General features: G+C 41.1%; 1 protein-coding gene across 1 annotated transcript; it reads right to left on the bottom strand.

Annotated features, from left to right (window-relative positions):
- Positions 1 to 12,220: 12,220 nt before the first annotated feature.
- Positions 12,221 to 65,520, bottom strand: RAMP3 (receptor activity modifying protein 3). The gene is made up of 5 exons (XM_086468544.1): positions 65,460 to 65,520; positions 62,656 to 62,718; positions 46,770 to 46,799; positions 44,087 to 44,219; positions 12,221 to 12,476 (listed from the first exon to the last, which is right to left on the bottom strand). Exons 1-5 carry the CDS (start codon positions 65,518 to 65,520, stop codon positions 12,221 to 12,223), a joined length of 543 nt encoding a protein of 180 aa, XP_086324670.1.
- Between the last annotated feature and the right edge of the window lie 6,569 nt (positions 65,521 to 72,089).

Below are 72,089 nucleotides of genomic sequence, written 5' to 3'. Positions count from 1 at the left end.
TGAGATGCCCAAGTTAAAGGTAATTTGATTCTCAAGTACAGAGCAACTGCAGTTCTTAACGAACCTCTGTTTCAACTCTCTGCTTTTAAAGAGTACTATGCAGATGATGTTGTATTTCAACCACAAAAATGCATCATCTCTCAATAATACTACTCAAGACTTCACAGAAAGAACAAACTAGATTCAGATAAATTGTTCTGACTATTGTGAGAATTTTTAAGAAGATAAATTAACAGTTTAAAAAAAATAAACCAACCAAAACTGATCCTCACTTTATTGCATTACTGCAATGTCTTACTAGGTAGAATTCTGGAGAATTTTCAGAAGGATGGACCAGAGCCAACTATAGAAAGATGGATGCAGAAAACACCTACGGAAGCATTACACTTTATTGATTTTATATGTCAAACTTCTTATACCCTGAAAGATTTGGGACGTTTATTATAGCCCCTCATGACACATTCCCAATACTATATATTGTTTTGGAGCGATGGTCTTCACTAATATGAAAGACACTTATTCACTGCACAGAAATTCATATATTGGCTATATATATCACTACTTGAGGAGGGATTTATGGACAGATCTCAGGATGCCTATTGTACATGACTAATTTATATGCCACATGCTGTGAGCACATTTATTGTCTCCTGTTAGCAATTTTTTTTTTTAATGTATCAATCTGAGAGAAGCAGGTCTCAATATATTCTTTCTTTACCATAACTTTCCAACTTCAGTTATATTACATACACATTGCAGTAGATTTTATTAAATCTTTCCATTCTACCTGTGAAACATTACACAGTGTACTGCCTAAGCAAGATCCAAATTTTTGTTTGCAAGTTTTTCATGCTGTTTGGAGAAGTATGAGACATTTTTAGATTTTTAAAAGATTATTGGTACATGTTTACCATGTAGGATTCAAGTGTTTCCAGTAAGACATAGATAATTTCTTTCAACAATCATCTTTTCACGCTGAGTTAACAGCAATAAGATTCTGTCTAAGTCCTCAGTGTCTACAACTTTGAATTCAGCTGGATACTTTTTACACACTTTCTTTCTTTTCTTTCAGCTAACCAATCACATAGATTTTTTAAAAATAGAATTACTGTGAGTAGAAAATTATAAGGACTGATTTACATTTTGGTCTAATTGCACAAGTTCATTATTATTGTTGTTGTTATTGTTAATAATAATAATAATTTATTGTTTTTATTTACTATTTGTAATGCAGTAGAGCCTAATGGCTAAGTACTGATAAAAGAGATATTGTAATTCCTCCATGTACTTTCCACAGTTGCTGATATATTTAGATAATTTGATTTGAAAGGCCAGATGAATGTTGATATTTGTGGGTGAAAAAAGAAAAAAAAAAACCAACACAAGATGAGCAATGTGGGTTTTTTAACACAGAATTCACTGTGTTATGGTCTCTGGAATCTATGTTACTTAAACTGTGCTCTGTTTTATAAATTTTACTTGGTTGGCTGTGTTTGCTGTCTTGAATTTAAATCCTCTGGAAACCAGGACTACGAATTGTAGTAATCCACAGCATGGCAAAAATATTTGACAGACTCAAATCAAACATTGTTTATATTCAGGAAAATTCAGAAGCTGATGCAGATCTAGTCTTTGCTCTTTCAAGCATTCATCGAACTGTATTCTTGCTCTTTGCCAGAGTTTGAGTTTTGTTTATTTTTAATAAAAGCATCAACTGGCAGAAACTATCATACTGGATCCTTGATGTATCTAAGCAAATATTGTAACATTGTTTTTTCCCTCAGGAAAACCCTCCAGTTTCTTTAGTATACTTCAGGAATATTTGTGGCCTATTACTGTCCTTTGTTTCTATTTCTATTTCTAAGCTGTCACCCTACAGCATAAATTGTATGTTACACAAAACACTGTAACTTTCAGTCTTATAATCTGCCAAATTCACTGTATTTAGCCAGAGCCATTTTCCTTCACTTTATGCAGTTAAATCAAAATTATTCAACCTATTTCATAACTATTGCAGATGGAGAGGATCCAGTGATCAATCACCACAGCTGAAGTACTAAAGAAGTACTAAAATTATGCTTATTGGTTTGACTTTCTTATACTAACTTCAGGAAAAGAAAGTTTATGCAGTAGATTTATCACAGTATTTTGCATTAAGTATTATAGGTTCAGTTATTAGAGAGATGGTTTTAAATTTGGACTGACAGGTCTGCTACTCTGCTAAAGAAAGTACTCCTAAAATATAATATTTTTGTCAGCAAAATCAAATTTTTGAAAGACAGAAAAAAATGGAAAGTCTGCAAGTATTGTCAAATACTGGTGTTTCTCTAAAGGTCTTAAAAAGTAGTTCTAATGCCCAGATTAATTCTTAAAAAAAGGGTAACATTTGCTTGCAGAGCTTTTCACTTTAAAATAATCTGGGAAAAATTGGCAGTCCGAAAGAGCTAGGATTCACTCACTGCTGACAGGAAAATTCACTGCAACCACTTCATAAATATTATACTCCAAGTAAATATCTCTCCTTAGAGACTCAAAGTCATGGGAACCCACTTATTCAAAATCCCAGCAAAGATACATAGGTGTCTAAGATGCTGATCCTCTAAAAATGCTATAAACTGTGACCTCAATTATTAATAGTTATCCTCCAAAATTGTTTTCTTTGTCAAAACTCATTAAACTTGAGTCTTCCCAAGAGAGGCTTTTAAGTCTGCAGACTAACTCCAGATAGCCCCAAGCTGAACCAAGCACTCCTATTACAGTGCCCCGTTAAGAATAATATTTCCTTTAAAATTTGACCCGGCTGTTCCTTCAGCTCAGAGACTGTGACCCTGCCACAACTGCCTCCAACATCTTCATCTAGAGATGTTCTGAAAGACTAACAGCAGACAACAGTGATACCTCACGATTTACTAAACAGAAAACAGGGCACCTACATTTCCAAAGTTGGTTGGGTCTATATCTTCATGCCTTTGAAAAAGTACATGTGCTTGACCTTAAAGAAGGTAATGTACTTTTATACAAAGTCTACATTGTGGAGTAAACCAAAGCAATAATAAGCAAATAAAGTGTTTAAATAAATAAACACAATTCTTGATACTTCATAGAATATTTTGGCATTTTTGTCTTTCTTTACCCTTCTCTCTTCATTCAGGTTAAAATTCATGCACGTGGTGAAGACCCTCTTAAAAACCAATGTATAACTTTGCATGCATTGTTTTACTTAGAAACGACTATTTAGTTTAATAAATACAGCTCTCCCAAATCCAAGCCTCTTTCCAGTCATTGGAATGATTTGATGTGACATGGCCTTCAGAATTGTTTCCTGTTCAAGTTCCTAACAAAACCATTTGCTTGTTCAATTCTGATTAAGTATATATCTTTGCTTTTACAGCAGTTGACCAAATATAAAAATCCTGACAGCCCTCTCCAGCTCTATCTCTAGAAGATCTGTAGGTAACGGTGTCATAGGAGTCTGCTCGGACACAGGCATGCTTCAAGACTTGCATCAGTTGGCCTCCCCTGAGTATTTTTGTTCTAACGATGCTTGGCTCTGTGTTCTTGCTAGTGGCTGAAACACACTGAAACGGCATGCGTGCCTCCCATGGCTTGTCACGCAGATAACCTGGCAGGATATCCTCTTTGCAGGGACAAGCACACACATAACCCTGACTGTTTTGTCCAGTGTGTTTGTGCATCAAATATTGAGCAGATAAACCATTCACACACAGTCATAGTGAGGAGGAGTCTCTCTCCATAAGGTAAACACAAACTATTAGCCCAGCTGGAAAAGAGCAGCACATCCCCTTGAAGCTACGTTATGGTCCTATTAAAGGCAAGGGAGAAATAAGGTAGGCTCTTACATACATGATGAAGATAGTTAGGTTTTCTTCAGTTGTTTTTGAATGACTACGCGGAGGTGTTTGTATGAGATGAGCAATTAAATGTATTATAACTTCCTAGGATTTAAAACAAAGTTGTGCCAGTGGAATCATCTGTGTGTTCCGACTCACTGTCTGTGTATACACAGATGCAGTCCCCTGGTGTGCTCTCCAAGAATAGTTCAATTGTTTTCCAAGCCAGTTAACGTGTTTCAGGTTTAAGCAGCTATGTGCTAAAAAGCTCCCGCTGTTGTCATTCTGTATCTTTAATGCTACTGAAACTGTCCGACAAAAACTGCATGCTCCTGAGCAGTAGGGGAATGAAAGTGACAAAAGACCCATGCTAAAATTAATCATAGTGGGGAAATAAAATGTCATTTTTCAAATATATAGTATTGTGCTTTACAAGGCTTAGGCTCTTTATTTCTCCCTTCTAGTCCATTTATTTAAAAAGAATAACTGCAAAGCAAAGAAAAATAACAAGAAACTAAAACAACTAGCCAAATGGACTGAATCCTGAAAATTCTCCCTGCGTATATTTCCCATTTATTTTTTGCTTGCTGTTGGTTTGAATTGTTAGATTGTTGTAAATACGTTCTACGTCCTCACTAGTCTTTAACTTATGATTGTTCTTATCCTCACAACACCCCTCTGAGATTATTCCCTTTTCAGACAGGGCACTGAAGAATAGAGGAACTAAGGTGAGCATGATCAATGCTAAGGGATAAATGACTAAGGGAGCATGATCAATGTCCTCTATAATTCAGATGTCTACTTTGTAGGTGAGGCTACAGTGAAGCTGTCACTAGGATCCATTTGATGGTTCCTAAAGAGCATTTCTGACCATTATTCTGACCAAAACCAGGTGTTCTCCTTAGAATGTGACAAAAATGAGATTAGAAAGCCTGCTCTCATGTAGATACCTACACTCCAGATATAAAACCTTACAAAGGAAAAAATATCCCACCCTGAAGGATTCAGACAGAATTCAGATATCTCTGAATGCCAAATCTTAAGGAGTAATTCCAGCTACACTGTTGCCAGCCCTGCAGGTTCCCAAAAAAAGCCAGTAGCATGCCTGATAGTCCTGTCTGTACACACATACTCTCAGGAAAACCTACAAAGGCACATCTTCTGCAGCCCCATGTTTCAAGCTGACTCCAGCCCAGCAGTCAGGTCATTGCATTATTAAGGCTCTGTGCATAAGGCAATCCAACGAGGCACATCTCTCAAAGCTAAGTACAGTATCACATTCATGTGGCACCAGACACTCTAGAGCAGTTAGCTTTCACAGCGAGCTCTTAGCAGACTGGTGCCTATATGCTGCCTGTGACCACCCGGCATCCAGAATACAGCATTTTCCGCCTCCATTCCCCAAGTGTCTTGGCCCAGTTGGTGCTGACAGAATATGCCCATTATGTACCATTACTATTTGTCTCCCTTTCCAAATGTTCTGCTGAGAGTTTAACTAAAGGCAAGGTAGTAGCCTCGCTGCTAGAGAGCCTCTAGTAATGTCTAGCTCTCAGTACCTCAGGTTTCCTATTATGCAGAAAATCTCCTTTTTTATCAAATTCACAGAGCTATTTTGGGGTGTCAGCTCATTCTTGCAAAGCTCTGTTTTAGCCACAAAAACACAGATTAATTAAATATCTTGTGCTATGTCCTGAAGTACTTCTCAGTATTAAGGTAACACTACATGCTCTTAAGTATTTCTGTCTACAGAGCTTCATTATTGTATTCAGAAGCAATGTCAGTCATTAATTGCCCTTATCCTCCCAAAACACCCATGAGGTAAAAAAACACAACCTTTTGTTTTCCCATGGAACTCTGACACTGCAAATTTCATTCTCTGTGAATGAAGTGCCCTCATGCCTTTGACAATTAAGGCTTAAGCAAAACAATGTCCAGCTCTGCAGCATTGCCTACACGTTGTCTTGCTGCCTCACAAAATTCATACTTTGCATCAGGTTCCAAAAGATCCAAACAATGTATTGGAGCAGACAGACACCTGCTTCCAGGATCCACAGATGACATTTAGACAGGCAGAGACAACACCTCCACCAAAGAAGGCCATGCTCCTAAATCTCATTCCCTGAGGTAGCAAATGATGATCTGACAGGCAGAGGGGTTCTTGGCCACAACTGACTTGCAGGAGTTACTAAGCCAGGCCAGCCCGAAACACAGAGACACTTCCCAATTCAAAAAGCTTTGTAAAGGCTAAGTAAGGCCTATTTTCAAGTCTCCACTCAGCCTTATCAGGATTGCAGATTCAAATCAGGGTTCAATCAAGTGTTGCTGGATTCTGCCCCTGGGATGGGGTAATGCCAGGCACAAGTCTAAAATGGAAGAGGAGTGGCTGGAGAGCAGCCCTGCAGAAAGGGGCCTGGGGGTGCTGGTTAGCAGGAGGCTCAACAGGAGCCAGCAGCGTGTGCCCTGGCAGCCCAGAGGGCAAACCCCGTCCTGGGGTGCATCAAACACAGCACAGACAGCCAGTCCAAAGAGGTGATTAACCTGCTGATTATCCCAGTGATTATTCTGCCCTCTGCTTTCCTCTTTGCAAAGGCCCTCCACAAGGCAAGCGCATGCTGAATTAACATATCCTGAAATAACTCACTGTAATGTGGGAGATCACAGTACAGGAATGCAATCTGAATACTGGTGCTCACAATAAAAAAGGATGTGAAGGTACCTGAAAGCATCCAGAGGAGGATGTGCAGCTTCCATTTAGCTTGAAAAAGCATGCCTTGCAGCCTGGCAAAGGAAAGCCACAGAGCCACGGCCAAGCAGTCCCTGTTGCCTGAAGAGTGAGAGAACTTGAAGAATAAGCATCGGTACCAAAACACACACAAGAAGAAGAAGAGGTGTATGGTACCATGGGGTATTTTCCAAAGTATGACACGTGTTGATGACATGCATTTGCCTTCCAAAACTTGCTCCTTGGCCAGTGACACATGAAAAGCGCTCTTGTGCCTGGCCAGCCCTGGTATTGCACACAGGGAGAGCTGGAAAGTGGCAGCTGCAGCTGGGGCAGCAAGCCTGGAGCCCTTCCAAGCACAGGCTGTTGTGCACAAGCCAGAACCCCTGGGGAAGTGGAGCCAAGGGAAGAGCAGGGCTCGCTCCTGCTACCAGCTTGCACAGGGCAAGAGAGCCCAAGAGAGCCAGGGCACGAGTGGTGCCTGGGAGGGGCAAGAGCAGTGGGCAAGAACTGAGCCGAAAGGGCCCAGAGAAGCCCTGACAAGGGGCTGTGCTCAATGCTACAGAGGAAAAGCAGCAGCTCCCAGGGACCACCACAAAGGCTTGCCTTGGTGTCCAAAAAGCTTCCTCTCCCGGGATGCGGGGCCCGCGGGCCACCTTTGTGGAGCACGAGCAGCAGGCACCTGGCCAAAATGGGCCAGAGGAGCCCTGGCAAGGGGCCGTGCTTGGTGCTGCAGAGGAAGGCAAAAAAACCCCGGGGCCCAGTGCCAATCTGCCCGGGGGAAAATTCCTTCCTGACCCCAGCGCTGGCTGGCGATCGGCTACTCCCTGAGCACCTGAGCAAGACCTGCCCCCTCATCCCACAGGCTGGTCGTGCCTCCCCAGAGATGCCCAAGCCCTGTTCTCCCTCAGCCTGGAGCCACCTCGGGGGCTTCCCAGAGTGGCCAAATGCCCCCGGCCTGATCGACCTTGGGGGCAAGAATCCTCCCTGCACCTGGCAGGGGCACCAGTGGGTGCTACAAAGCCCAGGGACCCCTGACAACATCTCTGCATCCCTTTTCTTATGGCTGCTGCCCTTGGCTCTGCAGGGGATGAGGATGGCGAGCTCTGCAGGGCTCCTCAAGAAGGCATTCCCTTGGTCTGGCCATGGCTGTGCAGCTGAAAAGGATTTCCGACCCTCAGATGAGCTTTGAAGGTGGCCGCACCAGGAGCCATCCTTGCAGCAGAGAACCTCCACCAGCCTCGTGCTGCCTCCACTCTTCCTCCCTCAACCCCTCCCAGTAATCTCACCAGCCCCTCAAGGTCTCCCTTGGGGATGTCTTCAGGCTGCCCGCAGGCCAGCTCTGGCAGGGGACACAGCCGGGTGCTTCCTTTTATCCTGCCCCGGGGCATTGTGACTACCGCGGTGACGGCACTGTGACCTGGGGGTGACTGACAGGCCCCCCTCCATTCGCAGCCCCGCCCGCTGCCCCTCCGCCCAGCACCCTTGGGAGGAAGGCCTTTGGGGTGCTGGCCCCGAGGCAGGCCCTGTGCCCAGGAGGCCCAGGGGCTGTCCCTGCCCTTGGTGGCCATGCACTGGGCACAGCTGCTGGGCGTCCCTGTAGATTCACCTGCACGTCCAGGCTATGTGAAGAAGGGCCTTTACACCACAGACATGCATTGGGATGTGGGGATGCCAGAGGTGAAAAGGAGGCTTTTGGTTCCCTCTGCATGAACTTTGCGGAGACGTAGAGAGCCCCACCCTTCCTTACCAATGCACCAAGGGACATTTGATACTACCCTGCTTATGCTGAGGTCGTCTTCTTGGCAAGAAGTCCTGAATGGTTTTGTGTTCTTGACCATCTTTTCCCCTCTGTTTCTGTAGCTCTTTTCCTCCTTTGGCCTTTATCCTTGATATTTCCTGAAGGAGACGGCACCCCTCTCAGTCTTTGTCTCGGTCCTGCTAATCATCATCTTCTTCTGTCAATTCTTTGCTTGAGCTCTTTTACTTCATGGAAATACACACATTTCCAGTTGTTCCTGAATGCAAAAATTCCCACACCCACAGCAAATCTGCCTGTGAACTTCATGAAGTTCAACAAGGCCAAGTGCAAGGTCCTGAACCTGGGTTGCGGCAATCCCAAAACAAATACAGGCTGGGGGATGAGTGGATTGAAAGTAGCTGTGCGGAGGACTTGGGGATGCTGGTGGATGAAAAACTAAATGTGAGCCAGCAATGTGTGCTCACAGCCCAGAAAGCAAATCACGTCCTGGGCTGCGTCAAGAGCAGCGTGGCCAGGAGGTTGAGGGAGGTGGTTCTCCCCCTCCGCTTTGCTCTGGTGAGACCCTATCTGCAGTGCTGCATCCAGCTCTGAGGCCCCCAACATAAGAAGGACATGGATCTGTTACAGCAGGTCGAGAGAAGGCCACGAAGATGCTTAGGGGGCTGGAGCACCTCCCCTGTAAGGACAAGCTGAGAGACTTGGGCTTGTTCAGCCTGGAGAAAAGAAGGCTCCAGGGAGACCTTAGAGTGCCCTTCCAGTACTTCAAGGGGGCTACAGGAAAGGTGGGGAGGGACTCTTTGATTAGGGGATATAGCAATAAGATGAGGGGTAATGGTTTCAAACTGAGAGAGGTAGATTTAGATTAGATATAAGAAGAAATTCTTCACTGTGAGGGTGGTGAGACACTGGACCAGGTTGCCCAGAGAAGCTGTGGCTGCCCCCTCCCTGGTAGTGTTCAAGGCCAGGCTGGACAGGGCTTTGAGCAACCTGATCTAGTGGAAGGTGTCCCTGCCCATGGCAGGGGGTTGGAACTAGGTGGTCTTTAAGGTCCCTTCCAACCCAAACCGTTCTGTGATTCCATGCTTCTATGAATCAAGCCATGTTAGCTAGCTGATTAGCAAGCCTCTCACTTCTCTTCTGTCCCAAGCATTGCTTGGGATCAACCACCTTCCAGTTCTAGGAAGGATTTTGAACCAGCTAATTTTTTTTTTGAATCTCTGCCTATTTTCCTCTGAGACTCTGTTGTAACATAGAACTAATTTGCAATTACAGAACGAGTCAGATTCTTGGTCCCAGATGTGATTTTCTTGGCAATGGAAAGAGGCTTTGGGGGAAAGGTAGCAAGCTCCATGCAGTAGCAAGTAACCACTAACTCTCAGTAACATATAGTCCAAGTAATGTCGAAAGATCCAACAGTTACCATTCTGGTTCCCTATTAATATACACAGCTGTTAAGAACTGGACTCCGCAGTTCCTTTTTTCCTTAAAATACTACAAATGTTTCTCCAGATTTAACCACTGAGGCTGCATTAAATTAGCAGTGCTGTTTCCCACGCAGTGTTTCAACTTCTCTGCCCTTCTATCAAGCACATAAAAAAATGTATAGTGGAAGATCACACTTTGGATGGAGAAGACACATAAAAAAGATTAAATTTTCACATCAAAAGCACACAGCAGTGACAGAACCCTTCCCTCCACCACCACACACAAAGGAAAATCCACTATCTTTCATTTCTTAGACTCTCTGAGAAGTTCACACTAGTTTTTATCTTCAAATTAAACAGAATCCATTTAAACATGGCATTTGTTTAAAGACCACAGCACACATTAAGTAGTATGATGTCATGAAGGTGACAGTTTTCTTCTCCATTTAGTACCCAGGCCAATCTGTTTTCCATTGAATTAAGCTGGTTGATACCTCTCAGCTGACCTGTTGATGAGGTGAACACAATTTCAAATGAGCCAGAATTGGCCAAGAATTTGCAGCAAATACAGCAATTGGATTGAAAGAAACATGTTTTTGAAAAAGTCAAAATGTTTGCTAGGTGGCTTCCAAACTAAAGTTTTGAAACTTTCTTTGAAGCTTGCTAAAATTTAAAGTAAAATGAGGTTTAAAATGAAACTCCATGCAGAAAATAAATTATTTGGTTTTGGTCACACAAGATGCTTAATCAAACAATCTTTTGGATCAAATGAATGGGTTGGTCTTTTTAATCCACCACTAGTTTTAGTGGACTAAAACATTTTAATGCAGAAAATAATAGTTAAGTAGAAAACTAAACCAAAACCCTTAGTAAATATGTCATTATTCTTTTACATAAAGCAATTTTCTGGTAGCATCTAGAGAATGAAAAAGGAAACACCTTAAAAAGTGAATCATTGTAACATTAGGGTAATGAAAACCAAGCTGGTGCCTTCAACCCTTGTGAAATGATACGAAAACAAACCAGTACAGCTACAGGTGTTATTCATCCATCTACATGTAAACAATTCTAGTAAGGGGGCACTTCCGATTCAATTCAAGCCTGGAAAGGCTTCTCATATACACAGACCTAAGTCTCAAACACTGGGCCAGAATCTTAAAGGAGAAAATCTAACAGAGAAATGAAACACCATTACTTGGCCATTCAACCTGTATTTTATTTGTGTGCATAAGGTATTGAAAAATGAAGAGTTACTTGTAACAGATACTGCTCACTTACAATAGACGAGCATTTAACAGAAAAGGAGTTTGTGAAATGACACAAAGGAAAGATTTACAACACAAAAATAGAAGTTGGTTTTTTTGGGCATATGATCTTTATTTAAACTGTTACACAGGAATAGCTTTATAGAATAAGATTTCCAAGTAGAATTTTTTCTCTTTCCTCCTGTGTCTATTCCAAGCTTTGATGTCCATACTTCCCACACTCTTCACAGGACGAAGAATTATTTATGTACAAAATTATATTCTGAAAGGCACCTCGATCAACGCAACACCTTTATTTGTAGGGCATCACTTGCACAAATTGAAGTGAGAGCAGGGAGTATACAGTGAACACAAGTCATCAAGAATAATAATTATAAAAGAGGAAAAATAAGGAGTCTGGCATATGTAAGTTTCTTCATTACTCCTTAGTATATTTATAATCAACCAATTTTCCCTCACATTCTCCAGCTCTGTAAAATAATACCTGTATATCTTCCCAGAGTTTGTTTGTAAGTCATACAATTCCAAGTAGCCATGCTTAAAGGCATTTAATAAACTATTTTATAATGTGGTATGATAATTTCCCTGTGGGACTATTCACTGGACACAAATTGTTCCTTTGCCAGGACAATACTTCCAGTTCTTGAAAATGATATTTTTTACTAGCTTCCAGGAAAAGCTGCCATTTGGTTATATCCATGTTCAGCTCCTTTGCCAGGAAGTCACAGGGTTCACAGATGAAAACCTCAAGTGTCCTGCACAAAATCTCCAGAGGCACCATCTCCCCAGCAGTCCATGTTACACCACGCGTACATACACTTACATACCGTTTTGCAAAACTTCACTTACCAACCAGCTTTACCCACAGGAAATTAACTTGACCCCTTTTGCAGCTAAGGGGTCTGCTTGCCTGGGGATTCTCCTGTTTCAGGGAGTTGCCTGTGAATTCCATGATGATGAGGCCCCATGGAAGTAGAGAGCTTTGCACCAGCAACACCGATGGTCAAACTCAGCAGCAGTGACTTGCAGCAGCAGTAGGCAGTTCTTTGTTCACAGGAGCACTGTCTCTGTCTCAGTATCTCACAGGTTTCGTTTCACCAGATCTGAAGTCTTTATGTCAAGCTTCTCTCTTTGACCTCCTTTCTTAGTGTTTTTGGAAGAAGGAAATGAAGAAAAAGAAAACCCAGAGGAACAACTTAGACCAGGATATCGCTTCTCTTGCTGCACCATACTACCAGTGTTATCATGGCACACGTCAACGTGACTGGGATCAAGATTAGAGTTATGAGAATTTCGTCTGGTGGATCTTCCCAGTGAACCTTTTCTGAAGTACAGTTAGAAAAGAATTGTTTATGAATTCCAGTGATAAAGCCCTCTGCGAGTGGGTTTGGCCAAAAGCAACTTGCGTTGTTGGCTTCACGTTCTGTGCACTGGGTAAAGTTGTCGTAATACCTAGGAGAAGCAGAAAACAAAGAGAAGTTTAAATAGAACACCTATGCATATTACACTTAGAGAAAGCCACACAGGGCACCATATAGAGTCTATAAGAGTGGGTCTGTCATGTATATACTCTGCTGAAGGAAGCTGTGGGTACCAAATACTACACAGTGAGTCAGAAGGAGAACTGACTCGTACAAACATCTAACAGACATTTCATGTGAAATTCCGAGATCCCAGATGGACAGTGGTCAAAACCCTGCCTTTTGGGTGCTTTTACTACAGCCAGGACCTCGTAATGCCACTGAAGTAGAACTAGAACTCCCTCACTAGAGAGATCTACAGTATCTTTAAAAAACATTCACACAAATGTGCCAAGAACAAGACACTTTGAGCAAAATATGGATCATTTATGCCTCATCTGTCATTGGACATAATGTTGTGACAAAAATTATGATGTGACACCAGGACTGAGCCACAACATGCATTGCTGTGTAACAATTTCAGTTCTGTTGTACCCTCAGGCAGTAAAAAGATAACGGAAAAATAAACACACAGAAAGTTAGCTTCTGACAAACTTTATCTTTTTCCCCAACTCCAGCAAATGCCCAGCAGGGGAAAAAAAAAAAAAAAAAAAAAAAAAAAAAAAAAAAAAATATCATTCCTAATTACACATTTGCAAAGCTCATGAAAGACTGGGACCCCCCCTTATAATGCCTAACCCTTGATTTCAATACAGTATGTGCTGAAATTTACCTGTCCAGGGATAACTTATGAGAACTGGCTACCCCTCAGGAAAGCAAAGGAAACAACAAGCCTAAATGAGTAATTGGATGGTTTTTGTGGTGTTATTATAAGCCAAAGAAATACAGGAAGCAAATGGAGTATGGTGGAGGAGACTGGAAATTAAGAAGACAAAGGGTGTCTGGTCAGTACATGAATAGGGCAAGAAAGAAGGAAGCTGAGTTATTGTCTGTTGCATTTAGAAATATTTCTTTCAGTCCTGCATGCCTCAATAAACTTGCTTCAAAGGGAAATTAAAAATAGAAAGGAGAGAGCAAGAAATCACATGACACCTCAAGGGACAGCATCCTGCACTATTATCTGAAGGCCCTGCCCTCCCTTTCAGTACATATAAAGACAGTAACTCCTGACAAATGACTCGTTCAGACATTAAATACCACAGGGGACAAATGCTGGCTCAATCTTTTGCTGTGAAGTAGTGGACAAGAGACATTTAGCGTTTGGGTCAAGACTGAAGTCCACTGTCTATTGCCTGCCTGTCAAGGAAAATGTCTGCCTGCCCATGCTGCAGGCACATGGGTCAAGAATACAGGCTGCAGAGCACTGACATTCTCAGGGCTGTGTTCACAGAAGAAGAAAAAGCCTCACAGAAAAGTCTTTCTGCAACCTTCTCACAGTTCTTGGTCTCAGGGCGTTTGAGCTGATGCTGCTTTATTCATAAGCAAATACGACAAGTCCACACCCAGATGCTCTGGCATGCAGATGCACAATGTATGTATACTTTAAGCGAAGCAACTAGAAAGGAAGCTGTGATAACGTCAGCAGCTGCAGGGAAACAGCAGGAAATAAGTCAAAAATAAAATACAAATATTAGCTGATCGTTATTTTCATGGTGTCATTCTTCCATGCGACCCGGTAGCATCCATTCTTTATGTCCTTGGACTAAATTAGAAGCTGAAGATGTCTAGCTGAACATGGGAGAGTGAGTCCCAGACGATCTGAAGAATAGCACATCTAAAGGCATGCCTATAAAGGTCAACAGACTACAACGCGGGGATGGAGGAGCTAGCATCCAGCTGCCCAGCCAGGTCAGTGCTCTGCCTAGCACAGACACCAGGTAGGGCAACAGAGAGCATCGGGCTCTACTCCAGCCCTGCTCTGGGCCATGCTCTGGTGAGCCAAGTTTGTCCCATCAATGGCTACTTCAGCTCTTTGCTGCCACAGCCACCTCAATTTGCCCATCTGTTCATGCAGAATAACAAAATCAACAATAAATCCTGGTGACCTGAGCCAACTTCATATAAAAGTATCCTAAACCAAAAGCTTTAATGATATAAAAACTTTCCTTTTCCTTTTGTTTTTTCCTGGGTGTAAAATACTATAGAAAGTTCACTGTTCTTCCAAGAATGCTGTAATTTTTTTTCCATAAATATTAGACAGTGCAAACAAAAACATTTCCCACTGATTTTAAGTACAACATAGCTAGAAAAATCTGGTTAAATGTTGCCAAAAGGCCAGATAAAAATAATCAGGGACTTGTATTGTATTTGAAAGACTGAATTCCTAAAAGCCAAAATGGAATAAAAATGTTACCTTAATAGTTTGAATTCCTTACAATTTTCCCTTAATACTCCCTCTTTCAAAAAAGAAAAGAGCTACCTGCACTATAACTGTTTTTTCACACAATTGTATGAATGTAGATAAGAAAAAATCTCAACAATTCAACAATTACATGTCTGCCAGTAAAGCTCAATTCACTTAAATATTTACATAATTTAGTCACTTAAGAGTTTACTGCAACAGAAAGTTCACATTAAAAAAAAAATTCCTCTGCCTGGTACTGTGTAACAGCTGCCTCAGAAGGGAGCAACTGAATCCTTATCGCTATGGCATCCGCATTTTGTAGCTGATCAGTTGGTTTGCAAGTTGTTGGGCTTTTTTCGAGAGGGAGGTGGGGGTTAATAGATACTTAATTCAAATTTGATTCTCCTATGCTTAGTTCTCTTATGCCTTATGTAATTCTCTTTATTCAGATAGTAAAGGCTAGAGTAGAAAACCTTTTCATTCTGCATAATAAAATGACTATCACATACACCCTGGCCTCTTACTGGAGGTACTTCAACACAAATGCATAAAAATTACACATTTTGTGAAAGGAAAGACCGAGAAATTATATTCTCTGCTTATTCCCAGAGCAAGTCATTGGAGAACAGTACAGCAGCACAAGCTCCTTCAACTCTTGGATTATAAGGAGGTGCGGGAAGGTTGTTGTTCTCTGTGCTGAGTCATTTTCATCTCTTGCAGGCTAGCTACAAGGACCCTACTAGTTAATACTCAGAAAAGATACATTCACTGGGAGCCAGGTCACAAGCTTTGTAATCAGCGGGCTGAAAAATTAATGTATCTGTGACTTTCAACTCAGTTCAGCAGGCCAGGACCAAAACCTAGGCACAGTCTGAGCACCAAAATTCACATAAAGATATGCTTTCCCCTGATAGGCTCAAGAGAATCATTGTAAGTTTTACTGAGGAACCAACTACTTGGTCATACTGCATATTATTAAAAATAGTCACTTTCAGAGACCATGAAAAATACTTCAGTTCCTCTTTGGAGCAATCTCTCAGCTGTAACACATTTGTCATGAAAGACAACTTTTAATATTCTAGAACAATGCTCCATTTTCAGAGCATAAACACCTTCTCCTGCACTTTATGTTTCCACTAAAACAGATAATAACAATTGTTTTTATTTATAAAAACTGTGGAAAATTTTATTCTGTGAGTTATTAAACATGTTAATATATAATATGTTAAGAAAACATTAATATATATTTACCTGTAACCAAGAACCTGGACAATAGGCAGTTACTAGAAATGCTAGTGCACACATTTGCCTTAATGGGACAGTGCTTCATGGAGTGCCCACTCAAACTATTCAAACAGCTGGATGTGTTACTTTTCACGTATCTCAGGGTACCCAGTTGCCTACCACTCAGGTTAGGCAACCCAGTTGCCTACCGCTCAGTCTAAGTGGGGGCTTGAACCTCATCTAGAGTTTCCCACATCCCCAGGGAGGAACGCGATAAATTCTTGCCCTTTCTTCCTCAAAATCCCTGCATAGAAATACTGCAGAGATGATTGCTTTATAAACACGCAAAAAATACAACTCCCTCCTCCAAATTTTCATGAGACCAAGAAAACAAATAGACTGTTGCATTTAGAGTTTCAACAAATGAGCACTTCCCAAAGAACCATTGTTCTTTCAAAAAATCCCAAACAATTCTCAAAAAGCAGAGTACCATATATCACGTTACTGAAGACAAACTCAAAGGCATTTGCCTGCTGCAGCCAGTAGACCCACTGGCAGTTCCCATAACAGAATTTTGCCACCTCTCCAGTACTCACGGATAGACCACCCCAGAGACACTCCGCACACAACTGGTCAGGGACGTGTTGCCATCACTTAATGAAATGGGTCAGGAATTAAAAACAATCACCACACTTTCACTATCGCTTTTTACATAAATCAGCTTTGTGATTAGTGATATAACGATGGAAGGGTACAGCAGGGTATGTACATTATGAGTTAATTTTTGTTATTTTGAGTCCACTAAGTATTCAGAAAATACAGGAGAAATTCTCTCTAGCATAAATGAGCTTTGATGTAAAACAGGTAATAAATACTCCAGGGACACTCACTCCTTTTGCTACTCTGCAATCCTGGACAGGAACCTAGAGACACTGTTCCAGGATACTATAAGTTGTGGTATATTTTAATAAAGATGTTTTAAAATTATTTTCCTTTTTTTTCTGCCCCAGATGGTTCAACCAAGAAATTTCTTTATACATAGTCATATATTAAATTAAGAGTTCAAAGTAAATGATCATTCTTGTAACCTCCACCCAGTCTGGAATGAGAAATGCTGAAATAATAATAATTATAAATATCATATGATGAGAAAGGCTCTTCTTACAGCATTTCCAGATGAAGCAGAGGCAGGAAGTACCAAACAACCTCACAAAAAAAAAGTCTGTTCTTGTGTGATATGCAGCCAGATTTTATAAAATTTAAGGGTGTAACAGTCTGGATGAACTTCAAATAGGGATCCAAACCTTGAGATTATTATCTCCTGAGGTTTCACCACCACATTAAATGAAAAGCTTTCGTTTTATAATTGACTATGAGCTTACAAATATGGTGGAATATTTCTGAGCTTTTTTCATTCAACATCTCTCCAAATAGATTTGTGGCTGCATCTTACCATTCCTTTGATCACGTATCTTCTGCCAACAGCACTATTCTCACACACTTCTACCTCCCTAATCAGATCAGATCTGCTGTTGTGCATCTCCAATACAGAATTCTGCCAAAAGAAAATAATGCACTACAAAACATAAGGAAGGAAGGAAATTAATGGGGGGGGCAGGAGAAAGGCAAAAAAAAACCCTTGCTGGTTTAATGACAACATTATAAAGTGTAGTTTACTCTTATGCCACTAAATAATGGGCATTGTGACAGATTTACTCACTTGGGTTGAAAATAATAAATACATTCTGATGTCCTTTGAAATAACTATAGATCTCCACCCTTGGCTTCACATCCACAGCTGTCTGGAAAAGGTACAATGGCTGAATAAACCAAACTGAAAACCCTAAAATGCACAACTCTTACTTAATTGCTATTAATTTCCTAAAGATACAGCAAGAAAAATGTAAATATAAAGAGCAACTGTAGATGTAAGCAGTAGTTTATATATCCAATATCCACCTCCAATGAGCAACAGAAATTACTACATTAAGCAAATGTAGAACACAGAAGGAAACGTAGCCTGACACCAGGTACAATGTTATAAAGATCAAAAATTTAGTAGCACTGGACTTTTACCAAGCCAGAAGCTTCTACTACCAAGTGGGCTTTGCCTTCCACCACTCCTGAGCTGTATTTTAATGATTACTTAGTTGTAAACTCAGCCTATTTTGGGGGAACACCAGTTCAGAAGGGAAGTATTCTTTGAAGCCATCACTATGCCGTGTCTATAGGAGCCAGTCCCATAACTCCCTTGAATTAGACAAAAATCAAGAGTAAGCAAAGGCAAATCCTAATCCCACAAAAAACTCAAGCATGTGCATCCAATTTATCTGCACCACACATCCTAAGTAGCCATCGCCATCAGTGATGATGCGTGGAAAAAAAAAAAAAAAAAAAAAAAAAAAAAAAAAAAAAAAAAGAGTACTTAATATACTGAAGAGTCTGCACTGGGTCTCAGATGTTGTCGGCCACCTCATGAATTCCCACCTCTCCAGTCAAGAGAGATACAAGGAATGCAGTGCAGAGGGCCCAGGAAAATGCAAGATGCAAGAGCAGCACACAGAACTGGCATCCTGCCATCCGAACACTGAAACGCTCCACAAATGTCTGGCTCGCAAAGGTTCATTCAGGTACTGTATCTTCCAGATAAAAGTTTGGTTTGCTCCTTAGAGATAATTACAACATTGCAGTGTCATGCTGCTCCATGCAGTGATCTGGCTCAAAACCTGTGGCTTTAATATAGTTTGTCTAAAGCATTATTTACTGCACTATTACATGAACAATGAATTATATCAGAACACATTACTTAATCATGAACTCATCAGGGATAAAGACTAAAATGAAGAATGCTGAACTCTCCAAAGAAATCCTTCTTGAGCTAGAGTAGCAATGAAGAAATACGTGCCATTTTAGTGAACATGAATTGTCCTGGAAGTTGCCAAGTTGAGGCTTCACCAGTTTGACACTACAGATACTAAGCTGCTACGTTAATTAACACACACATTGGAGACTTTGCATTTCTAGCTTAAAATTGTAGATTTCTTTATTGTAAGAATAGGGTCATCTGTGACTCACTATTTTTAAATCATCACTGCTCAGTTTCTAAAGTTAACCTGAATTACAACTTTGATGGCAGAGCAGTTGATAGGACCACAGATACACGAGAGCAGCTCATTTCTACGTGAGCTCCTGAGACATAGCAAAGTTGCTTGTTAACAGTTCTTTGGTAAACAGATGTCCCCAGGCTTGCAGCACCAACCCTGCTATCTCAATTTGAAATGAGCTTAAGATGTCACAGCGCAAACAGGACCGAGGACTCGGCACTATTTTAGGAAATCTGATTCCTGCCCTCTGCCCTGGTCTGACACCAGCAGGTATTATAGTAACACTGACATTTGATGGAAAACAGAGAGAATGGCAAGGGGTAAAGAAGGGCCATTTATTAGTCAGTGAAAACTGAAACAAAGCAGAGTAATTTTTAAAACAGACTTTACCGTTGTGAGCTAAAAAAGACACCACCAATTCCCAAACCTTGAGGAGAAATCTTAACCGCAAAGTGGTATTTGGAAAAAGAATGAGGCTGTAAGTGGAGGAGAAAGAGGATTAATTAAAAATACACCTTTTTACTTTTTTGTACCTTTCATTTTAGAAAACTATAATATAATGAAGATAACAGTAATTCTGATGTATCTCACTTCTTTCTTCTGTCTTGTGTGAAGGGTTGTTTGGGACATATTTTTTGGTTTAATATTTTGTGCTTGATTTTATTTTATGAGCAGAGCTTAAGTGTGTAGTGTGGGTCTGGAGAGACATGAGACCTTACCAGATCTACAGCAATTGTTTATAGAGACAGATTTTTAAAACTAGTGAAATCCCTAAAGACAGCCACTAAAAGCCCTTGCAGTCATGTGTGTTATTTGTAATTTCAGCTACAATCATTCCAAAAGTATTTGGGAATTCAGGTTATATAACCAAAAAGCAAGGGTGGTGTAACTCTGCACAGATGACAATGTTTCTACGCTCAGTCCATGGCAGGCAGGCTAGAACTACATGCTCTTTAAGGCCCTTTCCAACCCGAACCATTCTGTGATTCTGTGCTGTATTCCTCCTCCTCCAGTACCACAACACGGCTTTCTGAACCATCATGCTGTACAGCACAACACTGGAATACCATAAGGAACTGCAGCAATTTGTCATACAGATGCTCATAAAGAAGAAGTGCTGCCAACCCAATCCACATACGCTCATCAGTTAGACATCTCTGTTCCTTATTTGTTCCTCTGTAAAATGAGGCTAAAGTAGCATTGTCCAACCTCACAAAAATACTATGTAATAAAAGACAATATAGTCTCTGATGACTACCTTAATAGGGACTGTGTGTGCCATATACAAACAGTTGGCACCCAGTTTAGATGTCCAAAAACTTCGAGTATATAACAACAATCCCTGTATTATTTGTTTGATTGCCTCATATGTGTTAAAAGGAAGCCCACAGTAGCTATAGCTGGTTTTCATTCTCAGTGAAAACTGTAGGTAGCAGGTTAAACAAAGCAAAGAAAGCCTTCCTTTTACAGTTTCCGCTGTAAAAGAGCCAGACAAACGTGGTATATTTTCCGTATCACTTAACAACATCTTTACTCAAAAACTCACACATGTAAGTATCCCTGCAGTGACACTGAGAGACCAGATACCACTGAAAAAATGAATAAACAAATAAAACCAGCATGGATAACTACAGTTTATGGTTTCAAAGTATGAAAGCAGTTACAAAATGCTAGCTAAAATAAAACAATTAATTTCTAAATAAGAGATGGCAACTCACACAAAAAAAAAAGTGTGCAAGAGTTCTATTTCAGACCCTGACTTCTATTCGCAAACATTTTAGTGGTTTGTTACTTTTTACTAATGGATACAGGTAAAAACCAATATTGCTAATAATTCCTATGTGTCATCTAATACATTTCATTCCTTAATTTGCAAAGGAAGCAAACACCCTCATTGTTTTCTAGACAAGAAAACTCAACCATAACACAGAATCACAATTTGCCCGCAGCAGAGTAGTTCATGGCAGAACCATGAACAGAGCATGGGTCTCCTGGGCTCAGGACCAGGCTCTAGATACACCTCTTCTCATCACAGGTCAGATGAGACCCCCAACATGCTTCAACAGATCCCTAATAACAGGCTATCAGAAGAGAAAGCTTCTGGAGCATTGCACAGCAAGTGAATCATACCAGAAATCAGACACAAAATGGAGGTGGGACTCATTGCACGTTGCTTTCATCTTGCTTCATGCCCTTGCAAATGTATCAAGTTCGTATTTTTCACCCCAAGATCAAACCCCTGTCTATATTCAACAAGTGGCTTGCCAATTTTAAGTTCTGCACAAACCCTGCAAAACTCACTAAAAGAAATTTATATTGCATAGACTTGCATATCCTGACAATTTGAAATCACACTTTTGGAGACACGCAGCAGGTAAGTCTATAAAGGTGAGGAGGTAACACAGCTTTAAAAATTCACAGTCCTTTTGTGACTACTTCAAACTTGATTTTCACACCTACTGTTTCTCCCTTCCACAGTTTCTCATTAAAATGATGACTTCGTCAAAGGTCTTTAATGTCTGGGGAAATGCACACTTCATAGCAGAAAAGAGTAAGTCAGGAAATAAATACTTCCATTTTAACAATAGACCAGACATTTCAGTTCAGCTCAGCCACACAAAAAGAAACCTCAGTGCTCCTTATATACATGGAACTGGGAATGTTCTTAAGGGACCAATAGCATTTGTGCCCTAAAGAACCTGGTCTTTCAGACTAAACTTAGGGCACTGATTCCAGTCTTAAATAGAGAAAAATTCATGGACACCTGATAACAGTTTATTCCTTAGTGAAAGGCAAATTTTTGCTTCTGGCAATACTTGTGCACCAAGCTTGTCTCCTATGGAATCACCATCAACTCATCTGTGATCACTCATCACCTATCCCTCCAGGTATTGCAAAAAGGGAACATGGTCCTCGACAGCTATAAAGCAGGTTTTATACTTGCTTATGGGTAGCTAGGTTCTTTCAAAACATGTCAGACTTCTCACAAGATCTGTAAGTCCCAAGATTGTATGAAGTATTGTTTTGGTGGGTGTTAGCAACTGATACTGTCTTCTACTCTCTCCAAGTGCTACTGGCTTGCTTCCCCCCCCCCCCCCCCCAGTGAAGAAGCAAGCTTTGCTTTTGGAAAGACATACTGTGCTGCTAGTTTTAAAGTAAGCAAAACAATGCATAGGAGCATCTTAAGACAGAAATCTGCATGAGGAACAGCAGCAGTGTTTGCAGTTTGTCTAGAGCCCGGGTAAGAGTCAGCTCTCTTGAATAATTAAGTCTCAACAGCAAAACAAACACATACAAAACCACAAAGACACCTTCCCTAACATTGCAGTCCCCAGCACAACTCCTGCCAATTTGCATAAAAAATATGTGCTCCTCTGCAGCAATGAACTAGCCCCTAATTCTTTAAGAATTAATTAAACCAAACACATTAATCCTACTATTATTAATCTGTTTCAAAATGTAGATGAAAATCTAGATGAGCATGGACATTAACTGCTTTCCTGGCAAACCAATGTGGGAACGGTCACTGCTAAGCTGCAGCAATGTTCTGCTAAACTTAGGTCTAATGAAACGTAGCGTTCCCGTAGGAACAGAGTTCCTCCTCCAGCCAAATCACCGAACACACTGAAGAATCCTAACCCTCAAATTCAGCAACAGGAAAAACAAAATTACAGCTAAACCACAGACCCAGAATGGAATTCCTCAACAGTGATGTTTTATTGCTATATTTAAATCATCACTTCCAGACCCAGATAAAGGAGGTGGTGTTCTAGTGGGAATGGCAGTAAAAAGCCTCCCTGTAAACAGCCTACATAACGTTGTCAAAAACCTCCTACCTTCAATACTATGAAGTGGCAAGGGACTGAACTGTATTAATCTGGCCAAGCAGCAAGATAATTGTTTCTCACTAATCATTCCTTGGAAAGAACTTAGGCAACTCTAACACAGCAACTTTCCCTGTAATTATAATTATACAACATTAGTCCAACATAATGTTTATTCCTATGGTAAATGAATCACAAATGAAAAGATGCTTTTTCAATCTGTAAATCACTAAGCCACTAAACCAACACAGTGCAATGCAATTATACCACGGTAACTTTCAATTAGCCAGCCTGAATATTAGAAACAGTTTAGGTTTACATACATGTGCCTCAGAACAAGCTCGTGTATCTCATTTTTGCACACAGCTTTGCTCAGCTCCCTTCTCCTGTGGAGTAGGCTGTATCGTTCCAAATTTACCTGGCAGGTAGTTGAGCTGACATTACACTGCAGCTGGTGCTGGAGCTTTTGTGTGGACACATCTACCATAAGACTCCTTTTCTTCTGAAACTCAAAGCACAGGTCTCTACTCAACTCCAAAAGCAGTAATTCACGTGAATGAGAAGAAAACTTGTTTGCTCTCACTTGGAGACTGTGGATCTCATTTGCAGAACTGTAGCCAGCACTGAACATCACAACTTATTAGTAAACTTATTTTATGCTTCTGCAAAGTGAGTCGTGTTTTCAGCACTACTTGGAAATGAAAACCAGCAAGACCCACATTATCTAAACAAATGGTAAGTGCCCTTGTTGATCAGTTCTATCCCATCTATATTCAAAGCAATATCACTGGAAGTCTAAGGAATGCCATAGCAACATTTGTACAAGAGTACTGAGCTTTGTTGTTCTAAGATTTCTATAGCCTGTCCAGCTCCTTTCAAGAAAAACAAAGCTCCATGTAAATGAATCTAACAACTGAGAGAAAGAGGGCCTGACATATTCCTTGACATCTTCAAGTAAGCAGAGTCAGAGATCACAAAATTAAAGGACCCTGATCAATATCCATGAAGGCTAAATTTTGAGTTCTTCTTCTTACAAAATAGTTGTTTTCCTTCCTGGAGTATTCTGACTGCACAAAGCACTATCTGCAGGTAGAAAACCTCAGCTGTGTCAAGTTTACAAACTGTCTGGCGACACTGCACCCGCAGATAACACTTCCCAATCACAAACGAACTCTTACATTTGTCACTTCTTTCCTGCTCAGCATTGCTCTTTACCTCCCAGGTGAACTGCTCTAACAGGTGGCTGCAGACTTTCCATGCACAGACAGGTATTTGCTTGCAAACAGTCAGTAGAGAAAAAAAAAAATACAACTTATCAGTGTGCTGGAAGGAGAAATTGTACAAAACTACAAGACAGCTCAGTGGCTCAGAGAATTTAATTACATTAAACATCCTAAGTGAGGACATTTGTCTTGATACAAGGGCATTATACTGAACAATTCAATGCTGTTCAGCAGTGATTCTTCTTCAAGAAATATAAAAAAAAACCACACTTCCCCCAAGAATCAGCCTAATTAGTTCATATTAGAGTATTACGTTCAAGCAGAATGGGTCTGAATGCTAAATTTTATAAAAGTACTAAGTACTTCAAACTTGTGTGACATAACATGGGTTTTGGGGAAAAGAATTATTTCATAAGGACAGTTCTCAAAAAATAGTGTTCTAGCTGTATTTTGCTGTCTCTAGAATGGGAAAGTCTTATCGGTATAAAATATCTTCAGTGCATGCAAGCAATAAGTTTTCAGTGTAGCAGCAAGGACATTACATAGAATTGTTCTTTTATTCAAGGTATCACATGCTGCAGTTTTGTTAGACACTTCTCTAATGAAGGGGAACAGCCAATACATAGACATTACAAGGAGCAGAATTGCTACAGAAGCCTGTTCTTTCCCTTAACATTTAACAATCTCCAACCGCTGAATACTTCGCATGGGGAGCATGTAGCATTTCTGCTCAGCAAGACCTAAAGTAAAAACTCTTCTGCCAGCAAACCAAACCTCCTTCAGAGAACTGAAGGGACTGCTGTTCACGTGAGCTACGTGACCTTCTTCTAGTTTGTATGGGGACAAAAGACTGCTTCCAGTCATGATTAACATTCCCCTACAAATTAAAGAGACAAAATAGGTCCACATCAGTTGTCATCAGTTCCCCTGTCTTATTTATCAGGTGGAGTACATTTTCTTTAGTCTTCCTTTCTTGCCAATATACCTCTAGCCCTCATTATTCTTGGCAAATTCAGCTCCGGCTGTGCCTTAGCTTTCCTGATCACATCCTTACACATCTGGGCAGCATCCCTATATTCTTCCCAAAATACACATCCCTGGTTCCACTGCCTGTACATTTCCTTCTCCCACTTCCATTTGACCAGGAGGTCCTTACTTAGCCATGCTGGTCTCCTGACTTCCTTACCTGATTTCTTACACATAGGAATTGAGAGCTCTTGTGCTAAAAAAACCAAACAAACAAACAAAAAAACCCACACCAACAAAACACACCACTAAACAAAACAAACAAACAAACAAAAAACCCACCAACAAAACCAAAAAACCAAACAAATTCCTTAAAGAGCTGCCAGCTCTCTTCTCCTCCTTTATCCCTGAGAACAGTTTCCCAGGGAGTCCCATATACCAGTTCCTTAAACAACTGAAAGTGTGCTGTCTTAAAATTCAAGGTCCTTACTCTACACTTCATCTGGCTCATACCCTCAAGATTGTGAATTCCACCAAGGCATGATCACTGCAGACCAGGCTGCCACCAATCTTCACCTCCAACAAGAACATTTCCCAACCTGCTTCCAAAGGCCTTGTGAGTAGTGGTACAATCAGAGCAGCTACAGAGAGGGCAGCAGGGGCAACACTCCTTGTTAAGCAAAAAGTAAGGAATGCAATTCTCTCTTCAGAGAAAACAGAGCAAATCAAAAGTTGCTTTAGAAAGGCACTCAAGCTACTGCCTGTTTCAGTAGCCTTCTAAGTATTCACACCTCCTCAAAAGCTGAGGAGTTGCATCCACTTTAGGTTCTTTTTCTTCTAAAGTTAAATAGACCCTCAAATTAATGCTGTATTTCAGACCCTCACATGCACACCTGCAATGCTTGACATGCAAATAATATAAAAATAAATACCGTAATCTTTACAGACCCACAAAGATTTTGCTTCCAAAGGGATGTTTTAATATGTCTGGTTATCTTCCCCTTTCTAGTTTGTTTTCCAAGACCCACAGAATGCTGAGTGGTGACATCAGTGTGTCTAGTCCCTTAACCCTGAGCTTTAACATCTAAGCTTTGGATAGAGCTTCCAAACAACTCCGTCAAGAACTAAGGCCTGTGTTTCTAGTGCTCAAACATCTTGTCCACTACTCCTTAGGGTCTTGTATTCCTGTTTTCTGATGCAAGCTGGGCAACGCTTTCTATGTAACACAGCAGCTTCTAAAACTGTGCTGGGGCCTGGCCCACGTCTATTGAGCTGCTGCGCAGCACCCTCAAAGGGGCAAGAAGGCCTCCTGCTCTGAGGCCACACAAACAGATGCTGAGACTAAACCAGAGACCTAACCGTCAACCATAATAGTTACCCCTGTAGCCAAGAAGAAACAATGGAAGCAGAGGTCAATTCATTAAGAGGAGAAGAAGCTCCTCCTGAGAGGGGCAGAGAGGAAGAATTAGAAGAGGCAGCCTATTCTGAAGGAGGACTGGAGAGGAAAGAGATATAAATCATAAAAAGGGCAAAAACTATCCAGTCCCTATCCATGACCAAGCTCCAAGACAGGCAAAAAGATTTCACCCATCAGCCAGGAGAGTGAATTTCTACCTGGTTGCTCCAATGCTGGAAGTGTAAAACCTAACCATCTATAGCTTGATGGGCCCACGTAACACCAGCACATCCAGAGAGGGATGAAACATACATTTGGGCTTGAGATCAAGTGGTGGACCTAATCACTGAAGCCATTGCACGGGTTATTCATTGATGTGAAACATGCACCATAATCAAGTGAGCCACACAAATAAAGCCTCTCTAGTGTAAAGGACAGTGGCTACAATATCAGTAAGGGAAGCCACGCTGCCACAAACCCACCAAGGCAAACATCATCTGCTTACCATTGTAGAAGTAACAACCAGATGGTTGGAAACATACCCCGTAACCCAAAACATTGCCCTAAAACCCATCCTGGGCCTTAAAAAGTTCTGTGGCAACACATTACCCCAGAAAGAACTGAGTCAGACAACAGGACTCATTCCAAAATCAACCTCATTTGCACCTGGGCCAAGGAAGATTTCACAGGGATGACCCATAGACTAAGGGAAGATGTCTACATACAAATCAAAGGATGGGAAGAGCGATGGTGTTAATGAGGATGTATTGGATAGTGCAGCTCCCAAGCAGGATGTAAATGGTATAGGATAAGGGGTGGAGATTGTACTGGGACCAGCTAGGATAGAGTTAGCTTTCTTCATAGCAGCTCATATAGTGCTGTGTTTTAGAATTTGACCAAAACAGTACTGATAACATGCTAATGCTCTAACTTTCGCGAAATAGCGTTTGCACAGCATCAAGGCCTTCGTTTCTCACTCCGCCCCCACAGTAAACAGACTGGTGGGTGCACAATAGGCTGGGAGGGGACACAACCAGGCAGATGACCCAAACTAACCAACAAGATACTCCACACTATACACCACCGTGCTCAGCAATAAAAGGGAAAAAAGGGGGGTTTAGGGAGGTTAGCCATCTTTTTGCTTGAGAACTGGCTGGGCACTGGTCTACCTATGGGAAGTGGTAAGTGACTGCATCACTTGTTTTGTTTTATTCTCTGTCTTTCCACTTATCCTTCACTTTTTAAACAATTTATTTTTTTATTTATTTTATCTTGACTCCCAAGTTTTCCCCCTTTCCCACCCCACTGCGGTGGAGGGGAGGAGAAATGAGTGAGCATCTGTATGGTGCTTAGCTGCCCACCAGGGTTAACTCATGATATATTTAATATAAATTCTCCCCTCTGGTTCAAAGTTGTATCTGAATTCAGAGTATTTTTAACTTTACAAAAACATATATCCACAAGACATCTCACATTAAAAGAAGCAGAAAACGGAGGAAAGGCAAAGGTTCTCAAATTAACAGAGTTAATGTGTGACAATTCCTGCCAGCTGCACAATTAAAATATCACCTAGGTAAGAATACAATTGGCCAGGCAACACCCCGGCCTTTCAGATGCATACTCTCTACCAGACCATACACATACCTGTCAAGTGACATCAGTTGACTACAAGTAGCACAAATCACTGCATACCTACCCCTTACAGGTAAAAGAATCAGGCTTGTGTTTCTGTAAGTGAAATGTAAGCTTTAAAATTTCTTACTTATGGATCAAGTTTCAAACTTTGTCAAGTTGGTAAACTAGTGAAAGCCCTTCATCTTCTTAGGCTTCTCATGATAGGAGACAACATGCTTCTGGGTCAAGCATTGAAACACACAACAGTTTTGTGTCACTATATTCATCAGTATTTAAAGTTTTACATCTAAAATTTTAATCCTTGTACTAGAACATGTGAAGGGAAGCAGGAAGTACTCCAAAATTCAGACCCAAATGATCATCTTTTGATTTCCAGTAAATACTTCCCAGTGCTGAAAATCACAGATGCATGATCTCTGCTGCCTTAATTGCCTTTTCTCTATTACAATCATCTATTTCTCTATCCAATTCAGATCACTTCACAATATGTCAAGGCAAAGGCAAAACGAGACTAAGATCTGGAATATTTTCTTTCCCATCAGCTTTGCTTCTCCCTTCAGGCTCACCAAGAAAACCCATTAGCATTTTCTGGCATATATCCTCCTTCAAAGGCCAAGCGTGAAGGAGATGAGAGCCCTGAGAAGCTAATAACACCATCTGAAGGTGCATTCCCATTATTTCTTGTCAGGTTAGATTTCAAAGCAAACTCCTGCGTGTTTAGAAACTAGTCTGCCTTTATAGTCAGTGGAGATATTGGAATAATTGTAGGGCAAGGTATATATAATGTCTTTTAAAGACACCTTACTTAAATTTCCACTGACTAGGAAGGGAGTCCAGGACAACTAGTACTTTGGACAGATGAATCCCATACCTGTTCCGTACAGTGAAAAAAAAGCATCACAAAAACAGCAAGCTAGTCCAGAATTACACCCAAATATGCCACTGTCAGTGGTGGAGAAACATGCAACCAATATGTTATCCTTGTATCTACATAAGCTCAACTCCTTCCCAAAAGTATTACCATCAGAGTCACCACTGGTTTGCACAATCTTCCCTCCAGTCAGCCCAAGTGCAAAGGCACTTGGTGCAGGCAGGTATTCAGGTTAGTCACTAGCATCAGGCATCTATTGAGGCAATTCTGCTTTCTCCCAAACACAACAGTCACTTTGTTCATTCGCCTTGTACATTTAGCTATGAACAACGGCTTATTTGACACCACTTTTCTCAAAATGTTCCAACTCCGTGCTAAAACCATTATTCCACTACTGCTTCCAAAAATGAAATGCTCACCCAGTTTCAGTCCAATCCTCCAACACCTGGAGCAGAGCCAGAGTCAGGAGGGAAGAGCCAGTCCCCAACCCAGAGCTGCTCTGAGCCAGACATTCGCAGCACACTCCCTGTATCATCTCAGCGGCTCAAGGCTTTTCTTTCCATCTAGATGAACCAAGCTGACACACAAGCAGAGAAAATGTGGCTCTAAGCCCAATCAGCACTACACAGCTGGGCCTCCAGACAGCTATTCAAAATGCACCTGTGAACATAGTCATTTTTCTGACCAGCAGACAAAAACAGGGAAAGAAGTAACAGAAGAGGCCTCCTCATTCATTCCAGCTTACATCTACAAACAACTGCTTTGGATTCCATTTTTAAAAGGATATTAAATTGTCATCCACTGAGTGGAAGCTGTTATTAGATTCCACTTAGTCCAAAGTAGCACAAGCCTTTTATAGCACCGCAGAATCATTTCTTAAAAGTGGAAACGGGAGAAAAATTTCTGATGATATCCAGCTGTGAAATAGAAGACACAGATCAACCAGGCTTATACTTTGAGAAACACCCACTGTGGCATGTGCACAGAGTAAAAAATAAATAAAATAAAATAAAACCAATTCATCTGCTTCTAAGTTGAACTTTCCCTCAAAATTTCCATACCTCTCCTTACGTAATTTTTTTGAGCATGCCAAGAACATAGATTACTCTTCTGGTTATTTATGGAAAATGGGGTTTATATACACTGATAAAATTGCTGTAATTATAAAATCCATTTGCTTTGGGAGGAGAGTGGCAGTTGTTTTCTGTTCCAAGCAGAATACAAATCACAGGAGTCAAAAATCAAGCGCCTAATTTCAGATCTTAAACTTCAGATCACGTCAACTACTAGTTAATGAACAAGTGATTTTTTGCAGGTTTGAATAATAAACATATTCTTTAAAATTCCAATCTGTCCATGGGCAGTTCACAAACAAGACCAAAATTGATGAAAAACTAACCACAGACTCAGAGGAACAGAGTAACAACATTAGAAAAGAATTTAAAGTATAGCATAAATTTCTGATAGGGGAAGCGCCATGTATAGAAAAGTCCTGCTTAACTACTATTCATGTACATGATTATGTTTTAACGTGACTTTGATGGTTACAGCCTGTACACCATTGCATGTAGATTTTTTCCTTTCTTACATCTTCCCCTCTTACTCGTTGAGGTAAAGACACATGCCCTCTTCTTAAGTAACTTCTTGTTGTGCTTTGTGGCTTCCCAAGGCTGCTCTGACATCTCATATAGACAACAGAAACAAATGGTGGACTCGAAGGGCCGTACTCCTTCTCCATGACTGTTTATGGAAGGCTTGAGTGTTGCAGCACTCCCTGGAGTTGCTTAAGGACAAGTCAGCAGCCTCCTAAGCAGGTGCAAAAAATACTATGGCAGGAGATTTTTTATGACACTCAATAAGACTGGCTGCAGATCAGAAGCAGGGGGACCCAGCACCTTGAGAGTGTCACCTGAGAGAGGCAGCTGGTTCTCAGCTTCTCGCTCTGCTGAGTTTACGCAACTTCCTGGGTCCTGCTAAGCTCTACCGTAATTTGAGAAAGAACAATGTTATATGGCACATCACTTGTGAAAGATTACAAACCCTTGTCATAAGAAATCTATTATTTGGTCTGTCAATTTTTAAGTAGTGGTTTTACTTTTTAAGCCTTTATCTAATTCCTCTTTGGATGGTGAAAACTGCTTTATTTTCACACTGATGGTAAAAAAACTATTTTTTTTCTGTGCACAGCAACACCAAAAGCAGAGAGAATCTTACATTTTCATACTTATTTTTTCAGAAGTAGAAACACTAATACCTTACACCTGTGTACTACATGTCAGCCTAGATATGTATTAGATATATATATTCCCCAGTAATATGATGCAAAAATTCATGATAGGCTACAGTGAGACGTGATCAATTATATGTAACATCGACCATCTTATGATCATTCTGCTTCTTAAGCTACCTTCCTGCAGACAAAAATCGGACTCAAGGCTTCAGTGATAACTCACAAGCTCCATAATGGAAGCAGACACAGAATCCAGCTCTAGATGCTAGAATGTTCACTTTAGTATTTCCCTTCCCAAAACCCATCTATGCTATGAACTGATAGCCACCTTAACATGAAATGGTACATTTTAGCAGTCCTTGAAGTGTATGAAGGACATTTGTATACCCAAAAGAAATGCAAACCATCCATTTCATGAAAGCTGAAAAGAAGGTGCTCTTAATTGTCCACCTACGCACTATGTCATGGCAACCTTTGTTCTTTTCATCCCTTACACATTCAGGTCTTATCATAGAAAAAAATCTTTCATTTTACAAAGCTGCTGCACCTCTATTATTTTTCGTAAATACTACAGTCATTTCATACATTGCCATCAATGCAGCTAGCAACACATATGTCTGCCCTCTGCAAATTATACAATAGGCTGAAGAAGGTGACTAATGTCTTTAAGAGTGCAGAACACTGTTGTCTTGGATATACTTTCCAACATTGAATTACATACTGTTTTGCAAGGGTAAACAGAAATGCCAGAGCCTTGTCAGTTAACCATGTGAAATACTTTTTTCAAAGTATTGTTATATAATAAACTTCTGTAATTGAAACACAGACCTTGAATACAGAGCAAATGGGTAGCATTAATCCATATCTCGTTGTGCTGTCAACAGTTAACGACATGACTAATACCACATGTAGCCTGAAGCAAGAAAATCTGGGTGTTTGCCTCTGCTGAGTTAATCTGGGTTATTATATGTTCGTGGTTGATCCGTTTAGAAAACAAGAATGTAGTAACTGTCTTGTAAACCAAAACAGAAGAACCACAGAAGTTTTGGTTATGCATTCATTTTCATAACACACTTATCTTCTTTTGCATTTTCACTGCCTCTAAAAATATACTGTCCATGATATTTGCATTGCGTAATTGATACCAGTCTATCAGTTATGCCATATTATTTTACCACCAAGTAACTTTAGAAAGAAATCTTATCTATTACTTATTTTGAAATATGATCTTTAATAATAAGCTCCGTGAAGATTGTTTTCTATTACTGATCTTGCCACAGTAAAATTCAAAGAGGGTATGAAAAGCGTTGAAAGGGCATATCAGCTGACAGTGATGAAATTTAACAGCGGGATGCTTCCTAAGAGCACCTCTAAAATGCTTACAGTATTTTTTACAAGTGACTTTCACAGAATCACAGAATGTTATGAGTTGGAAGGGACCTTGAAAGATCATCTAGTCCAACCCCCCTGCCAGAGCAGGACCTCCTAGAGTAGGTCACACAGGAATGTGTCCAGGTGGGTTTTGAATGTCTCCAGAGAAGGAGACTCCACAACCTCTCTGGGCAGCCTGTTCCAGTGCTCTGTCACCCTCACTGTGAAAAAGTTCTCCTTTATGTTAATGTGGAACCTCCTATGCTCCAGCTTGCACCCGTTGCCGCTTGTCCTATCATTGGCCATCACCGATAAGAGCCTGGCTCCATCCTCCTGATACTCATCCTTTACGTATTTATAAACATTAATGAGCTCACCCCTCAGTCTCCTCTTCTCCAGCTCCCTCAGCCTTTCATCGTAAGGGAGATGTTCCACCCCCTTCATCATCTTTGTGGCTCTGCACTGGACTTTTTCAAGCAGTTCCTTGTCCTTCTTGAACTGAGGGACCCAGAACTGGACACACTATTCCAGATGCAGCCTCACCAGGACAGAGTAGAGGGAGAGGAGAACCTCTCTCCACCTACTGACCACACCCCTTCCAGTACAAGCCAGGATGCCATAGGCCTTCTTGGCCACAAGGGCACATTGCTGGCTCATGGTCATCCTGCTGCCCACTAGGACCCGCAGGTCCCTTTCCCCTACCCCACTCTCTAACAGCTCAGTCTCCAACATAGACTGGTACATGGGGTTGTTCTCATTAGGATTCTTATCTTGAGCTATTTGTTGTTTGACTTGGTAAAGTAAGCACAGACGTACCAATCCCACCTTGTGGGTACACTCCACCAGCCATCAGTCTGATGCATCTACCACAGTACACATCAATTTGACTCGCAGCACCCTTGCTAAAATACTGCAACCGGTGTCTTCTGGTGAGCTTAACCTCACCAGTGTTGAAAACTCTTCCAGAACTTTAAGAAGCAATTATCGATATTTACATTGGTGGCCTTTTGGCAAATGCCAGATTTCACTCTTTTTGAAAAACATGACTCATGACAAAGAAATGTAAGAGATGTCAAAACTTATTGAAAAACTGAAATCTGATACTAAAAATTGAAGAGTTTTCAGCTATTGGTAATGAAAAGGTCTCTTTTTTTTCTCCTACTTAGTAGCAGGCTCAGAAGATCCCTCTCTTTTCTCACACTGGTAAGAATTTTCATAAAGATTTGCAAAAACAAACTGAAGAACAGGAAGGTCTGAGATCTTAAAAACCTTGAGGAGATGGAGAACAGGCTGTAAAAGCACACTATTTTGGCTGGATCCAGTCATCATTCTCTCAATGGCAGATCTGGAGTCTCCAGTGGTTTAAGAAACAGTTATCCTTGATGAAGAACAAACTTCAATCATTTTATCTTCTCCCCACTCCCCAGCAATGCTATCCCTCAGTTGAGGCTTTTGTAGACTGCAATTACAACACATGTTGTGGTATAAATAACAAATAACATTGTTCTACTTCATCAAATCTGAGTTCTTGGAAGTTTGTGTATTTCATTCAACAGCCTCCCGAAAGACTGGCAAATTTCTCCTTATCCTGATCATTCAAGCTGTTTACTGCTGTCAAGGAAGCTCTTCAAAGCAAGGTTTTCTTTGTAAAGAGGAAGATTTTCCAGTGTCTAAAACAAAAACCCAAGAAATCTCATCAGATGGAAAGCTGGTAAGGCTTTGCTAGTTTGTAGCAATATGCTGCAGAACAAAGTGATGGCTTTGCATTTATAAGCAAAATGGTCTGCGGGTCTTCACAGAATTCATAAATGCCAGTGCCCTTCATACATCATTAAAATTCAGAAGTCATACTTAGAATAATTCATTAAAAATTTAACATTCATTAATGTTTCTCACCACCCTTCTGCATCATGTAAGGTGGCCACAGCAGAGACAGATTTGGGAGTGCATTGCCATAACTTTGCACTAAAGAGAGAAAAACTATTAGAAACAAGTGTCCAAAGCCATAAGCCTACTCAGTCTCTCACTGGGAATTATCAAATATAGATTTCATTTTCACAGCCATGAATTGTGTAAAATTTCCTTCCGTCTCCTATGTAGCAAAGGAGAAAAAAAAAAAACAACTGCACTAAGTAACGGTATTTCAGCTTCTGCATCTATCAAGAAGAAAGCAATTATGTGGTAACGAAGTATTCTTGCCTGATGTGGAATCCTGGTCTCTGAATTCAAACCCCTTTATTCCTTTTCATCAGGACATACTCTTATCCACACAACATAAACCAAAACTAATATATTTTATATGAAAGTAACGGAGATTCACCTGAAATGCAGTTCCTCCTAAAGATATTATAATACAGCCTCATTCAGGGAAAACCTCACAGCAACTTTGTACCTAGAACAGTGGATCCCAAACAGCATGCAAATGCACACATTTTCAGCACAGCCCTGCACCTGGCAGTCTGGTGAGATTTTATGAACTGTAGGGTTCTTTTCTTTCCAATTTTTAAAATAATAGATGGCAAACATTATTATTTCTGCAATGAAAAATTGCTGTTGTCAGCTACCAGCATGATGGCAGCACAACTGCTCGCACATGACCTTTTCCATTGCTTTACTTGTGCACAGCTAACTGATTTATAAGCTGCTTTGCTTTGCTTTTGAAAAGGAAGGCATGAGTCCCAAAAGGAAAACAATATGTTCTTGGGGGTAATTAGTATGAGTCTGGTTTTGCCACTGCTGCCATGACCTCTAGGGATTTTTAGAAGGATTTTTTTAATACAAAATTATTATAAGTTTTGATATTTGAAGAGGTGACAGAAATATACAGGTAGAAAGGATGAAGTATCAGCATTATCTGCATTTCACTGAGAGCTTCAAAAAAGCAGCAGCTGTATCTGTATAGAAAGCCCAAAGGAAGACCACCCTATTAAAGTAGTGGAAAATTCTAGTATCTCCACAGCAGTCCCTGTTTTTCTATACTGCATCCAACAATAGTAAATAAATTACATTGACATAAGGCCAAATAAAGTGCGGGGTTCTTTAACCTTCCTTCACAAAGAATATTTTCTTCTATAAGTCTGATCTGACAAAACTGGAAGGGGTTACACCAGGCTACCTAAGAAGTTTTAGTTCCCTTCCCCAGTAAGTCTTTGGGGGAGGGGAAAAAAAAAAAAAAATTACTCTTCAGGCACATATAGAACACTACTCCAAAAACATTGCAGAGGATAATCTGGAGAACAAGCAACAATACAGTGAGCTTTTCTTGTGCAAGCACATTCTTGGACATGACTTTGCCCAAGATAAAGCATAATCAATGTACTAGTCTGTCTACCGGGATATAAATCCTCACACAAATACAGACACACACACCCCTACATGGCACAGCTGCAGAAGAGTGCAACTCCCTTTAATCAGCACTATTCTGGATCTAAAAATCACATGTGTACGGCCCACTGAAAGGTTCAGCTCCAGCAGTAACAGTTTGTCTTCGGTGTGAGAAAATCACATGCAAAAATCCAGACTTAAGGCTTTTCTGATAATGTTGGGGAAAAAAAAAAAAAAAAAAGTGAGCCAAAAGTGTCTGCTTTCTAATTGTGAGACATGTTACTGTGGGAATGAATTATCCCATATGAATCAGCACCTCACCTTAGCTGCACAACAAACCCAGTGGTTTGGCTGAGATTTGCACAGCACATTCCTCTTCTACAGATGTTTTGACATTAGCAGCTGGATGCAATCACCAATCAGCATCTAGAGCAGACTTCCTGCAGCAGTCAATAGGAAAGATGAAAAAAAACTTGTACAACTGACCAAGAAAATGACTCAGTTTGGAGGGCTCTTGCAGCCACACTCAGCCAGCAGTTCTTAGGTCCAAGCTGTAAGAACTCAGGGCATATAATTTCATCTTGGATCGCACTTGTTTCTTCCACAGTTTGTTTTCCTGTTGATCTTAGTATCATCTGGCTTTATTTTCTTTAATATTTTACTAAGTTTCTTTGAAAACTAGCACTTTTATGATTAGTTTAGCTTAGTTTAGTTGGGCCAATTTGTAACAGGCAAAATTCCCATCAAGTTTAAAATTGAGCAACAACTTGAGGATTATTTTTCCAGAAGATTAGATCAAATTTGGCTCTAGTCCTGCACATCTTTTTTACTTAATTCCTTTTTCAAATCTTCAACATCTGTACAGAACATGGGTGGACCTCCTCCATCATTTTCAATGGGATTGAAGCCTATTGCTTCTGTTCATAGGATTCAATTTTGATGTAAAGGGTCCTGGGAAAACTATAGTGAGGCTGTACAGCAAATAAAATGGCTGTTCAGTGTGGGGACATACCTTTGACCATGCTACAACAGAGCAGGGAATTTCACCAGATACATACATACATGCAATGAATCAGCTTCAGACATGTAGTTAAAGACAAATTTTGCCCTCTCCTATTCTGCTAAGGACTCAGATTTAAAACTTTGGAAAAATCAGAATTGTAACACCTTCCAGGTGCCACAGAGCAGTGCCACACAGCAAATTAGGGGCTATCTGGGCTGTGACGACAGGCTTGATGAGGTAAAAAGAAACATAGGGACTGCAGGAAGAAGTCTGTTACAATCAATTCTTTTACTGAAACAGAGAAGCCACATCTTCTCGTTATATACGCTACTCTGCTAGAACTCTGTTCCAAAACACAAACTGCTTTTTCTTCCTTGACGTTTTGATGCACAACTATTCCTTGGCTTGCAAACACAGACTGATTGGCTGAAAGCTCCCAGGGTAGCTGATACATGACTTTATACACTTGTGAAATGACTGTTGCCACAGCAATATTGGTTTGAAGTCACAGAATGTCTTACACTGAAATAGATGACATCTGACTAGATCAAACACAACAATCAAATCCTACATGTCTCCATTTCAGTCCAATAGCAAATAAAAGTTACTGAGGCTGGTCTGTCCCTTCAGGAGATGTTTAGTGGACTCAAACACTGGAAATTACATATCAGCACTATCTTTCAGATATTACACTATCAACTATTATTACATTTATTGATTCAGCTAAAGAAAAGCAATCTGTGGATCCCTAAGGAATTAGTTTGAGGATGCGCTCCTTAGACAACTCCAAGATGGCATGCCTATGGAGATTCAGTTTAAGAGAGGACTGTTGGAGTGACAAGATGCGTAAGGATACAACTGAGTAAGCATGCAGCAAGAGACATGTACAAAACATGGAGGCATCCATTCCTCTTTGGCAAAAGGAATGTCTTTGAAGGAAGACTACTTTCTGGGCTGATTTGCTGCCACCGTCCCTAATATCAGAGACTGATCAACTGTACTCAGAGACATAAGGATGCTCTCTGCACTGTATCTTACCCTGTCCAGAACCATGCACTATCCCGCCCTCGTACTGATTTCCTGATACACTTGCCTGAATGATAGCAACAGGTTCATGTTCTTCAGTGGCATCTGCTGCCCAGTGCCCCAGGCACACAATGTGCATCTTCTGCCTAAAACAGGCTCCTTCTGGCAGCCAAGTAAATTGATTGAAATGTGAAAAGTTGATGCTTAAAGAAAGGAGATGGCCTACGACTAAATATCTACATCATGGTCGACCCCTTGATTGTTTAGCTGTATTCTTACAGCTTAAGAATTTTTATTGCAGAAAAACTTAAACAACTTAATCAATGATAAGGAGATCCACAATACTTTTAAACAGAGGAGGTGCTTGGTGGTAGGTCAACAAAAAGAGTACATGAATGTCAGAGAGCAATGCCGTTAGCACTGCTGCTACCACTGAAAATTATTTCTAGATATAATGATATAATAAAAACAGGAAAAGTGACTGGATTGTACTAGTATAGTTCAATTTGAACAGTTTGGGTTTTTTTAACTGCTTTCTTTGAATGGTGCTACTGGATGCCCTTGTGAAAAGAAACTAGTATAACTATGTCTGTAAGGAATGCAATACAGGATCAACCAACAGCAAAGATTAAAGTTAATCTAACAAGATTTGATATCATATACTAAGTATAAAAGTCTCTAATTAATCAAAGCTCTTTATATATGTATTTTTTTTGCATACATTGGTATTAAAGCTTTTTTTTTTACCATATAGTTCCTTATTTCTTGCCTCTATAGTGTTTGTTCTCACAGCAACCAGTCAACCAGAAGCACATAGATGGAGTCCAAACTATTTCTCAAACTATTTTTCAAATTAATTTGGGATTTTTGTTTAAGCAGATACCACATGCTTCCTTATAATCACTGTATCTCATTCATTCATGTTTAAAGACTGAATGTTTTATCAAACTTTGTTTAAAACATTCTGATGAAAAAAAAACCAAGAAAAATCATGGTAGGCCTTGAATGAACAATAAATGCAACTGGAAAACTAACAATAAACAAGTAATTGCCATTCACAGAGGGCAGCTGTAAAAGTTTTGGCCTAATATATAAACTAACGAAGTGAAGCAAACAAATAATTTTTGCTTAAGTATGCAAATAGCATAGTAAACAGTAAAGGAGTAGAAGATGTTGGTGTAGTTAGACTGATTTGGATTAGTTACAAATGTGGACTTATCATATGCACTTCAACACTGGTGAATGCAAGATGATAGATCCAGAAACAAATAATGTACGTCACCCTGAAAGGGTCTTAAAATCAGGTACAGCTTTTGGAGTGCATCCTCCTGGAATTACTAGGTAGCTAGGAGTGTCAATGCAACACACAAATATTTTGGCAGAAGAAAAATGCTGAATACCCAATAGGCTTAGAGGAAAAAACAGGGAGTCTGTACATAATACTATGCAAACTACTGCTGGGCGAAATGTTCAATTCTAGATGGGAATCCACTCTCCAAAAGAAAAGCTGCCAAAACTTGCAAAGGGTTCAAGAAGTCTGAAATACATCCATTATCATGACAGGCTTTAAAAGTTTTATTTTAATTTACAAAAAAAAAAAAAGAAAATAAAAAAGTGATTGAAAGGTGACTTAGAAGTGCTTGTATTTAATTGGGTTGGGAAAGAAGGATTTCTGACAACAGAAGGAATTTTACTTAATCAGGGAAATATGTAAGAAAGTATAATCACCGAGAACTCGAGTCAGGCAAACCAATGAGAAATAAGACACATTTTCCTCTGACTGTGAAACCTTTGGAACAATCTGTCTATAGATGTAATGGATTAATACTCATTTGATATCTTTTAAATGAAGAGTTGATGCCTTCCCATAAGATACTCGCTCACTCTTACAGGGTTTTAAATAGTGACTAGTGGGCCAATTGGGTGGCCTGTATTCAACAGTGCAGACCACTCTGGCCTCAAAATTACTGAACTGCTAGTAAGCACACTCAGAAACGTTCGGAAAATTGGGATGCAGAAGAGCGAGGAGATATTGGTCCTCAGGAGCAGGCCAAAAGCTTAACGAGCCACTGAGAACCAGCACAGGCACATTTTAGTCCCCTATTTCCATAGGGGTTAGGGCAGGGAGAAACACGGAGATTTGTTTAGAGACTGTTTGTTCCAGCTAAATTGTTTCCAGGATCTACTTAGAAGTATTTAGAAAACCTTTATATTAGCTAAGAATAGAAAGTAATCTACACCACTACGATGAGGAACATTTTCTCAGGTTCATGTAAGACAGCTCTGAGTACTCTCATCTTCATTTGGCCTCTTGCTTAAGGAATTAGTCATACCTGGCCTCTCAACTACAGTCCCATTGCAACCACACCAGGATTTATCACAGAGAGCATCGTGAAAAAATCTGATCATTAATAAGGAGCTTAAGTTTGTGGACAGTAGTAGACTTTACATATTTAGCTACTGTTGTTAAATATTAAGAATATAATACAGAAATATATGTTACGTATTATATATACGTTATTATATATATAAAATACAGAGATATATACTGTATATGTTAGTGTTTAGATCTATATATGAAAAAATAATAGAAATATTACACATTAAGAATAAAAAAGCTTTCTGTAATCTCCAGTCTTCAAGCGAACAAAAAGTCTATTTGCTTTCATTAACTCCCTACATAGCTTTCATCCACACTTCGTTCTCTGCTTGCTCACTTGCCAGGTACCATAATTTCCTGTCATTTAAAACACTCAGTCACATTTTCATCTTCAGGGCTCCCCCTGAATAGCCTAAAAGCATCAGCAAAGCTGTGAACAGCTGATGCCCTCTTTTTATGTCAATGAATGTCTCCAGCTGGTTTTTGAAGGTATTTCTGGTTGTCCTTCATATTCTGATGTCCAAGCAGGAGCCATCGAAACCCACAGTGTCTAAATGACCTAAAATACTTTAAACTCTCACTTGGATCCCTGATCATATTTAGGCTTTCAAATACCTTTGGACAATCTGACCCAGAGTATTTGTATCCCAATTTCTGCATGAATCCTCACAGAAAAATGTGAAAACTAATAGGTAAACTTTCTCCCAATAGTGCTTCTGCAAAACTTTACCTGAAATTTTGTGGTTCATATGATTGTTACACATTTCCAGCAAGATCAAGATCAGCTGTGGAGGTTAAAATTCTTATATTGGTTTCCAGTATCAGCTGCCACACATGTGAGCCTCATCTGTTTAAAAATCAGTCCAAAGGCTGCTTTTGAAAGAACACAAGTTTGTTAAGAATAAAGTTAAGAAATAAGTAAAGGAGCTGTCAGAAAAATCTTCCAGTATAATTAAGTCACAGCAAACTGAAGTCACTGAAATCTCTCTCACAACTGTTTGCCCGAACAGTGAAGCAATGCAGATAATTGCTATTTACAATCCCATAACCAAGGACAGCCATTTAGCCTGAAAAGCTAAAAATCCTCCATAAATCAAAGAGTTTAGAAATGAAGCAGATTTCCATAAATAATTACATTCTCATATAAGATACAAAGCCAAATTTTCCAAGATCTCTGTAAGTAAGAAGTTCTGTGCAGAAATGCCTGTATGAAGAAACTGATTCCTTCACACAAAACTCACAGTTTTAACCCACTATCTGATCCAGGTTGACTAATTTTTACTGCTGGAGGCTAGATGTAAAATCAGGGTAAACTAGTACTACTAGGTTTAAATATCTGAATCTTAAGTGACTATGGCTAGAAATACCATTTTTTCATTAATTTGTTGGAATACTCCAAATAAAGAAGTGTTTTAGTCCCATCCATCAGGGTTCCTCCAATGAGCTGGAAGAAATTAGCCTATATGCTTCTTATGTAACATATGACATCAAATTACAATATCTGCTCTCCAAAGTAAAATTCTTAAAGGTGGATATAAACGTGCTGTTTCTTCAGTGCAATGAACCCTTAAGATAAGTTTGTAGTCAGATGGATGATGCTTGATTAATACCCGATTCAGCAAATAAATTCCAAAACAAATTCCTCCCTCTACTCTCTCCTAAGCTAGAACTTGAAACCTAAGTGATAGAAAGAAGTTTTATAAAACTGTACATTATGTAAAAATGTAAAAGCAAGGTGGACTCTTAACTCTAGTTGAAAGTCAGGAGAACTCAGAGACCTCAGTCACCTCCAAATCTTGGAAAAACCTTGCATCAAAAAATTTAACTCTTGAAATTTTAGCACAAGGCTTGCAAAAAGCTGCCTGCTTCTTCACCTGTATTAACAACGGCAGTCTAATATTTTAACTCCTGTAGGTACCTTTATCTACTGCAAGTAGTCCCACTAATTGAGGACACTTATGAGTATGAACAAGATATTAGCAAAGAACTCAGTTTTGTGATTATAATAAAACTGTAGTGAAGATCAAATGGAGCAAAATTACAGTGCTTCATTCAAAATAAGTAAAACAATTTCTATCTAGATCAGTTGCAAAATTATTGCCCTATAATGTACAGATATTGTCATAGGTCAAATAAATTTAGCAGTACCTGCATTGCAAGGATTTTCTTTTCCTTTTTATACAGCCATTTCTTTGTCAGATTTGGATACAATCTCTGCCAGCTGGATAAGAAGGGCTTACCTTCTCTTCTTCTTCCCCACGGTTGGAGTGCTGCATGAATGCATCTTTCACTCTAGTGCCACGATTTTTAAGAGCTTACCTTTTAAAAGGTTGTAAAGTTGTAAAGTCACCTAAGGCGTGCAAATAAAAGCACTAAGAAGGAATAGCATCTAAGTTGTCAATATGCTGTCAGATTATGAAACTTTATCAACAATGGTGACAGCGGTAAGAGAAACATTGGGCACTGCTGCAACATAGCACAGCAGTCCAACATTTTGGTATCTATCGCGTCTATTGGTAATCAGCTAGTCAAAATCTCGCATTAGGTGACTGCAAAAATCTTGCATCACGTGAAGTGATACCAAACAGGAGACAAGACCAAAGATCACCTAAGAAAAGAACACATCTGGGGCTAATTGACACTGTAACAGACATGGTGGCAGCTAGTTTGTGGCTACCCTGCCAGTCTGTGAAACAGCACCAGCACAGTTTCAAATCCAGGAAGATGTTCTGATTCAGGCTGGCTCACACCACACCAGACACTTGAGTCTCGTTTTCTGAAGTGCTTAACACCTGCAGTTTCCTCTGATTTCAGTCGGTGTAGAGGGTACTCAGCGCTTCCGAAAACCAAGCATTAGGCACCAGCAGACACACTCTAAAGCAGCGGATGCTCCACAAAGCCAAAAATGCCACCAATTACACAAGCCTTGTGAGTTTCCTTCAGAGCAGATTTTGAAGTGCGCAGCTTTACAGAAAGATATTTAAATACCTCCAGCAACTACAGAACAGGAATAGAGATAAGGAAATAAAAATGCCGCCCTCACTACTGTGAGTCTTGCAGCATTTTAGTCATCCAAACAAAATGGGTGGTGCTCATTCTCTCCGTGCTATCGGGCAGAGAAAGAAATAAACTGCAGCAGTTTCAATAGGACAAATCATTTTACATTTGTAGAATACTATTTCACACAAGAAGGGGATTTCTGAAACTGTGCCTGAGGGAACGTTGCTGTCATCTTACTGAATAAAAGAAATCAGAGGGAACTGCATTGCTACCAGCAGAGAAAACAGAAGAGCATGATTCTAAAAGCACACTGCTTTAGAGATTTCACAGGAAAAAAATTATTTAAGTAACATTTGTCTAAAACGCACAGAAATACAGATTAAATATAAACACAACTGTCTGAGGAAAAAGCAATAGCAGCTAGTAATGATTAGCCCAGTGGTTAGTTCTTATTAAAGTGCTCTATTCTGTGCACTCTTTGAGTTAAGAGCTGGGACTCTGTGCACATGTGGCTGTATTGCTGGGACTCAAGAGCTACAGCTTAGCTCTCTACAACTGGCAACCAAATACTGGAGGATTTCAATTTATCTGGAGCACAAACATGTTACATGCATTAGAGATGTAGGCATTACAATGTTCTTGGTATTTGAGGTAATCCTTTTTCTAAAGGACAAACACCATTATCATGTGAGAACTATCAAAACCAAAACTAACTCTTACATGATAAATTCTGTCAGGTTGCACCATTTTTTAGAGTCCACTTTCTTCATCATCTCTTCAAAGGATTTCCCACAGGCAGGTAACTTTTCCAACATGAGAGATTCATTGCAGAGATTAGTCTGCTGACATGCACCTAGGTAAAAATCAGAGAGCACCTTAAATCTCAAACATTGAAATAGCAGCACCACAAATCACTCAGAATTCTTCACATATTTCTGCTTGCCACTTACATTGCTGTAAACCTGACATTCAACTTTCTAAACTTTTAAAAACTTCTAAATTTTAGAAAATAGATAAAATAGACCTTTACTTTTACCTTTATACCTTTAAATTTATTAAAAACATAACTTAGTATAAAATACTATAGGTCACCATATATAATATCATCTTTTAGACCTAGCATAGAGGAACCTAGTCACTTTTCTAATCTTACTTACCTTCTACTCATACTAACTTACTACTGCCCATTTGCACTTTTAGTTAAAAGCTAACTGGAGTTACTGATCGTACACTCCAGTGTAGAAAGCACTTCTCAGGCTTACACAGATGAATCCCATTCAAGTAACTATATGACTGTAAATGTACTTCAATATTTACAGTCAAAGTCGAAGGGTTTTGTCATACAGCCCACACCTGCATTGGAATACAAAGGTAGTATTTTCATACGTCTTAAAAACTAAAATTCTGAAAAAAAAAAAAAAATTCTATTCAGACTAACTAAAGCATTTGATTTTGATAAGGCTGAAGCGTTTTGATTTAAGTAGTTAAGTATGTCTTGCTTTGCCTTTATAATTGCCAATATTTGATTGTTCTTCTACATTGAAAATGCATGCATTTTCTAGAACATTAAAAATTACCTATAAGTATTTGTATGTCAACATATTTAATACAAACGTCTAAATTAAACTAGTCAGAAAAGAAACTGTGATTTCTTCTCTTTACAGCAGTACCAATCTGAGAAAATGATTCACCTGAACAAAACTGCAACCCGAACAAACCTGTGTGTCAGGCAACCCTCCCGAGAACTCTGGAGGTAACAGCTGTTTTTAAGAACAAAGCCAAGAAGAAGAGACCACTTCAGACATTTTCAATCGTAAAAAATGGAAGTCTAAGTAGAATCAGGTCTTGTACCTTTTTCTTCTGAACCTACATTTTCACTTAGACCCTATTTACACCAGGGAAAGGAGGTATTTCTTTTCCTTCTATTAGTTACTCTTGAGAGCAGGTTCCCATCATCACTGGAAAAAGCTGTTAGTTCTAGTTTTGCGTGGTGACAGCCAAACACGCTGCCAGGTGAAGTGAGGTCAAAGGCGCGCGAGCCTTCACGTGGTGAGAAGTCAGGCGCAGCCCCCACTCTCAACAGGGCACTGTTCCTTATTATTTAGTCCAAAAAAATCCAAGGTAAGATGACTGGTTTCAGGCCTCACATTATGACCCAGCCGTCAGTCAGAATCTTGAACGCCTCCATGCAAAATGGGGTACGTGATTGTAAAACAGGCTTGACTGTACATCATCTCACCCACGAAGGAGATGGCTCCCTTGGAGCCTGGGCAGGAGCACCTTGCAATTTAACTCCAGCTCCTGCGGCCAACTGGGGAAGCTGAGGAAGTCATTGACTCGGTGATGCCACGTGCCAAACAAGAGACAACTGTCACATCTGACCACAGAAATACTTTGCTTTCACACACTTTCCAAGAGCAGCAGGCCCATAGCTGGACAGCCTATGCCACACCTGAGACTCTAAGCCTACCACTTCATACAGACCACAGACCTCTCCAGAAGTACAGCCAACTCACTGAGACCCGACCCCACCTCCTTCATCACAGCTGATTGTCAGAGCTCTTAGAGCTGACACTAAGCCTTCATTCATGTCAGAAAAAAAAAAAAAAAATAAAAAATCAGGATTAAAATTAATCACCAGTGATAGAAATGGTGGAAGTTACAAAAAAGGAGCAATGTAGTTTTGTCCTTGGGAAGTTAACATGATAGCATGGACCCTGTCTATTTAAGCATTCCCTCCAATTCACCTTGCAGCTGCAGCAGTTATATGTTATAATTTCCACAGCTAGATCTGCAGACGAACACTAAAGCTGGGCAGAATTCTAAACCAGATACGAAAATTGCATAGCTGGCAACTTAAATCCTGCATTGATGCTTTGACAAAAGTTACACAAAGCTGCCTTCCCTGGCAGGGTATTCTAAACAGCCAGCTATCACTTGATTTATAACCCTGTAAATCCAACAGAATACAAGTTTCTCCTCCATTACATCATATGCACTGACAATTTACTCCAGCCCCTTCCCAGCAGGGTGTTTAAACGGATTTTCCATGGCCTTGGTGGTTTTGGTTGGCTCTCTTTAGAACTTCAATACTTTTCAGGGTTACAGAAAAAGCTCCAATAGAGCCATTTGACAGGAACAATCTGACAACACAAGAGTTTGTCTAAATCCCTGGCCAAAGGGGTTCAAAATTATAAACAATTCTACAGTTTTACCATCACTATTGAGACTGGCCTTTACAGAACACTACAATACTCTCTGTTCATACAGCCAATGGTCAAGACCAGTTGTAAAAAATGCATGATAGTTGACTAATTGAAATGAGATAGGATGGAAGCTCTTCTCAAATGGCTGCCATTAACACAACAGAAACAGAAATCTGAATTTTAGAAGTAAAGCTCACCTGCAAATCCAAGCGTCATTAGACCACTAACTAGGAGGAAGGAGAAAAAAAAAAAAAAAAAAAAAAAAGAGATGAGTTAGATACCTCCATACTATTACGTAAAAGAATTAGCACAGATACAAGCAAACTTGGGCATAATTTACATTTCAACAGAGTACTCAAAATGTTCATTCGAAAATTAGTTTCAGTTTTATTAAAGCATGTGCCTGAATGGAAAAATGAACTTTTAAAGAACATTATGTTTTTAAATTCCTTTTTATCTCCCTTTAAATGGCCGATTCATGCAGACTTGTTATGGGTCTCTCCATACTACTCCTTCCTGTAGCTTCCAATGTTAAGGATTAGGGATGGGGAAACTTTTACTTTAAGCTTCTTGAAGGTGAAAAAATTGTAAAAGATAACACATTCGCTCAAAATGTAGGTGAACTGCACATTATGAAGTGTAGAGCAAAAAAAAAAATCCTTTTGCTATTAAAATTAAGCAAGCACAGAATCATAAATAAGTGTGTATTAATTTAGAAATGTAATGCTGTGTTTCATGGTCTCCACCTTTTGCACAGGGAAGTCATACATTTTGAAAAATATTACATTCAAATCCCACAAGCTTTTCACATGGACGTTATGCTAACATAGGTATGTCAGAAAAGCATCCAAATGGAAACACGGACTATGCCAACAGAAGGACTCTTCTGATCAGCAATTTGCAGTACATCCAGAAGGATTACATTAACAGAAGCCCACTGTGTTTGCACAGCCACATTTAGGATTTTGCAAATATAGCTAAGAGGGATGTGGCTTCAATTATTTTTGATATCCCACTGTAAAAAAAAAATGCTGACAAATCTTTATAGTGTTAACCTCACATCAGAAATGAAATGCATAATTTCACACAGATGGGTGCCTCCTGCTCCTTGTTCGTACCCTATGCATCACTTCAGTAAAATGAATATACGTAGCACAATATCAGTCCCAAACATATTGATCTAGACTGTGCATTCACCAAGATACACCAAGCTCTCAACTGAGTTAACTGCAAACCGTTGTATACACATATCTGAGAAGAATTTAGATCCTTCTTAGGAACATAATTTACTTGCAGAAAAGCATTAATCTTTGTCTTAGTTAATAATGAGCCAGAATGTACTGAAACTGTGAAGAGCAGGAATCCATGTATCAGAAAACTCTGTTGCATCCAAACTCACAGAGATGAAACCATTACACACTTTGACGGCTGTATCTCTTTCACAAATAGGGCACTTTTCTTTCCAGGCTGTTAGCCGTTATATTAGTAAATATAATTGAGTCCCTGGATAGGCTTTTCTTTAATCCTCATTTGAAAGTATGCCTTATCAACAGCAGAAAACTGAAGATCAAATTAGAAGCACTCGTTTCATAAGGAAGCCAAACCCACCCATTCTGAGGAAACAGCCTAGATGCACAGAGGTGCCCTAGATGCTCTTCTTGAGGACCACAGACTGCATCTCCAATTCTTATTCTATCAATTCCTATGACTGGTCTCTAGACCCTTCATAGTTATTTCTGCAGTAAACCTCATGAGACTACAGTGAGGCAAATAAAATAGGATTTACAAGAGAGAACCAGTAAAAGAGAACAACTCGTCCATGTTTTGCAGACAAGAGGTTGAGTGACTACCCCAGCATCAGGCAGGGGAGCTCTGATAAACCAAGCAGCAAATAAAGGCTCACAGGTTTGTGCTCATAAATCCCCCTGCTCACAGGAAAACATGCTTTTTGCATTTTCTGATCTGCTCATAAAAAAGTCACGCAGGATGTTGTGCGCCTAACCTCAACCAAAGGAGTCTAGATACCTTCAGAAAAGAGTAAAACAACAATCCAGACCACCACATGCTATCATGCCCACCCCTCTTTGTCGTCTTTGCTCCCGGATATGCAACTCTTAACGAAGATTTAATAAGGAGGCTACAGCTTGTGGCTGTGATAGTTTACAGAAAGAGTACGACCATTCCAGCAGCTCTTTTAAGAAGGGGCAAGTTCAGCTTATTTCTTGAAAGGCTGATGCGATCACATCTCATTAGAAGACACACAGAGGAAGCAACATGGGTCATCGTGTTGGAAGATGTTGCCATGACCCCAAAACATCTGCCATACGCTCCCACCTGAACCAACATTTAAGGGAGGGAAAAGGAGGTTCAGTGTAACTGTACCAGTTGCCTGCAGGTTAGATCATGTTAATAATGGACAACAGCAATGGCCTTTAACTTTTGTTTTCTCCATACACTGTAGCAGCATGTGTGTTCGCCCCTAGATTAGAATCAGATGCAAAGGGACAAACCAGCTTGGAGCTGAAGCAAGAGGTCCATCAAATGGAAAGATGGGGAAAAACAGGTTTGAAGAGCGTTTAGAAAGAAAAAGAAAAGCTAAGCAAAATAGGATGAAGTAATAGAAAATTAGAAAACTAAGAAAAAACCCACAAGTTTTTATTAACAAACTACTTCAAAATCTTGCATATAGAAAAAAAAAAAGAAAATCTGATCCTGGACCTTCACTGCAGCCTCTCATTACATACTCTCTACTCTCCTTTTGTAAACAGGCTTTCTTCTGACATTAAAAAGCGAATTCAGAATGGGATTCACAGCGATATGTAAATTCATTAGTGGGATACATCAGAGGGTAACTGTCCTATAATTTTTCAAGTAGATAAACTTCTGTTTTTCTGTTAAATGGACAAACATTTCTCAATGTTTATTTTTCCTGCTATACTGTTATTACTCACTGGTATTTTTTTCTAGAGGCTTGAAAGTAGCACTGAAAGTCTTCAGTGTGCAACCATTTCATAAATATGAAGCAGCACGTGAATTATTGTGTGCTCTCCCTACTGCATGTTCCTCCAAACACTTTGAAAGAATAATTTCGAAAACCTTGTAAAAGTATTCAAGAGGGAAATGCTAGAATATTATTTTCACTTGCCTGAACGTTTCTTCAAGATGCTTCAATTACTGACAGGATAGTGAGATTTTTGAGCAGCTCCAATACTTTCTCCAAATACAGACATCAAATAATTCTTGTTTTACCTGACAGCTGTACGCAGTTTTTCAACAGCAATTACAGCAGTGTAATCCTATAATCTGTGAAATTTGTGATGTCTGACTCAAAACCATATTTTTATCAATCAATTTTCATAAGAACATCATACGACCTCAGGTTAAACCTCATGTCAAGACCCTACTTCTATATCTCTTTTTAAAGACAGTCCTGCCAACTACCATAATCCAATCTTTAACTATATGTCAAGACATCAAATCTATATGCGAAGTTATGCACTAAAACACCTGCCTCTCTGAAGAATCTGAAGCTTTATTGATAGCAGCACGTAACTGTGCAAGAACTGCTCCGATATGCAGTTCATGAAAGCAATTAAACCACAGTTTGAAATGGCAACTGCTGCTCTGCAGTCATGCACCTGTGATTTGTTGGAAACACAGGAGAGAGATTAATACTCTATTAATATCATTTTGTCATATTGATCAAATCTCATTACTCACATTTATTTTATAAATCTGATTTTAAATACTGAACAAATCAATCTTACAGAAGTGTACCATGTTTCTCCAGCTATTTAAATGTTAGATAACATTATCTGTTGCATAGGCGGTATTAAAAATCATGTTAAATTCACCAATCTTTTATGTAAACTTCAAGTTATACCTTTACAGGAATGCACAGACATTTCAGGGTACCTAAAGCATAAGAAACTCCCATGGAAATAACTACACCTATGCTCTGACACAATGTCAATGCATCAGAAAAACACTGGTTACAGTTGGGGTTGCATTTCTTTATTATCTGTCTTCCGGGGCATTTACAAGCTCAAGAGCCTCATTTCACTTGGGTCTGTATGAATATGGAGATGAGCTAACACAGTCGTCATGTGGCTGCCCTCCAAACATGTCTCTAAAAGCCCTCAACGGGGGCAAGTCAACTGTATGTGGTCAAGACACGTCAGACTCTGAAGAGGCTGAGCAATCCTGAAAGTTGATGGGAAAGCCCACAAAGGTCCCACAAAGGTCTGAGCCCTCCTGCTTTGAATGACAGGACTGTAAAACAAAACAGGTGCTTCAAACATATTTTGTCAAAACCACTTTTCCCCTGCATAATCTCTATACCTAGCTTCAGCCAAATACCATCAGCAACCATTCTTAAAGGCACATGAAGGTACATCTCCCTGTTCCAATTTTGCATCACATTACGACACACAGTTTTGTATCACCAGCTTGAGCACCGTGCTGGCAGGAGGGGCAGAGGTGAGACCAAGTTAGGATATGGCCACCATGGTGGGAGTGCAGAAACTGGTCCCAACAGCAAAAGAAACAGTGGAAAGAACTGACCATTTCTGTCCTTTCAGCTAAAAGTCAAGGTTTGCTACGCCGGCTGTTGGCGGAAAAGGGGCTGACCCTTAGCTAGCACAAAAGAGCATGCACTGAGTTTTGGCTATCTCACTCCTCTGAGGAGCTAATTGACATACGCTGACTTACCAGACATGATAACCAAGTTACTGAAAGATATTTGGCTTAACACTCACAGTGCCTCAGAGAGGAGTCTTAACACTGATAGCTTCCCGCAGGGCTGTGGAAGCTGGAAGCAATGCATTTCTCAACAGCCACACAAGACATCTCGCTCGAGTGCCGCAGGGAGCTGGCTAGTCCTCCCTCTGCTGCAGCCTGCACGCTGAAGGATCTGAGCCTTTATCCTTACTGCCCTTGCAGACCTACTTTGTACCCCCACAAACCACAGCTCCACATTATTTTTTAAATGAGAAATTGCTTCTCTGAGCCCAGTTCTTATTCCAGCTAATCATACCAGGATGTTAAACCCTCAACAGAAATAACAAAGTGACAATTTAACATGAAATTGCTAGATAGATGGGCAAAGCATAAACTTCTGCTATGAAAAGGTCTGAAAGACACTCGGAGGCGGGGGGTGTGATGGGGGAAAAGAGTTGATGACTGGTGATGAGCTGGGGTCACCCTGGCACCATTCCCTCAGGGCAGGCAGAGCCACGGGTGGGAAACAGGCTCCATCGACGGCTCCGACACAGCAGGAGATGAACCAGGGACTGCAGACAGACAGAGACTGGATGGAAGACAAGGTGACCCAGTACATAGGTCCAGAGCACATACAGGAACACAGGCAGTAAGCCAGGACCACTTATGGTGTAGCTCAGAGCACGATGGGGGACCCAGACCCATACCTGGGGGCAAGAGGGGACCCACTGAGCTGCTCAGGACACCGTTAATGCACTGTAAGAGTTAAATTGTAAGAATTAGGATATGTTTGTCTCAAACTTTGTACCTTGTGGTTTTGAGAGGAAGTAGAGATTCAGTAGAACAACAGCACACTGTCTGAAGGCCTGAAGCAACTTCTTAGAAGAACACCTGTTTGTACAGATGCAGTTAGGACTTTGGGCCAGATGATATGCCTTCTCGGAAACATTTTGTTTGACGCTTCGCAGTAACAGCTAAAGGCATGAATTTGTTCGTCTTATGCGCTGCAGCTTGCAAGCTGTGATGGAGGTTGCATGGACTGCCAGCTCGTGATCGGCGCATGGAAGCAACATGCCGCTGCTGGATTGGATCTCACTGCTTGACCGCAACACATCACCATCATATTGGCCTGGGACTATGGTACAAAAAGGACCCTTGGCAGCCTCTTGATGGAGGAGAGCAAGAAGGAGGACCAAGGCGAGCAGGAAGAAGGACCAAGGGGAGCGGAGCAGAGCTGAGAACCTGCCTGCCTGCCAGGACTGGATTATCATTGGAGAAACCCCCCAGAGCGGAACAACTGGACGCGACAGATCCCCGGTGGTGAACATTGCGGTGTACTCTTCTTCCTCTCTTTCTCTTTTCTTTTTTTCTCTCTCTTTCTCTCTCTCTCTTTCTCTAAATAAAAGTTTTTAGTGGTATTGACAATACATGGCCTCGTTTGTGCCTTAATCTCTCGACAGGTATTCGAATCAGCAGCCCCAGTAAGAGTTCACCTCTTCCGGACTGTTACATTAAGTGGTGTCAGAAGTGGGATTTCCACTCAGACTGTTACATGCACCAAGAGTCCTGACAGCACGTCAGCAAGTGTCCAAAGCACAGCCTTCCAGCCCAGCTTAACAAACACAATTCAAAAACCGGGCCAGCTGGATACTTCTCCCTGAAATGCATACATATACTTATGGGGAGAATGAAACCTATCTTCTCAAGTAGCCTACCCTCAGAGAGAAAGCCAACATCAATGACCATACTGTTTTGAGTCTACAGGCTGTTGCAAAAGTACAGAAAGGAGAAGTAACTTTATTGGTATAAAAACTAAAGCCCCACCTGCCCATCTTTAAATAACCCTCGCTACAATATATATGGCTCAGAAGGTCATCTTTTGTCCTCCGCTCCTAACCGTCCCTTTGACACTTTTCTTTATAAGAGGAGTGGGACGGGGAGGTGACGACAGGGACAGGACACAAGAACAGCATCACATAGTGTGAAAGCAGCCGAGGAAATGAGGCAACTGAAATTCACAGAGGTGGGCAATGACAGGAACCCAACACAAAGGAAGGATGCTGGTAATAAACAGAAGCTTGCAATAAATATAGTACTTGAAAGAAGTGTTACATTTGCATTCAAAACTGGCCTAGAAAAAAAACACACCTCAGCACATGGAGAGGCAAAAGCATGGTAAAACCTGTTGGCAGGGTGAATTGATCTGTCCCTATGTCCAAGAAGTTATCTAGAGAGCTAGCGTAACACAGGAGTCAGCTTTGCATTATCCCTTGCTTTGATGCTGAATCCTTTTCAATACTTTTTTTTTTCGCCTTGTGTCAACTATATGGAAAATGTATATCAGCCATGGAAATGCAATATTCAAAACTAAAAGCACAGTTCAGTGCTGTACTTTATCACAGTCTGAGGCATTATGTTATTGCTTTTGAACTGGTAAGGTAATTTCAGACAGTTAACAATTTTGGACATTAGAGTCTTCTTCCTGCAAAGCAAGAAAAGCATGAAAGGAAGCAATCTAATCTTTTTCATTTCATCAGTGCAAATCAACAGGGAGCATTACTGAGGGCATCAACTGTTCAGTCTCATGTTGGTTCAGAGTTCCCCAGCTTTCCAGTGACTCAAAGAAATGTGACAATTATTCTCAACTGGGAATTTTTCAGAGCAGGAATACAAATGATTGTTCTTTACCTTCCTTTGTGAAGTTCTTCAGTCATTGCTGGCAGCATATAAATAATACTTCACAATCTCTGAACAGCCTATGTCTACTTCCAGGGGTGTTGGATGGGTTTTCTGCCACTTTGTTTGAAGCCAGTATGTTTTATTTAAATAAACATGTAACCAGTATGTTCTATTTAAATATTTATTGTATGTTACTTATTTATTTATTAAAGAAATAGTCAAATTACCCATACCAGTTTAACAACATACTTAGGCAGGGGATTACTTAGCAATTGACCGAATGCTAAGATCTGTAACTGTAATAGAAGTTGCATGGCTCAACCTGAAATGTCACATAATGTTTTCTTCACCTCTTTTCTGTCCCATTATGTTTTTGATGAAGCACTGTGTAACTGGAACATAAAATGGTATTTTTTACAGCCACTGACTTTCAGACAGTGGATGAACTAAATATTCCAACAGCAGAATCAATTGCTTAGATTAAGTCTCTTCACACTCTTTTAGAACAGTGGTATAGGCAATGTGCTCCTTGACAGAAATCCCAACTCAAGACCCTTCCAGGGCATAAAACTGAGGAAAAATAAGAGTACAAGAGTACTTTTATTTCTAGAGTAGAAAGAAATTTGTGTCATTAGCAACTGTTTAAAGCTGACGCTCAACAACAATGCAGATACCACAATCCGATTTAAGATAGCTGATAGAGAGTTCCAGAGGACTATGCTCCTCAGGAGGTGCTACAGCCTACAGCCAGCAGAAAGAAGCAGAACAGCTTTCCTAATAGACCCAAATCATCTCTGGCTGAATTCACTTATGTGCGTGTTCCCCAGGATGTCAGTAAAAGATTGTTATGCAGGATGTATCTACAGGCCTTCCAAGGGCTCCGTGCTCCTCGTTGTCATCCAACTTCTGCCTCTGGGTGTTGGGATACAGTGTTTGTCACATATTTGCTTAGAGATGTATAATCACAGAATCACTAAACCAAATGATCCTAGCAAGAGGTGGTGAACATCTGTTTTGCCCCTAAACATCTGCACTTCAGGTTCATTACAGCCTAGTGACATACCACTATGGCAGTCTCCATTTTACATTAACTATGGAAATAATGACAGAATTAGTAAGAAATTTGTTTCTAAGGTCACAAGCAGGAACCATCATCACACTGAGTACAGTGTGACCCCAGTAGTGTCCTATGCCAGGACCTCTGTCTCACCATCACCTCCTCCTATCAGAAAATGAAGCACCTGAAGAACAGGACAATCTCTCTCTGCCTAAAAGGTAGTTGTGAAATGTGTTTGCTGTGTAAGTCATGGGAAAAGTAACAAATGAGGCAGCACAGTTGAGATTTATTCCCCCCAAAAGCCAGAAAGTTTGCAGTTCCTGTGGAGAGACAGCCTCCAACTCCACATGTGAACTGTGACAAGCCACTGAAGCTGATCATCCACATCCAGGACCTCAGTTGACACTGTACCACCCGATCACCTGGAAGCACTATTTGATCTAACGGGTGCTCATTATTGTAACCCAGCTGCCTGTCATTAGCCAAAAAGGCAGGAAAACACAAAAGAAACTGTGACATGACATAAGGTTTCCCTGCCATAAGGAAACATAAGGCCAGCACAACACTGACTATACCTATCCACCTGTGAATGAGTGTATAAAACCAGTCCCTCAAGGCAAATACGGACTCTAACCTGCTGCTGTGGATTAGCCTGAAAGAGAAGCCAAGCAACTTTTTTTTTTTTTTTTTTTTTTAAAATAATCTTGGGAAGGGGAAATGACCCATGAAGGTTTCACAGACAAGGGTCACCACACACTCCCTCCTGAGGAAGTGTTTAAGACCATGGGATAGTTGAAGACATTAAAAGTTTCTTCTTTCCTTGACAGGCAGAACATTTAAATCAAGATACTGCCATCACAGAAGGTCTGGGAAATTGGTTTTTTCCTTTTCTGACCAGACAACAAAAATCCCCACCCTGCACATCCACGTTCTCTTGGTGCTACATGTACTCCTCTCGCAAACTCCTAATGCTGTTATGTACCGCATCGAGTCATTGTATCAGCATAATTTCAGTCGAGTCATACTTTCAGTGAACCCTACGTCTACCATGAAATAATAAGTTGTCCTGACTGTTCAAATGTGGATTGTTTTTCCTTGGTAGCCCAGCTCACCTACCAATGCTCCAAAGCTCTAGATAACCCACTACAGAATATTTTAAATGACATATTGCCATGAAGAATTCACAAGAGAAATAAAACACTAACAAAATCCCAGAGCTTCACATGTCTACTTATACTGCTATGTATGTACCTGCTCATAGTAGGTATCCACAGCTCTTCACAATAGCATCCTTGCTCCAAGGCATAAAGACAGAAAACAGATCCTTGCCAGTCCAGCATGTCAGCATGATCCCTGCACACTGTAATTTTCCCTGGATGGATATCAACATAGGAAACTTTCCACAGCAGCAGACTGGCATAAGAAATTACTTAGGCCAATCCTGGAGTAAATCACTGCTCTCAGTGGATTCGAGGAGCAGAACTGAACCCCAAGAAGCACAAATCACCAGGTATCACCTCCGAAGGCACACTGCCTAGCTGGCAAGGCAGGGCATGTCGAGCTGCTCACACAGAACCCAGTGCTTCTTGGTTTACACCTTCTGTATTTTCTTTCATTTCACATTTCTTATCACAGTTCTTTTGCTCTGTTTTTCAAATAGCGTGTGCAGCTAGAGGAGTACGAGGATATGACAGCGAAAGGTTTAAAGTTCTCTTTCTTCTTTCCACCACCTACAATCTTCCTACATTAAGATCATACTGAAAGTTGATCAAAATTACTCCCGAGTAATAGAAACAAAGCATTTACTGGTACGTGTTCCATAAAAGAAAAAACAACACCAAACTTATAGTTACAAAGGTATAAAGTAACAGGACAGTAAAGCCTTTAAATTTTTCTTTAAAGCCATTAATAATCTCTATCCTGTCTTTCTTTCATGTCAGTATTTTATTAAGAAAATTTAAAAAGAAAGTAGGATGTCTGACCTTGTCTTCTCAACCAGCTCAAGACCAAAAGACATTTCAGCAACAGCAGATCAGCAGTACCCACAGTTACATGAGAAAACGAAGACTGTGCTAAGAAAATGGCAAGAAGTATGGAAACCCAAAGAAGTAAACACTGTACGGAAAAATGTGAAACCATGTTTCTTCTTGAGCTAAGAGAATTGCTAGGGAGTGCAGAAGAAATCATTCCTCTCTATCTGTGGAGCCAGGTTGAAACAGTGATCTTGACTGACCCTGAAGAGCAGGCTCCTAAGAAGATCTTCAGATCTGCACATTTTTGAGCCCTGGGATGGGTGACACATAGCCCGAAGTCCCCTGCTGCACAGCCACCCTGTTGTGGTCACTATCCAGAGTTTTTTTCTCAAGCTTTCACCCTATAAATAATATAAATGCCTTCAATTACTTGAGAATAAAGCAAAAGCTCCTTTTGGGGGTTACACAAATAAACATCTGCACAAAGCCACTTGCAAAAAGAAATTTATGTCCTGCTAATCAGAAAAAGCATCAGAGCTAACTGTATGATTGTGTGACTTTCTCCTCAGCTAACACTTCTCTTCTGTAACCAGGACTTTAATTAGCGGCATTAGATCTGGCTGCTTAGTTTTGCATAAAACCAACCTCTCTGCATTGCTACGGGAGCCTTTTTATAACTCTTTACTGATGCCCTGCAGAGTAAGTGATGTGCTTTAACTCACCCCGGCTTAAAGAAAAGAGCACTCGGTACACCTCTGGCCACTTCATTGCATGTTCAGATCTTTCAACCCAAAAAATGAGAACTAAAATGCAGTGTAGACATAATCTGACCAGTATTGCTTATTCTTTATTGATCTATAGAACATAAAGGTTAAACTCAAACACCATCAGTGAAGCTGCAAAACAGTTTATCTAAACCTGACTGCTTTCACAGTCTCAGAGACATTCTTGGGCTGAAATTCTCCATGGTTTTGCTCCCATACTGCTGTGAACATTTTTTACCCTGACGTCTGAGGAAAATCCTCCTCAGGATTCTTGAGTTATGCAAGAAATCATTAGAAAGGGTAGCAGGGAAGAATGAGGACTTCCCTCCCTCTCATTTTGCAAATGTATCAACAATTCTTTTCCTCACAAACATCTTTATTTTAAAACCATGTGGAGTGATACCCTCACTCCAAGGCCAGAAGGAATCCCTTGGATCATCCAGATCTACCCCTTTTGTAACACAAGGTAAAGAAAGTCTTCCAGTAATTTCTGCATGAAACCAACGACATCTACTCAAATAACAGGATATTCTTCATAAGTATTTCCAGTGTAGATTTCAAGATTGCAAGTGATGGAGAATCCCTCACTTCTTACAGGAGGTGTTTACTTTCAATTATTTCTGCCAACGCCTTTTATTTCTTTGACAAGCATTTTTATAATCCATTGCATGATAAAGTATGAAGTAGCTGAGAGAAAAAGAAAACCCAAATATGTCTGAGGTATACTGAAGCTGCAACAACCAAAATCTTCAGCAGACCAGTATAGGATTGGGGGGGTTGGACTACATGATCTCCACAGGTCCCTTCCAACCCCTGCCATTCTGTGATTCCATGTGATTCTGTGATCAAACATCCTCACAGCGTTGCAATGCCTATTCTACCTGTTCTGTACTGCCCCACCAGAAAGATAAGAAAAAGAGGAGTTGGAACCTACTTTAATGAAATCTCACTGAAAATACCAGGCTTAAAGGGTTACATTATTACAGAGGGGGAGATTTCCCCCCCAGTTAATAAAAATATTTAATTAAATGCAAGAAAAGCTCATTAACATTTCTTTCCAAAATCTTAAAACGCAGAAAGATGTGAAAATACCAATATTTTGAGGAGCTTAATTTTCCTTTACATTGCTCTGACTTTTTTGGTGTTTCTGGTTTACACTAGAGCTAACTGATGAGAAACTGGACCAAAGGCTATTCCGGCAACACTACCTCTACTTCACTGTGCATCACAAAGTATTTTATAGCAGAACACTTCCCACCCAAAACATATCCCTAGAAATGTGCTCAGCAGCAACACTAACTAATGGCAAAGGTCGGCTTGCCTGAATGCAAATCCAGCCTAGGTCCACTAGTCAAAAATATGGAAGGAGATTTCCATGATTTTTTAAGATGATGCAGTAAGTTCTAACTTTGAGTTATTTTGAAGAATGTATTTAGCTTATTAAAAAAAACTATATATTGATCTGCTTTTCTAAAAATAAAATAGGAATAGAGGAGATTTCACACATACTGTACAACAATCAATGTCTCTATGGAAATACTAGCTTTGAGCACCTCCAAACTGAAAGTCAGAACAAATTTATTTTTTCTATTTCACTTGAACATGTAAGCTCAATGCTGTATCACAGTAAGCATACATCACATGTTGCTAAATACATTTAAAGAAATCTCTTCTGATATTAAATTGAACAAGTTATGTTCTTGATACCTGGAGATCCTTGAGGAGTAAAGCTAGAACAGCTCATAAACTCAAGGTGAGTGGAGGGACAGCGTAACACTTGCAGAGACTTGCCAAAAACAAACGTGAAGAGAAAATTTATTCCACAGCCCCACGCAGCTACCAGCCACAAAACTCTGATGCCAAGGCTGAGATACCCTTTGAGCAAAGGGCCATCTCCATTCCAAAGCTGCAGAACGTGTCCAGGTAGCCCAGAGACAGCAGAGTCTCTTCAGACACGGAAACTGACTGCAAGCACTTGTGTGGCCTTTGCACTGCCACAGCAGGAGGACATCTTATCATAGATTCATTAAGTTGGAAGAGACATCCAAGATCACCAGGTCCAACCATTAACCTATCTTCCTCACAGTCTTGAATATCTTCTGTGTGCAGAGGGTGAGCAAGAGAGAGGATAACAGACCAAAGCTAAAGTCCAAGAGTTTAAGTCTTGGAAGAAACCTGGACTTTGTGTCCTATTGATGAGCACCTGAATGACTTCTACAAGATGCTATTTCTGTCCCAGTATCTCCCAGTCTCTTCGTAATATCCTATGGCTGTGAATTCTTTACCTTTCTACTGAAAGCCAGAGGGCCACGCAGACGTAAAGCGGCGCACCCTGTCAAATCCTAAACTATGTATTTTGAGACTACAAAAACACAAAAGTATTTTCTAAAGAATAGGGTCTTTAGCATCAATCTCTCTGCACACAAAGGGATGCAAAAGAAATCTGTCACTTCCAACATTTGGAAACAAAACTCTGAATTCCCATAAGAAGTGACAGTCATTACTGGCCAACATGAATTACAGTATTTCCTCTCACACTACCTGCAGAATTTTTCCCCAGATCATGCTCTCCAAAATAAGGGCAAATTAGTCACATTTATTAGGGTGTGAAAGTAATAAGACAGATGCTTTATTGCAGGGTGCGGTGTTTCTGCATAGTCCTTTGCTTACTCATCTTAATCTGGTCAGATGCAAACAAGATGTGCTTTCGTCAGCCCAGTGCTGTGCTAGGGCTCCAGCAGTGACCATCACATCATCCCCTTCAGATCAGACTCCCCCTGGTTTGGAGCATAGGTGGAGCAAGGGACATGCTGTCTACAGAAGGCCGTAAACGTGGCTTTGCACAGACAAAATTCGGTATTCCAGAGGATAAACTGAGGCCACCAGCTCTACGCAGACATGCCCCTTGTTCAAGCTAATTTGGTAGGTCACATCAAGCTTCCCTCAAGACAAAGGCTGGGGTCCTCTCTAGCCTTCAGACCATTTCTAACAGCACCCAACGCACTCTCTTTGAGAACCTTTAGAGAGGAACGAAGCTACCTCCTCTTTTCAGACTGCTTTCAGGGAAGCCGGCCTACGAACTGAGACTAAGCTTAAAAAATTGCGGAAAGAAGGCTTTCTCCTATTCTGCTTTCCTTCTCCTTTCTTTTTCATACCCACATATCTTTCTTCCAAATGAGCCAAAAGTTCTTCAGGCAGCTTTTTAGGTTGTTCTACATGCACAGTCAAACTAAAATAATGACTTTTTTTTCGTTTATATTTTCCAGTTTACCTCAATGCAAGCCGAGATAGGAAAAGACTCTTATTTTAGAAAAAAGTACAGGCTGTTTTCATAAACCACAAAATAATACACTTCTATGCTTCTATTCTGAAGATGGTTCATGCGACAACTTTTGCTAAAACAAAAAGGTGTGAATTAAAACAGGCTTCATTATCTTCGTGAAAATTAATCTCTTTATGAGCCCTAAATGAGAATGCAGTTCGCTTTCTTCATACCTCTCTCTCAAGCACTAATTTCAATAGCAAAGACACAGACGTTGCTTTGTAAGTGACCCCCTCACTGTATTTCTTTCCTTGGTAGGAGAAACTGGAATTTCACTCGTTTGCCTCCAACCCAAGCCATGAATCACCTCTGTTACCAGTAGAGAGGTGGGAGAAAGCGATGCACAAACTGTACAAAACTGCTGGTGCTGCAATGTTTAAAATACAACTTAATGGGCAAAACTTCCCAGTGTTCCCCTTGAGCCCACCCAATCGTGCTCAAGACCCCTCTCCTTAAAATCTCGCGGTTTGCGTACTATAGCAGTACCCATCTATCTCAGGATGTATTTCCAGCTTCAGTTCGCAGCCTCTGACAGTTTGCCTCGCAGTTTTGGCTAAAACAAACCTAAAAGCTAAGGCCTCACACCTCAAAGGTATTTAAAGACCCAACTACTACGTAGGTAGGAAAAACTTATAGAATCACAGAATCGTTAGGTTGGAATAGACCTCTAAGATTATCAAGTCCAACACCACCACGCCCACTAAACCATGTCCCGAACTGCCACATCAACATGTTTTTTGAACACCTCCACGGATGGCGACTCCACCACTTCCCTGGGCATCCTGTTCCAATGTTTTGACAAGCCTTTTGGTGAAGAAATTTTTTCCTGATGTCCAATCTAAATCTCCCCTGGCACAACTTGAGGCCATTTCCTCTTGTCCTATCGCTTCTTATTTGGGAGAAGAGACCCACCTCACTACAACCTCCTTTCAGGTAGTTCTTACTACCCTACTTACTAATCTTACTAATTTAAGAGCAAGAGTTTACTAGCTAAATGGTTTCCAGGATTGGATCTCATTGGTGTAAATCAGGTTCAGAAAGCCCATTTTCTTCCTTCCCACCTTTAATCTGGAGTTACCTTCAAATGCAAGTGCCGTTCCTCCTGGCTGGTGGGACCAGGCCAGCTGGAGATGGTATTGGGTGCCCTGTGCTACCACCTGCAGCCCACTGGCAGGCACCACAGGGAGCTGAACTCAGAAAATATAGCCCTTCGCCCTGCCGAGCCCACGCAGGACAGACTGTCTCCTGCTCTCCGTGCAGACCTCAGCAAAAGGGCAACACCTTCCCAAAAAAGGAATCAGGAGACACAAAAAGGGTGAAGGATGGTAGGAAGGATGTCTGGATCCAACGGTATGTTGGAACACAGGCCGCATTGACGCTTGATGCTTCGCTTTCAGGAGGGATGTTGATAGGGTCTGCTGACTGCCTTCCTGTTTGCCTGGGGCTGAAAATGGTGTCTTTAGAAAGCATCGTTTTGGTAAAGAAGTGTTTTTGTTAAAATTCTTTGGTCTGTCTCAAAATCAGATGTTCTGCTTTGCAAAGGTTTATTTGTTTTACACGCACACCCGCCTGGGTCTATTAAATTCCGGACTCCAACAACGGTTTTCCCTTTCTTCGTTCCACCCTTTGCAGCTGCAGAACAGCATGACATATTCATAAGAAAATAATGGGAAAAAACTTTCTTTGGTTTTCAAACTTTAACCCAATGAAATTGTTTCCTGTTTGGGGTTGGGTTTTTTTCCCCTCATTAGGGTCCAAACTCCCCAGGAGTTATAGATGCTGTGTTCCACGCAAGGGGAGCTCGGGACCTTACAGAATTTGGACTTTAATACACAGCTTTTTCATTATTGTTTGCAGGATGAGGTACGGTCTTTAAAATATAAAGTAAGAACAGGAGCCTGGAGGCAGGCTCTGTTCCCAGCTTTCCAACTGTCTGGTTGTTCACCTCTGGCCAAAATGCTAAGCTTTGCTAACCGCTGTGAAAAAGGATTATGAAATGCAAACAACTATAGACAGTCTGAAATCTGCATAGGAAAACCGCTCCAGACAGGACTCACACCATCTCTCTCTCTATGGGTATAAGTACATTTACTGAGGAAGATGCCTCTAGAATTAAAAAAAAACATCCAGCTTTACTCTGGTAGCATCTTTCAACTCACATACAAATAGCACCACTGAAATGCAGGCGTTACGTAAAGGATGAAGAAGCGAATGTTTGGACAGGGATGCCGAAATGACAGCTTGCGTGAAAAACTTGCTTAGTCTGTTCAAAGTCTTGGTCAAGCCCTTAAGTTTCTCCTGGCCTCAGCTTCCATACAAAGAAGCGGAATAAAAGAATCTGGTATTGTGATAACTACATCATCATTTCTGAGGTGCTTAGATCCTGCAGTAAGTATGTATCTTCTAAGTATCTGCAGCTCTGCTAGGCGAAGTACAGAGAACGTCACCTGACAGCTGGCATTTCCAGCTCCACATCTCACCCCTGTTGGATGTTATCAGCACTTCAGAGGGGAAACACTACCTATAAGGTGCCTGTGTACCAGGTACCTCAGTTAACACATTCCTTCCCCCCCAATACACAGACACACACTCACACACAGCAAATCCAACTTCTCCTATAAGCGCGAGCTCCCAGCAAGCAAGCACACTGTCTTTTTTGCCATCCTCGCTAAGGAGGGACAACACAGCAGATGGTTCGACATAGTGATAATGTTTCACGAGCCCTAGGCAGAAAGCTATGCTGAAAGCAGTGGTCTGAGGTTACAGAAGTACAGTCCTGGTCCCCACCCAGGCAGGCTTCAGTGAGAGCTAACACGGAGGAATCCTGGCAAGAGCTTTACCTCAATGAGAGAGGTCAGAGGGGTCTCTGCTTAATCAGAGGGAGGAAAGGACGTTCAACTCAAGTAAAAATCCTTCTGAAATAATGTGTTTGTATTACTCGAAGAACAACTTTATTTTTCTACCGCTTAAGGCTTTCCTTATTAGAAACCTCAATTTTACATCATAAAACTCTCAGGGCTTTTCTATTAGGAAATTAGTCAGATCTCATTCATTCTTGATGATATATATCCCTTCCAATTCCAAGAAAAAGTAATGCATTATCAGTTAACAGATACCCTTAAAATCTTTTTTGGGGTGTTATTATATTAAGAAAGCAACTAGCACAGTCAAAAACATCTAGCACAATTGATTTACCTGGTGAAAAAGGTCTTTCTGTAGCTTTCTGAGCTACGGGGACATTGTCCTTCACTCATTCTCTGAAAATAAATCTCCAGGGAGCAATTTTGCTTTGTAAAAATCACAGCAGCATCACGATATCTCCCCATACAAAGAAATTACTGTCTCGTTCCCTAGCTTCAAGACTGCATAAATCCTTCACGTGTCAAGACAGGTGCTGGCCATTTTTTTAGTCTTTTTGAGAAATAACAAAAAAATGTGAGCCATCAAGGTTAAGATTTTAGCAGTCCTAAAGTCCTCAAGAGAATCAGAAGATTTACGCATTTGTCACATCATTCTTTTGACAGACCAGATCAAGACAACGCTGCAGAACGCTGCCTATGCAGCTACCCATTTATCTGTGGGTCATTTCACAGAAAGATGCCCAGTGTTTACCAGCTTTGTACTTTGGAAGGGGCATAAAGTTAGCAAACAAAGTTGCAAAGTCCTCAGATAAACCTTCTAAACATGAGGCCAAATTCTCCCTCATCTGTAACTGTGGGGAATTAACTACATCTCTAGGGTTACTGTTGAGCGAAGCAGATCAGAACCGACTTCTCCCAGCAACTTTTGACCTGACTGCAACATATTAAATGTGGGAGTCCTAAACCAAGCTACCTGACAAGGAAGCAAACATTGTTTTCCAACAGTAAAGTTACTCTTACATACAATGAAAGATGTGAAATATATCTGCGCTTTTACACCGCCTGTCTGAACTCAACCACTCCAACGGGAACCAGCCCCTCGCCAGCGGCAGAAACCCCCCCGCGCCCTGCGGCCAAGCCCACCTCCCCAGGACGGGATGGGGGGGCCGAGGCGAAAGTCCGAAGGTGGTGAGGTCGCTTCTCCTGGGGTGGCTGCGCGCCCTGTACCGTGTTTCGGAGCTCCCTCCCGGAGGGGGGGTGGGGGTGGAGGTCGCTGGAAAGGACCCGCGGCGCAGACGCCACCCCCGGCCCCGTCGCCGAAACGCTCCCGCTGCGAAGCCGCCGCTCCGCTTCAGGGAGCCCCCGGGGGGAGCCCAGGCCCCCCCCGGACCCACCCGCACGGCCCGGCCTGCCCGTTCCCCGGGCGGTCCCCGCGGAGAAACCCCCTCCCCAAAGGATGCCCTTACGGTGGGGGGGGTGGGGGGCCTCACACTTCTGCCGAACTTCACTTACCCCACAGCAGCAGGACGGGGAGCTGCCGCCGCCAGCAGCAGCAGCAACCGGGCGCCTCCATCCCGGCGAGGGGCCGCGGGGGACGGAGCCCGCATGGGGGGGGGCGGCCAGTCCGCAGCCACGCAGGGCCCGGGCTCGCCTCAGCCCCCCCACGCCGTGGAGCCTCCTCTTCATCCCCGGGCGGCGGCGGGCGCGGGGCGGGGGCAGCTCCCCCGCCCCCGGGGCGCTCCCAGCGCCGGGGCGGACCCCGCGGCCGGGCGGGGCTGAGGCGGGGTGCGCGCTACGCGCGGGGGGTGCGCGCGTTTGGGCGTGTGCCCGGGAGTGTGCGGGAGTGCGCCCGCCAGGGCGGCCGGGCTTCCAGGCGTCCCGCCGAGGGGACGCCTCTCCCACACGCGAGGCCCGGAGGGTGTTCGGGGGGTAGGGCTCCGCCCCCTCCCCACGCGCGGGATGTGCTGGTGCCAAGGGCCCGAAGGGTTCGGGGGCTCCTCGCCCCCTGGCCTGGGAGCGGAGCAGCCTCTCCCCTCCCGCCACAGCACCCCGGTGGCGGGGGGTGAGGGCGTGAGGGGCTGGAGGGGCACCCGTGTGTTCCCCGCCTGGAGCCCTTTCAGGAGAGAGGAGAACGCTGAATGGGGTTTTCTGTTGTCATTTCATCCCTGCGTGGCTCTTTCCAGAGAACGGTACAGCTCCGAAGTTTCATCAGTATTTAAAGGCTGTGTTCCTAGAGCTCTCTCTCTAGGAAATTAGCATCTCCAGCAAGAAACGCCAGACCGAGAAGCTGCTAAAGAAGCCTTTTCTTAGCTAAAAATAATTGTGCTGCTCAGTAATAAAGAGCCAGAGTGTGTTTCTAGGTGCGTGGACACTCCACCTCGGCAACCGCCTTTCAGCAGGACATTAAATCACCGCTGTTGCTAAAGGTCAAGTGAGCCATAAAACTTCAAATTTCAAGAAGATTTTCATGTCATACACAAGAAAAACGGGTACTTTTATGAATAAGGCAGGTTGTTCCCATTGACTTCGTATGCTTGCATAGCATGGTGCTTTCAAACGCTTTTGGAGAATGGGACCTGAACACAGCAGCAGAATTACACCTTGCACATGCCTCCGAAAGCAAACTACTCACTACACAAACTCCACCTGATTTATGCTCTTATCTAGGCTGAAGGAAATGGAAAACTTGGGAAACCACAGAGAAGGCTGGGAATCCAAAATAGCTCTGCAGACGTTTAAATGTGTCAGTTACAATGAACCTCCTATCATTTGTGTGCCGCTTTTACCTCTTAGCAATTCTTGTAAAATACCATAAAACATAAATAACCCATAGCTCAGGGAGATCATCCTTCAGCAGAGGGGCTGCCACTTCTGCTTTGTAAGGAGCATTTCCAAGCTGCCCCTGCCAGAAGGAACTGCAGTAAAGTGACAAGCGTGAAGGCGCATACGCCACAGATTCACTGTAGCAGCCTTCCTAACAGTAGGATCTTGATTTCCCTCATAAAATCTGTTACTGGCAATATCTGAAATGACAATTTGTAATTTGAAGAATTTGGACTGATTTTCAGGAGGGTTAGGGTGGATTGTGCTTTATATGCAATAGGGCCATGAAGATGCTCAGGGGGCTGGAGCACCTCCTCTGTAAGGACAGGCTAAAACAGTTGGGGTTGTTTAGCCTGGAGAAGAGGAGGCTCCAGGGACACCTCCTAGCAGCCTTCCAGTGCTTAAAGGGGGCCTACAGGAAAGGTGAGGAGGGACTCTTTGATCAGGGGTGTAGTGATAGGATGAGGGATAACGGTTTCAAACTGAAAGAGGGGAGATTTAGGTTAGATGTAAGAAGAAATTCTTCACCATGAGGGTGGTGAGGGACTGGCACAGGTTGCCCAGAGAAGCTGTGGCTGCCCCCTCCCTGGCAGTGTTCAAGGCCAGGTTGGATGGGGCTTGGAGCAACCTGATCTAGTGGAAGGTGTCCCTGCCCATGGCAGGGGGTTGGAACTAGGTCGTCTTTAAGGTCCCTTCCAACCCAAACCATGCTATGATTCTGTGATTATACATTAAAAAATATACAGTATTCAGGCAACATTTTTTGTCACATAGGATATGGAGATAACACTGACAACTTTTCTTTACATCTTTTGCATGTTTCCTTCACCTGTTTCAGATGAGAAACTGACAAATTTTAAAACTGAATGTTACGGCTTCCAACTATCAAGATTCAGCCAGCACTTCCCACTTTATGCTTGCAGCAAGCAGTACAAAGGTGCAAACAGTGTCTTTGGGGTAGAACAACAGCTGAAATTTATGGGTAAATGCACTAACTGAGAGTGTTGTATTGAACCACAACTATGCTAGGTGATATCTTCAGCAATGTGATCTGAAATGAGCTACTGATTCACAGATGTATCTGAACAAAACTGTCACAGCATTAGAACCATCAGCAAGAGGCAACTTTGGCTGTTCAGAGGTTTTCATTAAGACTGCCTCTCCCCCTCCATTGCCGTAATGCCAATAAATTTCCTTCAGAAAAGCTGCAAATCTTTTTATTCTGCAAATCTGCATTAGTAGCGACTTAGTTACACCAGCTGCAGAAATCCGATTCACCTTCAAATAAGACGTGCTGTGAATGCCCTTTGGTGTGCAAAGCTCTGAACCCCGTCCCCAACAACATGCAGTAACCTCAAAACCATAGTCTGTTGTAACCTTCAAACACACGCCCTCCAGAGATCACACTAACCCCTTTTCAGGCACCCTGCAGACAGTGCTGCAATCACATTGCTTTAGAATACTTAAATCTGCCAACAAGCCACTGACTTAAAAAAAAAAAAAAAACAAAAAAAAAACCAAGATGGCAATAGGCAGGTAAGTCGTCATTTCAGTATGGAAAGTTCCCAATGAATCTGAGACGTGAAGAGATGGACGGAGTCAAGCCACCCAGGACAGGTATTATCATGAGTGCTGGAGTGTTCAGGGCGGTGCGAGAGAAGGTGACAAACTCTCCAGCTCCAGATTTTAAAATGATTCAAGAGAAGCTAAAAAAATAAAAATAAAAAATAATAAAATAAATTAATAAAAAGCTGAAGACACTACACTATGGAAAGCAACATTGCCTTTCCTTGTTGCCTCAAGTATCAGCCCGGGTAGAGTGGCCGCTTGCCTGCATGGAGATACCTGGTGTTGGATGGAAAGTTTTCTTCTCCTCTTCCTAGCACAGCAATTTCATATGAAAGATACATTAAGATTTTAAGACCACACTTTAATGGGATTGCTTGCCGGAGTGAGGTTTGAAAAAGTAGGTTCAGTTCATCTGTGGTTTTAAACTGAAGTAGGTCATCTTCCCACTCAGTGCTCCTAGGAGCATGCCTTTCCTGCACCAGAAATATAAAAGACTAAAAGGCATCTGCAGGTGATTAAAATAATTTCCTCCTTAATATTCCGCTTGTGTAATTCCACACAAATCTTTTCTCCTGTCTTTTTACTGTCAATATAGAAAATGTACAAACATGCTGAAAAAAAGGCAGTTAAAAAAAGTCTTCTTCCTGTGATTCGAAGGCCACACTGTGGTATATTGACTGCACATAAAGCCAAATTAATTTTAAGTCAGTCAGATTTCATGAGCTGGAACTCTTTATGCCTCTGTCACCTGAACCAAAGAGGGGAGAAAAAAGGGACATTTTTGTATGTAAAGGTCTTCATTTTTTTACATAAGAACAGACATGGATGAGGGAAGCACACAAATACTTTGGCAGCCTTCTAAAACTTTGGGTTTTAAGCCGCGTGTGAACATCAGCAGGGTTCCTGTGTTCAGAGCAAAGCATCTCAGCAGTGTACACGTGTTTCAAACTCCACACTGTTTCAGAGGTGCCAATCTGTGAGTATTCAGCACCTCTAAGATATTTCATCTTACATACCTAGCTATGATGTGACGGCCTTCCCACAGGCACAGCATGTGGGCTTTGTTTGAAGGAACCAGAACATTCAATTCCTTTGTTTCCATACTGGTTTCTAGTACAGTAAATCGTCTTGATGCAAAAAAAAATTCAAGTAACTTGTATATCCTGCACCATCAACACCAACACCTACAACTAATAACCACAGTTCCACAAGCGTTGTGATGGAGATCGAGGGAAAGCAGACAGGTAAGATGAGAGGAAATGGCCCCAACTTGCATCAGGGGAGGTTTAGATTGGATATTAGGAAAAATTTCTTTACTGAAAGAGTGGTAAAACATTGGAAGAGGCTGCCCAGGGGAGTGGTAGAGTCACCATCCCTGGAGGTGTTCAAAAAATGCGTAGAACTGGCACTTTGGGACATGGTTTAGTGGGCATGGTGGTGTTGGGCTGACGTTTTGACTTGACGATCTTAGAGGTCTATTCCAACCTATCAATTCTATGATTTTATGGGAGAACAGCAAACACCATCCCCCCTCTCTGCGGGGGGGAAGCTCCCCAGTGAAGGGTCCTCCACCAAGATGCCTGCCCCTTGTTTTACAGCCAGCGGTACAAAAGGCTTTCGTCAAAGTACCCAAGCGCCCATCTCCAAGAGCTGGGATGTCTCGCTGATTCCCAGCTGGTTTTCTCTTATCAAAAGGAGCATCCCAAGGCTGCTGGTGGCTGTCTTGATCTTCCCTTCCTGTTGCGTGTGGCTATTCTTCTTTTTCCACACCAGGCAGAAGCTTTAGCATAACAGAAAGTCTTTGCAATTTGGCTCGGGCATGGGAAACAAATCATGCCTTCTTTTTTAACATAAACATTAGCAAAATGCACAAAACGCACTACTCCTTCTAGACTAAATAAAGCCAAAATTAATTTATGGGGTTTTAAACACTTTGCTGTCAGTTATATTCTAGAGGCCCTGAATTTTTACTCAGAAAATGCATTTATTTTTTTCATGACAGGCTGTCTGAGCAGTTTGGGAAATACCAGCAAGGGAGTATGTAGACTGTCTCCATACATGGTTGTGTCTCTGAGAAATAACTCAGCTTGGAAAAGCAGGGAGAAAGGTACAAGAAGAGCGATAGAAACACAGACCTCTATTTTTTTTTCTTTTTAGAAATAATAGCTCTGTTACAATTTCTCTTTGTAGAAAATCTTGCAGAGCTGAAGTCTGAAATCTTTAACAGGATTGAAGCCATCTGAAGGAATATTCAAGGATCATTTTACAACCTTTGAACTTCAGCTGACTCTGCAGGGACTGCTGAAGCAGCACACAGTCCCAACGTAAACTTAACTGTGAAAGAAAGCAGAAAAGCCTGTTCAGTCTGAGCCCAGGATTTCTGACTCCACAGAGTGGGCCCTGATCAGTGTAATTATGAACCATCCAGCACCTCCTTAGCATGAAAACAGACTAATTGTCCTTCTTATGTGCATGAAAGACTGGCTTAAGAGCTGAGCAAGACAGATCCTAGGACATTTACTGCTTAGGTGGGAAATTCCATAAATGTCCATTCCATGGGAAAATACAGCACAATATAAAATGGAAAATATAGCCATAGTAAATAAAAGGTTATTTGCAGGCACAAAAATACACAACAATTCTAATTTTCCAGTCCTAATCCCTACCGTAGTTCTCCTTCTAAAGCAAAATAGAAAATAAAATTTTAAAAACCCCCATGTTTTCAATAAGGCTGAGTTTGACACGGTGTTATATTCACACAGTTAGATTTCTAGCATAATAAATCATCCTATTGTGATCTTGTCATCTTTACAGCCCCAAGGCCTAGTTCAGGAGCAGATCACTTTTACATCTCTTTGCACAGACACATCTCACAGCATTTTGCTACAAATTGCATAAAAATGTGAACCCAGGCACAAAGATTGCCTCGACGTGTTTTACTTGGCCAATTTCCCTCGTGGCATGATGGTGTGGAACTCCAGCTTCCAGCACTTGAGGAGAAGACCCAGAGAGCTTCCCCAGTGTTATGCATTCACTTCACTAGCACTACCTCCCTTTCCCCTGACTGAGAAGTGAAGCACAGTAAATACTTTTACTTCATAATGGGAAATTTGGAGAAAAATCATTGGCAGCATGCCTAAAGCACACGACTGATCGTCACTGCTATTGAAAAAGGGGAAGGGAGGGAATGAAAGGTGATGTGTCAGAGACACATCATTGTTTATGTTTTGCATCAGTGTCATAGATCTTTCCAGGGGTCTCAAACGTATCCATTCCTGAGGGTTTTTTCACCCTTTGAGAACATACTTTCATAAGCCTTGGGACTCCCTCCAAGTGACTTCAATAAAGGAGACCAATTACTTCCCCCACATAGCAATGAAACTACTGTTTGCATTTACGAGCGCATTAATTAATAGTTTAATCAAGTTCCTTGCACTCACAGAAAAGACGGCTTGGATTCTGCTGACCTCAAACAACAGAGAGTAGCTCCGTGAGCCAAGTGACCATAACTCTCTTTTGAGAAAATGACGTGTCTCAAACATCTGGAGCAGCACAAAAACAAGAACAGGACATGAGTGGGAACAGTGAGTTGAAGATTTATCCTGGTAGCACTCGCTCTCTTCACCCTACATCAAACAGCAGCGTATGCTGCCAAGATGCGTGTGCTCAATCTCTGATTCACGGAGAAATTAACCTGCATTTTAAGGAAATTCCAGCTATTATTAAAAAAAAGTGTGTGTTTATGGATTA

This window comes from Leptosomus discolor, chromosome 7, assembly GCF_034619465.1.
Source record: "Leptosomus discolor isolate bLepDis1 chromosome 7, bLepDis1.hap2, whole genome shotgun sequence".
NCBI lineage: Eukaryota > Metazoa > Chordata > Aves > Leptosomiformes > Leptosomidae > Leptosomus > Leptosomus discolor.
This window is presented reverse-complemented; position numbering and strand designations above follow the sequence as displayed.

What these genes read in the sequence shown, in the direction of transcription:
- RAMP3 (XM_086468544.1), bottom strand. Translation starts at nt 65,520, where the DNA reads ATGGAGGCGCCCGGTTGCTGCTGCTGCTGGCGGCGGCAGCTCCCCGTC. An exon ending in CCCCGTCCTGCTGCTGTGGG is followed by an intron (nt 62,719 to 65,459) that starts GTAAGTGAAGTT and finishes GCTGTTCTGCAG; the next exon opens with CTGCAAAGGGTGGAACGAAG. An exon ending in CCGGAATTTAATAGACCCAG is followed by an intron (nt 46,800 to 62,655) that starts GCGGGTGTGCGT and finishes CCTTCCTCCTAG; the next exon opens with TTAGTGGTCTAATGACGCTT.